Source organism: Setaria italica, chromosome III, assembly GCF_000263155.2.
Source record: "Setaria italica strain Yugu1 chromosome III, Setaria_italica_v2.0, whole genome shotgun sequence".
In the NCBI taxonomy this organism is placed as follows: Eukaryota; Viridiplantae; Streptophyta; class Magnoliopsida; order Poales; family Poaceae; genus Setaria; species Setaria italica.
In genome coordinates, this window is record NC_028452.1 from 22,274,608 (window position 1) to 22,344,103 (window position 69,496).

Sequence of the window (69,496 nt, forward strand, 5' to 3'; positions counted from 1 at the left end):
TACAAAGGATAGTATCCCCTACATAGTCAGATGTGGTGTGTAGGTGGGATGGCAAGGAAGCTACGCGCGAGGCTGGAGGTTGTGGGTTCGAATCCCACGAACCGCGCACGCGCATATTTCACGTGCGCGTGAGACCACCCCTTTTGTCCCGGTTGGTTTATCCCGGATGCATTTTCGAGATCTTTGCACCCTACCAACCGCGACTAAAGCTCAATTCTCTACTAGTGTCACATGCTCAAATACATGCATGCATATCCATATGAGTACCTCTAATCTTGACGCCGTCTATTACTAAAAGAATAGCACCCTTAATTCCTGTAATAAGACCGGGCTGCTACGTTTAGTTCATCCTGGTTTGATTCTTGAAAGACTTTGCGAATGCATATCAGTTTGTTGTAAGAATACATTTGTTACCAGAGCCGGATCAAAAGGAGCGGAGCAGCTACTGCGGGAGAATCAGGTACCGTCTCATTAACACGGGCAGGTGGATCAGGCAAGTCTGAGGTTCCAGATGAACAGACCAAGGAGTTGGGCTGTGTGGGCTTTAGCTAGGCTAGTAGTAGTAGTATTTAGCTCGTGAAGGAGAAGCTGGGCTGAGTAAGCCTTGGGAGCAGAAGGTATACGGCCGAATCATCCTTCCTTTGATTCCTCTTGCCAAGCCGTAGAAGCTGAAGTACGAGCAAGATCCAAGAAGCAGCGCAAGTAGTAGGCTGCAGACTGTTCAAAGCGGGTGGCTAGATAATTCGAAACCGTGACCTGCAGATTTGAAAGGCATCATCTTCAGTCTCCATCTACACACTTGCGCAGCTTCTCGGAATTGACAGAGCCGGGACAAGCTCTCACCGGTGCGCACTTGCGCGCCACCAAGACCTCCAAACAGGAAACATCCATGCAGCATGCGTAACAAAATTCTACTCATGCGTGACATGAGTAGAATTTTGCAAGCGACTTTGGCGAAACTTTGGTGCTCTCGTATCGGCATGACCATCAGGCTACCAGGGCACGGTTGCACGATCGAAATCGGCCGGGTGGCTGTGAGCCTGTGACTTGTGAGTATGTCACGCGCCGGAGATCCAGATGACCAGATCGGATTTCCTAGTGGGCCGATGGAGGCGTCTCGCCACGTGGGCCGAACCACCCGAACCGACATACCCAAACCGCCTCGGAAACTTTCCGACTCGGTCAAACGAAACGATGCCGCCTTCATCGGTCGGTCCATACTCCATCCACGAATAAAGCAGGCCCCCACGCCCCAAAATCCCCTGCGCTCCATTGCCCTCCTCGCAACCGACCCGCCTCTCGTCGCGCCGCCGCCACGAATCTCTCCGATCCTTCGTCGCGTGGGGACGAAAGGCCTGGCCATGGCCACGGCCTCGGAGGGCGGCGAGGGGCAGCTCAAGACGTGGGTCTCGGACCGGCTTATGGCGCTGCTCGGGTACTCCCAGGGCATCGTGCTCCGGCTCGTGCTCCGGCTCGCGCGGGAGTGCGCCTCCGCGGGGGACCTCGCGGCGCGGCTGGTCGACCTCGGCGGGTTCCCCTCCTCCCCCGACACAGCCGCCTTCGCCGCGGACGTCTACGGAAGGCTGCCGCGCCCCAGCAAGCAGGGCGCGGCGGGGGTCGGCGAGTACCAGAGGCAGGTGCAGGACGCGGCGGCGCTGGCGAGGAAGCAGAGCGAGTTCAAGCTGCTCAACGATGACGTCGACGACGAGGATGCTGGCGTCGCCGCGGCGTCCTGTAACAGCAGCAGCGGGAAGCGTTTCAGGAAGAAGGGCGTGACCCATGACCATGAGGACGAAGAGGAGGGGGCCGCATTGTCCGATTCTGATCGGAAGGTGCGCCGGCGGCGGTGCCCGGAGTCGGACGAGGACGCCGGCGATACTGACGAGGAGGAAGAGATGAGGCGTGATCAGGCTGACAGGGCCCAGCTCGAACGGAACATCCGGGCGCGCGATGAGGCGAGCACGAGGAAACTGATGGACCGGAAGCCGTCCAAGCGCGAGCAGGACGAGAGAGCTCGCCGGTCCGAGGCGATGGACAGGGGCGACACCTCGGAGCTCAGGCGGTCCTCCCGTCGCGCGTACCTGGAGATGCGTAAGAAGAAGAAGGTGGAGGAGTTGCGGGACGAGATCGTCGACGACGAGCTCTTGTTCGGCGGCGTCAGACAGACGGACGCCGAGGAGAGGGAGTTGAAGCGCAAGAAGGAAATCTACGGCCTTGTCCACGGCCGAGCCAGTCAAGAAGAGGAAGGCGCCGGCGACTACTACAGGATGCCTGACGCCTACGACGACGCCGCGAACGTGGACCAGGGGAGGAGGTTCTCGGTGGCGAGACGGCGGCACGACGACGACGCTGATGCGGGAGGCGGCAAGGGGAGGGCTTTCTCGGAGGAGTCCTGGGAAGAGCAGCAGATCAGGAAGTCCCATCTGCAGTTTGGAGCGAAGGATCGCGGCCACGCCAGTGATGAATACGAGCTCGTGTTCGATGACGCCATCGAGTTCGTCAAGTCCTTGGCGATGGCTGGAACCGAGCCGGAGGATGACACGGACGAACTGGCGGAGGAAATTGATGCCAAGGTCATGTTGCAGATGGAGCTCCAAGACCAGAGGAAGACTCTCCCTGTGTACAAGTTCAAGGACGAGCTCCTCAAGGCCATTGCCGACCATCAGATTATCATTGTCGTCGGAGAGACCGGCTCCGGTAAGACGACGCAGATACCACAGTATCTTCACGAGGCCGGGTACACCGCCAATGGGCGGAAGATCGCGTGCACTCAGCCACGCCGCGTGGCCGCGATGAGCGTGGCGGCGAGGGTCGCGCAGGAGATGGGCGTCAAACTCGGCCACGAGGTCGGGTACTCTATCCGCTTCGAGGACTGCACGTCGGAGAAGACGGTGGTCAAGTACATGACCGACGGGATGCTGCTACGCGAGTTCCTTGGCGAGCCTGACCTGGGCAGCTACGGCGTCGTGATCGTGGACGAGGCGCACGAGCGCTCCATCTCCACGGACATCCTCCTCGGCCTCGTCAAGGACGTCGCCCGCTTCCGGCCGGACCTGAAGCTGCTCATCTCCAGCGCTACGCTCAACGCGGACAAGTTCAGCGACTTCTTCGACATGGCGCCGGTGTTCAAGATCCCCGGGAGGCGGTACAAGGTGGACATCCACTACACGGTGGCGCCGGAGGCCGACTACGTGGACGCGGCCGTGGCCACGGTGCTGCAGCTGCACGTCACGCAGCCCTCCGGAGACATCCTGCTGTTCCTCACGGGGCAGGAAGAGATCGAGACGGTGGAGGAGATCCTCCGGCGCCGGACAAGGGGGCTGGGCACCAAGATCGCGGAGCTGGTGATCTGCCCCATCTACGCGAACCTGCCGACGGAGCTCCAGGCCAAGATCTTCGAGCCGGCGCCGCCGGGCGCGCGGAAGGTGGTGCTCGCCACCAACATCGCCGAGACGTCGCTGACCATCGACGGGATCAGCTACGTGGTCGACCCGGGGTTCTGCAAGGTGAAGTCGTACAGCCCGCGCACGGGTACCGAATCGCTGCTCGTCCAGCCTATCTCCAAGGCGTCGGCCGACCAGCGCGCCGGCCGGTCGGGGCGCACCGGCCCCGGCAAGTGTTTCCGCCTATTCACGGAGCACAGCTACAACAAGGACATGGAGGACGAGACGGTCCCCGAGATCCAGCGGAGCAACCTGGCCAGCGTGGTGCTCTCGCTCAAGGCGCTGGGGATCAACGACTTGGTGAGCTTCGACTTCATGGACCCGCCGGCGTCGGAGGGTCTCCTCAGGGCGCTGGAGGACCTCTTCGCCCTCGGCGCGCTCAACAGCCGCGGCGAACTGACCAAGACTGGGCGGCGGATGGCGGAGCTCCCGCTCGACCCCATGCTGGCCAAGGCGATCGTGGCGTCGGAGCGGTACGGGTGCTCTGAGGAGTTGCTCACCGTCGCGTCCATGCTGTCGGCCGGGAACGCCGTCTTCTACCGGCCCAAGGACAGGGCGCTGGTCGCCGACGCCGCACGGCAGCGCTTCAACGCGGGAGGCAACGCCGGGGACCACGTCGCGCTGCTCAACGTGTACACCGAGTGGGAGCAGTCCGGGCACTCGGCGCAGTGGTGCCTCGACCACTTCGTGCAGTCGCGCACCATGCGGCGCGCGCGGGACGTGCGGGAGCAGCTGGAGGCGCTGATGGAGAGGGTGGAGATCGAGCGCCGGTCCTGCGCCGGCGACCTCGACACGGTCAGGAAGGCCATCACGGCGGGGTTCTTCCGCAACACCGCGCAGCGGCGGAGGGACGGGTTCTACCGGACCCTCAAGAGCTGGCGGACGGTGTTCGTGCACCCGAGCTCCGGGATGGCGCGGGTGGTCCCGCCGCCGCGTTGGGTGGTGTACCACGAGCTGGTGGAGACGACCAAGGAGTACATGAGGCAGGTGACGGAGCTCAAGCCGGAGTGGCTGCTGGAGATCGCGCCGCACTACTACCAGGAAAGCAACCTCAACAAGCCGGAGCCGAAGAAGGCCAAAGCGCATGTGCAGGGTGCCGCAGTAGCCGCGGAGAAGCCGAGTCTGAGTCTTAAGGACTTTTTCAATGTGTAGTAATCGCTAGCATTACGATAGGGCATCAAACCTGTACAGAGTTGTAAACTTGTAAACCAGTCAATTTCGGTGAATGAACAATTGGCTAACATATTTGTTCATGTCAATTGTTCTAACTGGAGATTTACAGAGACCAGAGTGTAATTCAGTGATTGCATAAGCAATATTTTTATACAAATTTGATACATCCGAATTGTGAACTAATATAGATTCCAAAAAACGGAGCCAGAGAACTCTTAAGGCCTCGTTCATTTTCACCGGATTGACCCGGAATGAGGTCCATTCCGGGTGGTTTGAAGTGGCTCGGTTTGAAACCAGACTTGCATTGAAAATGTTGTTCGTTTTAGTCTTGCCTGAAACGAAAACCAGCCTGGATTGGAATCCTTCTACATTAGATGGCTCGGATTGAAACCATACCTCCTCACCTCTAGAATGAATCCTGACTAGATTGAGTAACACGGGTGGAATCACTCAAACCGGACCTGGAAGTCCAATCCTGATGAAACGAACGAAGCCTAAGGATGCTCGTTGGGTTACAATCAAATTTCAGAAAACTACAATACAAGCTCCAAACGAAAATGCGGCCTGGTTTCACGGAGATGGTACTGTACTATTGCCAGTTTCCGTACTGCTGCTGGTTGCGAGAACCACCTTGTTGATGATAGTTAGGCCCTCTGCCTGGACCCGATGCACCATAAGGGCCAGCCTGCTGATAATTTGGTCCAACTCCAAAGCCACTGCCACTTCCACCCCTTGAGCCACCCGTTCCGCCCATCCCGCCACCAGGGTATGGAGGTGGTCCTCTGCTTTGTTGAGGACAAGGGCCACTGCTGTAGCCACCGCCTTGCCCTCCACGATTTGGGTATCCTCCACCTTGGCTTCCACCCTGTGGGTACCTGTTTGGCCCTCCTGGCCCTCGGGGCTTTGCATAGTGATGGCTTGGCCCAGCTGCCATTGAAGGATGGGGGTTGTTCATAGGTTGGCCTGTCCTGATTTGTGAATGTGGTTGGCCTGATTGTTGAATTGGTGGCAAACGAGCATGTGGTTGAGGATGCTGTATTTTTTGCCGCTTTGCTGCTTCTTCAGCTTGCCGCTGCTGTTGACGTTTTTTCTTAGTTTGGAATTCATGTGATGATTCGTACTTTGGCAAGCTGCATAAGCGAAGATGAAATAGAAACAATTATTTCAAGAACAGTCAAACACAACAGACTTGACTTAGAACAACTTAGGCCCTGTTTGGCATGGCTCCAGCTCTGGGTGGAGCTGCTCCACTTCACAACTCCAGGTGGAACCAGCTCCACTCCAGAACTTCAAAACTAAAATGGAGTGTTTGGCTAGATGGGTGCTCTCAGCTCAAAAAAACCAATTTCAGTGTGGATTGCCATTATTGCCCCCAAATTTAGGCCCCACTTGTCATCCTCTTTATCCCCCATCTTCTTCCTCAGAAAGGCTGCCCGGCAGCCACAACACACCGTTCCCTCCTCTCTTTTTTTCCTTGCCTCGACGCTCCCGTCGCCTCACAGGAGGGGCGGCACGTTGCATGAACACCAGCTCCCCCACGGCCTTTTCTCCTCGCCAGCGCACGACCACCCCTCACCTCGGCTTATGTTCCCAAGTTGCCGTCGCCAAGTACTTTCTCGCAAGAGCAAGCAAGCAGCTCACCTGCAGCCTTGATCTCCCTGCTCTGCCATCGAATCCAACCAGGGCACCAACTGCCCTACTCCAATCAGTCTCCCCTTCCTCTCTAATCTCTATCTCTCACACGTCAACCACCAGCAGCACAAATCCATGGAGGCCAAGACATTTCCGGTCCTCTGCTCCTCCCTTGCTCGGGCAGAGCAAGCAGATCAACGCCCCTCTTTCTTAAGCTCCATCCCCTTCTCCGATTCCCTTGCGCGGTGGAGGGAAGCAGCGGACGGACGGCGGCGTGAGGGAGGCGCAGCCGCCCGATGAGGCCACGGCGCGGCTGCCTGCCGGACGTGAGGAAGGGGACGGCGTCCTGCTCCGGCGGTGGAGGGAGGCGTGGCCGCCAGCCAGCAGAGGCGCGCCCGACGGAGCCACGGCGCAGGCGCCCGGCGGGGGAGCAAGCACGCCCGACGGGCGAGAGGCAGGGCAAGGCGACGGGCGGCGCTGGCCGGGGGAGGCGCGCGTCCACGCGAGTAGCAACAGCAGCGGGAGGGAGTCACAACGTGAGGGCTCGGGAGAAAAGAAAACGAACCATTTTTCTGTAATGAGTGGTATTGGTGGGTAATTACCCACCAACTCCATGAGGAGGTTCAAAAGAGAGTTTTGGAGCAGCGAAAGACGTGCTCCAAAACTCTACCCCATTTGCACTACAGTTCCATGGAGTTTTGAAGTTGGTGTGTTTGGCTGGATTTTTTGCTGGAGTTGCTGGAGTTGTGAAGTGGAGCCATGCCAAACAGGCCCTTAATAGGAAACGGCTCTAAAAGTAAGAAAAGCAATGAACCGTACGTGTGAGGATCAGCTGGTCGGGGATCAGTCCAAAAGTACTCTGCATCAAGTGCATCTTTTGCCGATATCCTCTGAAAGGTGTAGAGGTATGCCAATTCAGGGTTCAAGTGAAAATAATGCATGAAGTGAACGTATGGATTTTAGTCATTTCACATGGCAAAAACACATCGATGCTACGTAACAGCAAAAATTAAAAATTGCACCTGTGATGGATCCAGCGTTAACATCTTCTCCAGCAGATCCAGAGCATGCCGGTCAAAACTGTTGTCACAAGCAGGTAAGGAAACACATTCATACTAGGGTAGCAAGGGAAGCTTCAACAATATGGTGAAACAGAAGTATAATACTTACTGCTTAAAAGCCTCCTTAACACGTCTCTTAATTGGGCGAGAAGGCTTGAAATTATTATACCATGGCATTTTTGTGACACCCGGCCAGTTCAACTCATCAGGCGTGCCACAAAGTTCAAATATTTTGGTCAGCTGCTCTGGCTGCATCAGAAAACAGAAAGCAACAAGGTTCATATTTATAAGCTCGAGCTTCAAATTGTAACTCATGGATGGCCTGTAATGGAAAATTTTAAGTTTGGGAGTTGAAAGAGTATACTTGTAATGGAAAATGGTAGAAGAAACTGATTGGACATGAATACTATATATGAAAGAGTTGCTAAAGTAAATAGAATAATAATATTGTATACTGATCCTAAGAAAATTAGCATGATCCTGAAAAGATTTAGGGTAAGAATTTGATAGACAATATTTCTAGTGGCAAACACACAAGCCTTCATTTTCATTACTCAGTTTTTCTAACATAACCAAATGTGATTGCAGATCAGCCCTCACTTGACTGGGCTACATTATTATGCTTTTCTCCCCTGATCAAGTTCACATGACTGTCCAGCATGAACTTCATTTTCTGTTATTAACACACCTGGAGTATAAAGTATATTTATTTCAGATAGCCTACATGCTTCTAGCTTCTCGTATATTCTCTTATCTACCATCAAAACGCATCCTTACACTCCAGTTCAGTACAAAAGAGAAAATAAGTCGAGAAGAGAGCATGACAAATAATAGCATCAAATCTCGATAGGAACTGTGATGAAAGTTTCAAAAATTCCTGTGGTCAAATACTCTTGCTCATAGGTTTCTAGGATGACTTAGCAAAATAATAACTTGAATTCTATCAGAAAGTACTGCTAAACTAACTTAAAATAGATAAAATTAAAAAAATCAAGGCACATATCAGAAGACTTCCAGGCTTACTCACTTTATGGCAGACACTCAGACTAGCAACAAAATTATGACAGTTAATAGGAATTTCTAACATAACTAAGTTGGTGGTTCGCAGCTTTCAAGAAACCATACCTCATTCTTTCCAGGCAATATAGGCTTTCCAGAAAGAAGCTCTGCAAAAATACAACCCACAGACCACATGTCAACTGCCAGCCCATATTTTGTGCTTCCTAACAACAACTCTGGAGGCCTGCAAATCACAAATCCAACAAAATGTTAAGCAAGATACAGCACCTTACTATATAGCTTGCATAACAACATTGATAGCCTGCTAACATAACCCCTACCTGTACCACAAGGTGATCACACGGTTAGTGAGGTGCGCATTGTGATCATTTGAAAATGATCTTGCCAGGCCAAAATCAGCAAGCTTTAAGATACCATGATTGTCTATCAAGAGATTAGATCCTGCAAATGATATATGTTTGAATGCAATGTCCGTGAAAAAGACAACAAGCTATAACATAAACCCTAGAAAAGAAACCAGTGTCTGTTTTTTATTTCGAAAGTAACTAGTGCCTGTCATATACCTTTAATATCTCGATGCAGAACTTGATTGATATGACAGTAGTGAAGGCCAAAAAGGAGTTGCCTCATGTAGCACTGGTACAGGACATACCAGACACCATCATTACTTCATGAACAACACCTTCTGGCAACCAAGAACCATCACACACATATATGGATGGTTTTTACCTTAATCTGTGGTATGGTGAACTGCATTCCAGGCCTGTCCGATAGCCCTGTCAAGTCATGATCCATGTACTCGAAGACCATGTAAATGCTCCCCTTGTACATGTTGCCCTCAACTACCCAACATCACCACATTATAGCATATCAAGATTAGCAATAAAGCAAAATTCTCAATAGTGTTTTTGTCCAGAATCATACTTTGATTCCCCTGCTCATCTCTCTCTGGCCCTGAAACAATTAACACAAGTTTTAATCCTCTGCACAAAGCCAGTTTGCCGGAACAATGCTCTAATTCGCGGTACAGTTGTCAAACCTGGCGAGGTGACAATCTCTTTGAGATTGATGACGTTGTCGTGGTGCAGCTTCTTGAGGATTTTAATCTCGCGGATGGCCGTGATAGGGAACTGACGACGGGTTCAAAAGAGGTGAGAACCGCGAACAGTACTACGAATTTCAAAACGCAAGCCACGGAAGGGGGAAAGGGGAATACTTACGCCCTCTCGCTCGTTGTCCATGCGGATCTTCTTGAGCGCCACGATTTCCTTCGTCTCCGTCTCCTTCGCCATGAACACTTGCCTGGCAACAATCACAACAAAAACGCGTCAGCGAGGGCGGCCGAGCTGGGCCGATGCCGCAGGCGGCGTGCTCGCGGGATTGGGGGAATCGGGGGAGTTTCGAGAATCGAGAGATGCGTACCCGTAGGTGCCCTCCCCGATCTGCTCGAGCTTCTCGAAGCAGTCGACGCTGCGGGAGCCCCACGACGGCGACTCGTCGAGGTTTAGCTGCCCCGGCGCCGCCACCGCCATGGCTTCCGGGGCTTGGCGATGCGCTAGGGTTTGGGTTGGGGGCTACGCGAGGATTGGGTTTGGGGGCGGCCGGGTGGAAAGCGGGAAGGAAGGAAGAAAGGAAGGGGGCGAAACGAAGACGCGTGCTCTGAAACCGAGTCGGAATATCTGACAATTGGGCCCGTTGGACTCGTGGCGTGTATTGAGATTCGTGTTCGAACCAGAGTATATGACACGTTTTGGGTTCGTGTTTGAATTCTACCTTCAATTCGTGCTACATTTGTTTTCGACGTACTTAGGCAGTACCCGGCTAAAGTTTAGCGTCTGTCACATTGGATGTTTAGATGCTAATTAGGAGTATTAAATATAGGCTAATTACAAAACTAATTGCACACATGGAGTCTAATTCTCGAGACAAATCTATTAAACCTAATTAGTCCATGATTTGACAACGTGGTGCTACAATAACCATTTCTAATGATGGATTAATTAGGCTTAATAGATTCGTCTCGCCAATTAGCACAGGGTTCTGCAATTAGTTTTATAATTAGCTCATGTTTAGTCCTTCTAATTAGCATCCGAACATCCGATGTGACACTGCTAAAGTTTAGCACCCAGTATCCAAACACCCCTTTAAATCATCAACCTACTAGGTTGTAATGAACATTCGTTGCCGGGGACCGTGGATACGTGGGTTGCTCATAGTAATTAATATTCCTTTCACAATCCTCACATTCCTATTTGCAAGATGGAACAACGGTTGATATGGTCTTGTAATCCTTAGGAGTATCCTTGTGAATGAATGTGCATGGGACAAATATAGATTAGCAGGGCAGGTCTGCTAAAGAAACATAGATCAAATTAGCACATTTCTTCCTTTACAAAGAACGCCCTTTTACTTTTTAGCTTGTTTAAGGTATTCATTGTTCCGGTAAAACTACAACTACTGCAGAGGGAACTTGATTATCTATCTTATTTATAAAATTCTAAGACCTGCAAATGAACATGACAAAATAAGGCCAAGATCAGCCTCAAATTTTTAGAAGAGGAAGACAGATGCATTATGTACATATGAAAAGTTATATGTTTGCTTTTTAGTGTGAAAGATTCATATCTAGTGTTTGTGAGTATAAATTCTTGATTTCATCTATCTATGATGTTCATATGTAGTTGTGTACACATCATATTATAACTTTTTAACCTTAATGCGATGCATAATAGGATGCTAGAACTAGTTCTTTAGGATTATATTAGCGTAGTAGATCTGATTTTGCTCTAGTAGATGTAACTGGATGATAAAAGTTCTAATATATCATTCATTAAACATGTACGGGCTCCATGCACGCCTGACAAGAATCCTAAGATGATTTGTGCATGGCAATTGGCATTGTTGCCTTCCAATATATTGCAGATTTGCAGGTAACACCTTAAAAAAGAAAAATTTTGCATCCATGTCTACCAGTTCTATTCCAATGCATGTGTACTTTGACCAATCGGCTGTTTTGCCACAAGTGCCAGGATAAAAAAAAATAGGAGGATTGTACAGTATCAGTGTGCTAGGAACACTGCTTCCATTGCGACAACCAACCAGCACAGTATCAGTGTCAAAGCACAATGTTCTATTTTCTGAAATCAGGTCTATAAGGATTGTACATTAGTATGTCATGATGGTCTTGTTTGGTTTATTTTCTTATTTTTCTTGTGAGACTCATGTGCCATTATTATTTGATTGAAAACTTAACAATGACTAAATGTTTGTAGCAAATGGATATTTTTCCAACATGATGATGGATGAAACTAATCTAGGGGGATTTTGATAATTATGGCAACACCTATGCTGACCAACAGTCACAAACAATGTAAATTGGTCCAGCAACACCCTCCACGAGGCCAAACCATAAGAGATCAAAGAATTTCAGTGACCGAAAATGATGTTTTGGTTTCAGGGTGGCTGAATATAAGTTTGGATCCGGTCGTAGGCAAAGATAAAAAAGGTGGCAAGTATTGATCTTGTATCTATGATTACTTCCCTGAACACAAGACGTGCCCCTCAAAGCGTACCATAAATTCTCTCATGTACCGGTGGATACTATCCAAAAATGTGTGAACAAGTTTTGTGGATGTTTAACACGGATTGAATTAAGATGTCAAAATGGTACTACAATGCAAGACAAGGTACTTACTCACTTTGTCTAACACAGATTTGTTTCAACTATTTTATTTTTATATCTCATAAATGAATATCCCTTGGATGTTGGTGTGTGCAGGTTGCAGAGGCATGTGCTTTGTACAAGTCCGAGGATGAACATAGCAAAGCATTTCAGTTCATGCATTGCTGGAATAAGTTGAGAACACAACCAGAATGGCTTGCTAAAATTGATGAATTGGCCGCTGCTAAAACATTTAACAAGAAGCAGAAGATAAGCTCAACTGCTGATCCGAGTGCAAGTTTACCACGTGAAATAGGACAAGGTGAGGTTGAAGGCCTAGAGGATAATGCATTGACAAGGCTAATTGGTAGGACGGATGAAGAGAGGATTATAACCATGGATCTTACTGCCATGCCAGATGAGCAAAAGAAATACTACATGTGCTTGCGGGCTCAGATCATGAGCAGACAATCTATGCCTAGTACTTAATTACTATCATATTTTTTCCATATAGACTTTTTTATTTTTATCACCATTTTTCCATATAGACTTTGCCAATTGTGTTTGGAAGACAATATTGTGTCACTATAGCTTTGCCAAAAGAAAATGAAATATTTATTATGTTACTTAGGAGATCAGTGTGTCATGACTAAGCTTGCTGTCGGTAAAATATTCCGTCTGTGTTACAGGTGCATTCTGCAGAAATAGGATGTGACTGCCTCCTGGTAGTGAGGCTTGGCAGGTTATCAAAATTTCAGTAGTGCAAAACCAAGGAGCTCATCTTCCCAGACATCTTTCAACATGTGTTGTTCTCTCAGCTTTGCTTTCTGTACAACTGGTTCCTTTGCTTGCTGCTATGCTTCGTTCAGATTGTGTTATGTTCATTTACGATAAATACAGATTGTGTTCTTTGGTGCAGTAGCTGCAACAGACTATATGGCTGGGGTGTATTGATTTAGTATTCTGTTACATCAATTTTTTTCATGAACATATTATTTCTTTTGCAATCTAGGGCAATAGGAGCTCTGTTCTTGTAGAGAAAACAGATGGTCATTGGTACAGACTTTTAGAAAATGATCTCTGAGATTTATCTTAGGGAAATTGCAAGGCTATGCTCCATCGAATGGCTCTATAATCAGTTTTCTTTATTCCTCAGTCCACAAACACAAGTATTGTCACTCGGTTGTTTAGGTTACTGTTCAGGTTGTTGATCTTTCAGAAAAGGGTAGAAAAAGAGACTGAAAAATTAATGATGCTGAGCAGTAACCAGAATAAGCACTCAGTCATACTACAAGCACTGAACACAAAATCTTGAGAAAAAACCTATGTGTTAGTATCAGAAATAGAAGTTATCATAAGAATAACATTGAGTCAATTACAAATAAATTTATAACATAGCTAAAATTATTCAAAGTAACAATAAATATAAACTATAGGTAATCATTTGTAGAGGTCTGGATGATGTTGCCACAGGTGCTCAATAAGGTAATCTTGAAGCTAACTGTGAATATCTTTGTCCTTTATATTCTTGTAGTTTTTAATAAACTCCTCAAGTTCATGTGTTTCATCATGAGAAATCTTCACATTTTCTCCCACCCCATCATAATTTAAATCATCTTCCTCATCGCACTGATCCTCAACTATCATATTGTGCATAATGACACAAGCCCTCATGATTTGTCCGAGGGTGTCTTCATCCCAAAATCAAGCTGGCCCCCTAACGATAGCGAAATGAGCCTGTAGAACCCCAAACGCTCGTTCCATGTCCTTCCTACAAGCTTCTTGGGCAGTTGCAAAATATTTCTTCTTATTACGTTCTAGTTCAGGTATGGTTTTCACAAATGTGGTCCATGAGGGATATATGCCATCGGCAAGATAATAACACACTGTATATTCGTTGTTGTTAATGGTATAGTTCACCTCTGGAGCTTGACCTCCAGCTAGCCGTGCGATTAAAGAAGATTGGTGCAAAACGTTGATGTCATTGTGGGAACTAGGCATCCCAAAGAAAGCATGCCAAATCCAAATATGTTCATCTGCAACAACTTCAAGTATAATTGTAGGCTCATGCATATGCTCGGTGTGCATACCTTGCCATGCCGAAGGATAATTTTTCCACCTACAATGCATACAATCAATCGACCCAAGCATACCAGGAAAACCTCTACCCTCTCCAATAGCAAGTAATCTAGCAGTATCATCTTCATTAGGTGATCTCAAGTACCCATCTCCAAAAACCTCCACAACAGCATTGACAAACCTTCTCAGACTCTCAATAGCAGTACTCTCACCAATACGGACATAATCATCTGTAGCATCAGTTGTTACTCCATAAGTTAACATCCAAAATGTTGCAGTAATCTTTTGCAGACTAGGAGGCCAAGTATACCAGCAGCGTTTCTTTTATGCACGAAATATTCATCATGTTGTTCCACGATATTCCATATGCGTACAAACAGTGTACGCCTCATTCTAAACCTGCATGTCAAGAGTAATTAGACACATATATAATATGATTTTTTTAAAAAAAGATCCAAATAAACCTATTGTTTACGTACCATCGTCTGAAATAACTATGTCCATACGTAGGATCACCTGAAAAATAATCTTGATATAACCTCTGATGCCCTACCTATCTGTCTCGCTGAAGTACTCGTTGCCCTAGGATAGAACCACAATGTTTTGTTTCATCATCGGACTCATCCGCATTCATGGCCACACGAGTAGTAGAGAGGAAGAAATCATCATCGTCATCATCTGACGACAAATCCAGTACCAGTTGCATTGAAAGGCTTCGTCGACTCATAGCGAATCCGTTGTACCTATTTCCAATTGGAGTTGGAGATCGCATGAACTGTTTTTCCTAGGCAGGGTGGTGAAAAAATCCTCATTATTGACAAGAATAAAGAGATTGCATCCATGAAATAGTGTAATACTATTTTACCTACTTGACCTTACTTTCAAACCATAAAGGTCGCAGGGACTGCTTCAAACCATAAAGATCGTAGGGACTACTTCCTAGGCAAGGGCGGCTGAAAATTCCTCCGTGTGCAGGGGCGACGTTAGCTTCTGGCGACGGCGCTGGAGATCGCAAGGGGGTGGTGCGTGCGTGAGGGGTAGGTGAGCAACCCAACTAATGGACCCAATTATGATGATGTGGCCTGTTTTGAAATATTGAGGGTTAGTTATTAGCGATCTACTGTGGGTTGATATGTTTTTTGAGGAAATTTTTTTTGGAAGAGCCCCCAATACATAGTTTTGGGGAAGAACTTGAAATTGCTCTTATGCATCTAGACATACACACTATCAAGATGCATAATAATATTTATGAATTTAGAAAAGCCAAAACAACCTACAATTTGGAACGAAGGGAGTAGTAGGCTCGCATACAGTAGATTGCAATATCATTGTAGAACCTGAGTAGTGTGTCACTAATCATCTATCTTAATAGTGTTCTCTCTCCACCACATTACTTAGAAAGATATCACGTGAACTATTTTAGACCCCCTCAAGCCCTAAGCCACAAACTGTCATCAAAATTGAATTCTTCCTCCCATTTAGGCCAGTTTGGCAGAGGGCTCCAGCTCCGGCTTCTCCTGCGACTTCAGCCGAAGCCCTACCAAACGATTTGGTAAAAAACGGCTCCACCCTTAAAGCACTAGAGGAGTTGGAGCCGTTTTATATGAAGAAGCCAGAGCTAAAAAAAAGTGGCTCTCGTAGGAGGAGCTTGGTATCTCTGATTCTCTATGATTTGTCACCGTACACGAGCTGAGGCTCCCTGGTCTCGACGTGGGCGAATGTGCGAGTGCGAAGGTTCTTCCAGCGCGTACACGCCGACCGTAGTCTCCGGCCGCGGAGCGCCGACCCGAACCATCCCGCACGGCCTCATCTTCCTCTCTTGCCGCGGCCGGTGCGCTTCCAGAGTTTGCCGCAAACTAATACTCCTCTCCCAGGGCTCGCCGGTGGTCAGGACATGCTCGCCATGGGCAACATGCGGCAGCGGGATCTGCTGGCGTCGGTACGCTCGGTGTGCCAGCACGGTGTACCTTTTGACCCACGTCCACTCCACCTCGCTCCCATCCTCTAGCACCCACACCTTGGTCTTGCTCCTCTGAACTCGTCGGTTATGTTGCCGACGACGAGGCCCAGCCTCCCGCCCACGTCCGTCAGTTGGCATGATGGCCGCCACCACTCCATCGGCCCCGGTGCCGGCAGTGGCGGCACCTCGACGGGCGCGACTTGCTCATCCTTGAGGTCAAAGGACATGATACCCTTACCGTCCTTCGTGGCCCAGTACGTGACGCCATGGATGCTGACGAGGCCCGGAGGAGGCAGCTGGAGTGCTGGACCCGACCGGGGCCGGCACCTCCCGCCACTGCCAGGACCCGTCCCCCAGCGTGAACACAAGCACGGCGTCGAGGTTGGAGTCCTGCTCGGAGCACAGGACGTGCACGATCTTGTACTGCCCCGTCGCCGGGTGGTACCCGAAGCTGTACGTGGGCTCGTTCCGGCGATACCGTGTCGGCGGCAGATCGACGGCGATGGTCTACCCGATAGCCGGGTTGGTCACGGCGATGTCCCCGCGCTCCCGCCGGAGGCAGAGCAGGCCGTTGCACGTGCCAACCATGCTCACGCTGGTGAAGTTCGCAGCGTCGCGGGAGTTCACGCCGCTGTCCTCCAGGTCCATCTCCTGCTGCGCCCTGTCGTTAAGTCGTCGAAGACAAAGGCGCGGCAGCAGCCGCTCTCTCTGATGAAGGCCAGGACCTTTGTTACGTTGGCTCGTGGCTCGGGCGCGCGCTCGTCGATGACATCGCGCCAGTGCCGACAAACGAGGCGGAGACGCCACCGGGGGCACGGCGGGATACGCCGCAGGATGTCCACGAAGACGTCGGCAGGGATGCCGTCCCAGCCGTCGCTCGTCGCCGCGGCGGCGGCGGCGGCTGTTAGTATTTTATCTTTTCTGGATGACCCGTAAACTGTAATACCCGTGACCAACAACGAACGCCGAGGCGTGAGCACGACAGATTGAGATCAAGATATGGAGGATAACTTGAGGAAGAAGAAGGTCTCCTCTCTCACGTTTCTTAATTTCAGAGTAATTTCAACATGTCTCATACGGCTGTTAGGCTATCCGCACCGCACCGCCTTTAAACTCATCTCTAAATAAGCATGGCCCACCTGTCAGAGCCGATTTATATAGAGATCAGACCAACGTAGCTCTATGCCGCCGCCCCGCCTCTATCCACATCGGCAAACCAACCGTCTCCTTCCTCCCTCCCCGACCCGCTCTCCGCCGCCCCCCTCTCCTCCCTCCCCTCCGGCGTGGCGGCCCGGCCTCCTCCTCCCTCCGGCGCGGCAGCCCGGCCTCCTCCCTCCCCATCGCCCTCCCCGCCCGCTGCTCTCCGCCGCCCCTCTCTCCCCACTCCCCTCCTCCCGGCCGGCGGCCCAGCGCGGGCAGCCTCCAGATTCGCCCGCGGTGGGAGCTCGAGGACGTCGACCCAGCGACGGGAGTACGACGGCGATGACGACGGCACGAGGTCGCGGCGGCCGGTGAAGAGGCAGACGGCGGCCCCTATTTCAATCGGTAGGGGCACGCTCTCCCCCTCCTTCTCCGGTGCGACGGCCTCTCGGCACGGGCGCGGCGGCCCGCTGCTCTCTGCCGCCGCCCCTCTCTCCTCCCTCCCCTCCGGCACTGCTCTCCCCTTCTCCCTCCCTGCCGGCCACCTCTTTCCCGCCGGCCGCGGCAGCCAATTTTTTCACAAATACGTGCTCAAATTGTGCAGCCGATCATATGTGCTGCTTAGCTGTGCAAAAGCGAAATTCAGTGTCGGTTGTAGGTTATAGTCACTAACTATGTCTAGTTACTAAGCATATCATTATAGTTAAAAAACGGTTTGACGGTGACGATGCATCAGTTCTTCATTTCGAGGCACATCACATGCTCCTGCCACAAGTGTAGAACTGATACTAGGAACAACGACTCAAACTCGTACACGGGAACAAATGTTCGTGATTCTTCTAAGGAATGTTGGCGCAAAAGGTCTTTAAGCGACTGCTGGGCGCATTTACCAAACATCTCTTACACTTGTCTGAAGTTGTCATTCATATATGTAGGGTAACCTATATACATCCTAGTCCTCTTGTACCATTTATTTAATCCTCTGGTAGTCGATAGCAGGTTAGTATCTTCCATTTTGCGAGAGGCTGGATGGCCACGAGTAAGAAAAAAACTTCCTTCCAACACCACCGATGGTATGACAACAGTGTACAAAATCAATATCATGACATTAAAGTCAATATTATTGAAGATAACATGCCATGTGCCTTGAAGAATGAAGAGTAGAGTTCCGTTCCTAATTCACACCGTGGCCACTTGGTCAGCGTACACGAGCACGGGCTCCCCTGGTCTCGAGGCTGTAGCAATCGTACATGCCAACCACCGTCTCCGGCCTCGGGGCTCCGACCCGCACCATGGCGCACGGCCGCATCTTCCTCTCGTGACGTGCGGCAGCGCGATCTCCTGGCGTGAATACACCCCGTGCGCCAGCAGGGTGTAACACTTGGCCCACGCCCGCTCCTCCTCTTGTCCACCCTCCAGCACCCACACCTGCAAGCACAACGGATGCATGCTGCTCAAACTAACATCGAACAAGAAAAGAAGGTCGGAGAAAGAACTAGACGATCTTGGAGCACGTCGATCAGTTCGTAAATCCGTGAGAGTGTGCGCACGTACCTCGGTCTTGGACCTACCAAACTCGTTGTCGGGCCGGCACATGGCAAAGCCCACGCGCCCGCGGACGTTCGTGAGGTGGCATGGGTATATCACCATCGGCAGCGGCACCGGCATTGACGGCGACTTGACGACGGCGACGCGCTCGTCCCCGAGATCGAGAGACATGATCCGCTCGGCGTCCCTCGTGACCCAGTACGAGACGCCGTCGATGGTGACGATGCCGAAGCGGAGGTGGCAGCTAGATCCGGCCGGGGCAGGCGCGTCCCGCCACCCCCACGAGCAGCCTCCGCCCCCCAGCGTGAACACGAGCACCGCGCCGATCTCATCGGACTCGACGCACGGAACGTGCACGATCTTGTACTGCCCCGTCGCCGGGTGGTACCCGAAGCTGTACGACGTGGGCTGGGCCCGGCAATACCACCACGTCGGCGGCAGATCGACGGCGATCGTCTCGCCGGTGACCGGGTTGGTCACGGCGAGGTCCTCGCGATTCCGCCGGAAGCAGCAGAGAAGGCCGTTGCACGTGCCGATCATCCGCGTGTCGGCGTCGTGCCACAGGTCCAGCTCCCTCCCGCGTCCTCCCCGCGTCAGCTCGTCCAGGACGTGAGCGCGCGAGAGGTTCCCCACCCACCCCATGGAGAAAACGAGGACCTTGGCGCCGGTTCGCGGCTCAGGCGTGCGCTCGTCGATGGTGTCGCGCCAGTGCCGGCAAACGAGACGGAGGCGCCGCCGGGGTGCTGGCGGGATCCGCAGCAGGATTGCCACGAAGGCGTCGGCAGGAACACCGCCCCAACCATCGTCCACTATTGCGGCCGTTGAGGCTTCGCCGGCGTTCGCCTATGCAACTGTTTTTTTTCCTTCAAGTCCGCAGATAATGAGGGATCTACAGCGCGCTCTCTCTCTCTGGTTTTGCGGCGGCTGGCCGGCCGGATCCAGCGGGGCCGCAGCGGTGGCGAGCAGAGGCGGCCAGCGACTGGTGGGGGTGCAGGTTTTTATTTTTTCTTGGTTTTTTGAACGGGCATCACTGCTGGTTTGACGGTGATGCCCATTTCCATCACCGCCAACCCAAAATCAGCAGTGATATAGGTTTGGGGCCGGTGGTGATAAGATATTCTGTAGTAGTGTTCTAACTTAGATGTCTTTATAGGTATTAATGGAGATAAAGTTAGAAAAGCCACTAAAATAATTAAATTCTAGCAACTAATAACTAGGTTAGCCACCTCACCTCTGAATAACAGTAAAGTTAATGGAATTGCAGGATGATGATGGCTTGGACCAATTATCTCTGATTTATTAGTAAGGAGATTTTGGACGATAACTTGGTAGTCACTTAGGTGATATTTATCAACATGAGCCTAAGAAAAATCAAAAGCCAGAATTTCAAAACCTACCATGTTATTAGCAAGTAAAATGTAGGACAAAAGAAAAATACAAAAGCAATTTCAACGTCTTTTGAGTTAGCAAAAGAAAAGAAGAGACAAAAGAAAAATATAAAATAAATAGTGTCAAATAAAAGGTATTTTCTAGAGCAGGGCTTCATGACTTGACTAAATTTTGATTTTTTGCTAGACACTGCAAAATAAGAAGTTGACTTTATCACTCTTCTAGGAACTTGTAGAGCTGATTATTACACATGCAGAGCTTAATAAATAATTCATGTGAAGTTGGACAGACTAAGGGACCCAAGAGACCAGGGAGCCCAAACGAGTAGCTAATTTCTTTGGGCTAGGCTTGTTCGTGGTCCACTTTGCATTCATCCATCTTGCTTATCCACCTCCAAAAAGATCCATAGACAAACGTAAGGATGTACCTTTAAAAAGTGTGCTAAACCAGACGATGTGTTGTTACACACCATTACAGCAAGAATGTAGTAAGACCCTTTTTTACATAAAATTGATCATTTCTCTGGTATACGTGATCATCAGGTTCCCTAGTCTGGACGTATGCGAATGTCAGGCTCCGGTTTGTGCCCCAGCAGCTTCTTAGCGTGAAAAATCAGACAAACAAATCTTTCCGTGTAGCTTCTAAAAAGGTGGAAACCTAGAAAAGCTAAGTTTATATAAAAAGCTGGAAAGCTTAGGATCCCTTTGGTTGGGCTTCCAAAGTGCTTTTGCTACTAAGAAAAGTCAAAAGGCTAACCAAAGGGGTAGAACCACCAGCAGCTTTCACGAAAGCAGGTGCTTTCTCCTAGTGTAGTTTTCACAGCAGCTCGCAGGGTGCTTCCACCGGCTGAGGCTTCCAACCCTTCAGGAAAATTACCCACCTGCCACTCGTAAGTCACGTACTCCTTTGTTTCTATTCTTCCCCGTCAACTCTCTCTCGCTCGTTCCCTCCGGCAGAGCTCGCTCCCTTTCCGGTGGCTCACGCTCCCCACTCCGGCGGCGCACGGGGCTTCAGACGCGCTGACCGGCCGGTGGCGGCCCTCTCCATCCCCCTCTCTCCTCCTCCGGTCCTCCCGTACGAGGCGCAGCAGCCCGGCTCCTCCCTCATCTCCTTCGGCCCTGCACAGCGGACAAGAGAGGCCAGTGAGGGGTGGAATGGGTGTGGGAGCTCGTTGGGAAGCCGAGGGCGCGAGGAATCAGCCGAAGGCCTACCCACGACGGTGAATCGGGGCTGGAGACAAGCTCGGGTCGACGGCAGAGGTGGGCGGAGGCGGTTGTCGGGAGCTCGGCACGGCAAGGGAGAGTGGCGGGCGAGTGGCGGCGGAGCTGCGATCGTCGAGGGGAAGCCATGGATGCGGCGAATCGACCAGAGATATGCCGTGGGTGACGAATTGCCGGTAATGGCAGGAGGAGGATGGAGAAGAGGAATGGGGCCACCTCCATTGCAAGAAGAATGGGAAGCCCGGCCGCGCCCCTCCCCTCCCACACCACCTGGCACGCGCCCCTCCGCGCCGTCCTTCCATGCCCCTCCGTGTCGTCCGGCCATGCTGCTGCCCTTCCTCGCCGGCCGGCCGCTGCCCCTCCACACGAGAGGGAAGACAGAGGAAAAGAAGAGAGAAAAGGAAAAAAAAACGTGTCAATGATTGTAGGGCCCATATGTCAGTGAAAGGGACTATGAATGATACGTGGGATCCGCTCGTAAGTGTTTCCAAAAAGCCACGACTGTTTCACCAAACGGCTTTCAGCTTTCTCACAGTCCACAACCTACAACAACAGCTTTTCCTAGCCCACAACTCACAGCTACTTTTTCAAAAGTCACAGCTCAACCAAACATACCCTTAGTTTAGTTTTATGAGCTAGCTTTTTGAGCTCAGAAACCTAAACACGTCTTCTAAGAACTAGTGTTGGCGTGTTGGCTTTTCAAGGAAAAACCAGCAGCAGAAAAGCTCCCTGACTTCGTCAGATTTAACCTATAGGAGTAATGTAGCGCGGAGCCGCTTCGTACATGAAAAAATGAGCCGCAGACGGTGAAACCACCTTTTTTTTTTCTTCGTTCTCCCCTGGCACTGACCACCATTTTTTTTTCTTCGTTCTTCCCTGGCACTGTGGCACGGAGCTGGCGATAGAGGAGCCACCTTAGAGCAAACTTTATGGTACCCTGCCCTGACCCCCCTACTCTTAACGCACGCAAACGCGGCATCTGTTTTGAACACTAGAACTCCGTTTCCTAGTTCACACAGTGGTCGGAAAATTGTCACCGTGAAGGAGCAGAGGCTCGATGGCCTCGACGTAGGCGAAGGTCCGGAGGCTCGAGGTGTCATACGCGCCGAGCCTCGTCTCCAAGCTCGGAGCGCCGACCCGCGCCGCGCCGCACCCTGTGCGCGCTCAAGGTCACCCACGGCCATCCGCTCCGCCGTTGCCAGCAGGTGGTCAGGACGTGCTTGCCGTGAGCGACGTACGGCAGCGCGATCTCCTGGAGCCTCGTCTTCCCCTGCGCCAGCACGCTGAAGCTCTTGACCCATGCCCGCTCCTCCTCTATTCCACCCTCCAGCACTCACACCTACATGCATGTGGAGACACTTGCAGCTCAATGATCGATCCAGCAACGAGAATGGCAAACGAACTGGATCCGGCAATATACCTCGGTCTTGGCCTTGTTGAGCTCGTGGTGGGGGCGGCACACGACGAGGCCCAGCCGCCCGCGCACCTCGGTCAGGCGGCACGTGTGGTCGCCGTCCATCATCCAGAGGAGCACCGGCAACGGCGGCCACTCGAGGAGCGCGAAGCTCTCGTCCCCGAGGTCGAACACCATGATCCGCTGGGCGTCCCTGGTGACCCAGTACGTGCACTACGGGAAACAGAAGCTTTGCCGAGTGCCAGAGGCACTCGGCGAAAGTCCAAAAACACTCGGCAAAAGGCTTTGCCGAGTGTAACACTCGGCAAAGAGCACACGGCAAATTTTGTGTCGGCAAAGACTAGTTTGCCGAGTGTCAAAACTCGCGCACTCGGCAAACATTTTGCCGACGGCCAAAAAACACTCGACGAAAAGATGTACTCGGCGAAATACGCGCTGACGGCGTCGGGGTAACGGCGGGTTTGCCGAGTGCCAGACGGGAGGCGCTCGGCAAACACCGGGTCTTTTTGCCGAGTGTATTATGTTTGCCGAGTGTTTTTGGTATTGCACTCGTCAAACCGGTCCTTCGCCGAGTGCCCGCAATAATACACTCGGCGAAGTAATTACACTCGACAAATTCGAGGTTTCCCGTAGTGGTGACGGCGTCGACGTTGATGAGGCCGAAGCGGAGGCGGCAGCCGGACCCGGCCGGGGCCGGCACCTCCCGCCACGCCACGCCATCCCCCAGCGTGAACACGTGAACCGCGGCGAGCTCCCCGGACCGCAGGTCGCACGCGAGGTGGACGACCTTGTACCGGCCCGTCGCCGGGTGGTACGCGAAGGTGTACGTGGACGCGTACGGGCTGGACCACGAGTGCGGCGGGAGGACGTCCAGCATCTCCCGGACGGCCGCGTTGAGCACGGCGATGCCGCCGGTCTCGCGCTGCACGCAGATCAGGCCGTTGCCCGTGCCGATCATGCGCACGCCGGCAGCGTCCGCGCCGCTGCCCTCCAGATCCAGCTCTCTGCCGCTACCGCCGTTGCTGTTCTTCCCTCCCGGCGGGACGTCAAAGACGACGGCGCGGGAGCCGCCGCGGCGCTCGCCGAAGAAGGCGAGGACCTCGGCGCGGGCTCTCGTCTCCGGCGCGCGCTCGTCGATGACGCCGCGCCAGTAGCGGCAAACGAGGCGGAGCCGCCGTCGCGGGCACGGCGGGACGCGCAGCATGATCTCCATGAGGACGTCGGCAGGGATGCCGTCCCATACATCGCCCATTGCCGCCGCCGCGGCCTCGTCGCATCCCCAATTACCGTCTTCTTATTCAAATCTACCTGTGCTTATAGACTTAGGGCCTGTTCGCTTCAGCTTATTCAGCCGGCTTATCAGCCACCAAACAGTATTTTCCTCTCACAACAAATCAGCCGTTTCAGCTTTTCAGCCGGCTTATAAGCTGAAGCGAACAGACCTTAATCTGATTCGAGATATGACTTTGTTCGAGATGTGTCTACTTAAAATAACCAAAAACTTGGTGCTCAGAACCGTAGTCCTATATGTGCGGTCGTGATCCTACAAATATTCCTGTGAGATGGTGCGGATCCTCTAACGTTACGTAGGAAAAATAACATGCTCACATCATGCAGTACGCATGGCACACGAGCATTACATGCTTGGGGATAAAATACAAGGAGAGACTGAAGGTCAAAGTTGTATAGTTTGGTACTGCAAATGTTAGACGTGTAGTCTGATTCCAGATACGACTTGTTCAAGATGTGTACTCTTGAAAATAGCCACGGACTTGATGCTTATGAACCTATAGGTCTATATATGTAGTTGTGGATCCTACAAATATTCCCGCAAGATGGCGCCGAGGAAAAATAATATGCTCATAGCATGTAGTGCGTGCGGCACACAAGTGTTACATGCTTGGGGGATAAAATACAAGCAGGGAGTGAAGGTCAAAGCTGCATGGTTTGGTACTGCAAATGTTAGACTTGTAGTCTGATTCCAGATACGACTTATTCAAGATGTGTACTACTGAAAATAGCCACGGACTTGGTGCTTATAGACCTAGTTCTATATATGTGGTTGTGGATCCTACAAATATTCCCGCATGATGGTGCTGAGGAAAAATAACATGCTCACAGCATGTAGTGCGTGCGGCACACAAGTGTTACATGCTTGGGGGATAAAATACAAGCAGAGGCTGAAGGTCAAAGCTGCACGGTTTGGTATGTTAGACTTGTATTCTGATTCCAGATACGACTTGTTCAAAATGTCTACAACTAAAAATAGCCAAGAATACGACTTGTTCAAGATGTGTACAACTAAAAATAGCCACGAACTTATTGCTTATAGACTCGTAGTCGCAAGACGGCGTGGATCCTCTAATATTACGGAGGAAAAATAACAGGCTCACAGCATGTAGTACACGCAGCACACAAGCGTTACATGCTTGGATGATAAAATACAAATAAAGACTGAAGGTAAAGTCTGCATAGTTTGGTACCGCTAATGTTAACAAGTAACAACTATTGCTACTGATTTGTGACTGACTGTGTCTTGGTGCATGAACTCGTCAGCCAGAACTTGGCACGAAGAAATTGCCCAGCACGTGCAAAACCATTCAAGCACTATTTTCTTTTAAAGGAAGATCCACAAGGTAACACGATGCTAGCAGAAGAAAACACACTACGAAACACAATTACACAATGTAGAAGGAAATCGACCAAGCAGTGAAGCAGATTCCTCGGATTATTTGATCCAGTGCCATGCGCCAGAAATAAAGCATAGCATAGCAAGCGAGGCGCTCTGCGTTGGGCTGCCTCCCTGCCAGTGCCAGGGCTGCGGACAATGCTGGCAGGCCATGGAGACCGTTCAGCATAGAGCAAGGGAGGAGCGCGGTCACTAGCTGATGAAGGCCCGAATGACCGTGATTTTACACCCGACGTCGAAGCCCCGAGCATGGCTCAGAGTCAGAGCTACTGACCGCGCTCCCTCCGTTCGAGCACTCTTTTTAAAGCAAGCCTCTAGAAAACGAAAAGGAAGCAGTCCAAAGGGAAGTGCTATTTTCCAGGCGACTGAAAAACACTTGTAAAAATCCAAAGATTTCAGTTCCCAGTTCGATAGGAAACATGTCGTGCTGATAGATTTGACAGTTGTCCGGAATGCCTGCACCTGACATGAATCGCCTCACTTTGTTCAAACATCACATCGGAAAGAAAACAGAAGCCGACAATCCAATATCAACAAACTTCCCCCACCATACAAGAATCCCAAATTCACATGGCATGTCATCTGCTTCATAATGGGATGACTGCGATGCGAATTCGCCATAGAATACAGGAGCATCCTGAGCTGTTCTGACCATAAGAGAGAGTAGAAGAAAAAAAAATGAAACCAACGCCCTGCAAGAGATGTTTTGCAGGTTTTTTTCAGGATTGGATCATAGAACCATGCCAGGAGCTCCAGTTTTTTTCTGGAAGAAGCTGACTTCTTAGGAGAGAAAGAATCAGCCGACTTTTCCAATACTGGATGCATCGGATCTACAGACATCACCACGACAAAGTGGACAAACCCTGGAAAGAGAAAACAGATTCATATCAGCAGAAAGTCTTTATGAAGCAAAGGTTTTTTACGAATTCCTGAGTAATTAAATTCTGATGAAATTTATGGCCAGCTAAGTCTTCAGTCAACAAGATGTTCCAGTGAAGATATCAATAGAGTAAAGTGCATGGCCGGTCCTCAAACTTGTTTGGCCGTGTCACTTAGGTCCCCGTACTCTCAAAATGCATATCTGGCTCACTAAACTTGGGCTCGGGTGTCATTTAGATCCCTATACTCTCAAAATCCAGATCTCACACCCTAAACTCAGCTTCGGGTGTCATATAGATCCCTAAACTCTTGAAATGCAGTGTCATCCCACTAATCGAATATGATAAGATCAAATTTTATGCTTTAAAGCAAGCCATCACTTTCATTGACACATTTCTTATTGGCCCTTCCATCTCCCAATTTTTGTCCAATAATTTATCTTATAAATCCTTGATTTCAGTTTAGTAAGTGTAACTAAGAGTTATTCAAATTTGAACAATCTTCCAAGAATAATTGAGCACACCTGTCATGTGCACCTAGCAAGTTAAGATATTGCCTCCAAAATAAAAGATTATCAATCTTTCTGGATTCATCATATCAATATTCTCCACACACGTTGAGCTGAAATTCACTTTATTTGACTATAGTTAAATTATATCTATATAAAAATAAGTTTTTATCAATTTAATTGAGATGACAATGCTTTTGAAAAGTATATGGACCTACATGACACCTGAAGCTAAGTTTAGGGGGCTAGATCTGCATTCTGAGAGTATAGGGACTTAAATGACACCCGAGCCAGCCAGGTATGCATTTTGACAGTATGGACACCTAAGTGATACAGCTGGACAAGTTTAAGTACCGGCCATGCACTTTACTCTATTATCTAAACACTGATATCAGCTTTTGGTCCTTCAATTTGAGGTCTGGTGTAGATCAAGATAATTTTAACAAGGAAAGGAAAGCAAAAACCTTCAATTAGTAAGCTCAAGTGAGAATTTAAACAACACAGGCACAAATGGGTAAGCATTTTTCCCTGATAAATGCATACAATCCTATTTAAGTCCATCAGTCAATTGTGGTTTAAATATTCGAGGGACCCTTAAATAACAAAATATCGAGGAGAAGACATGGTTAACATAAACCACTAGTGTTCTTGGTCATGTTTTGAGTATTCTCGTGGCGCGCCTGTTTGTTAATTTTTTGGTGTGTGTGGGGGGTGAGTTTTGTACTCAGGTTGGGCCCTAACCGGATCCGCTGTATGCTATCTTCTTTCTTAATGAAATGACATGCAGCTCTCCTGCGTTGTTCGAGAAAAAAACATAAACCACTAGGGGGAAAAAGACCATCAATGGTTTGCTGCCTTATAATGCCAATCACGATTTATATGTGTCAAACTAGTCTGGAAGCAGCACAATGATGATACTCAGTACTAATGCATCTTAGCTATATGTTGATGCTGACAGTAAATGACAGATTTTGAGGGTGTAAAATAGTGATTTAATTTTATAACAAATGTAGTCCAGATCACTAGCAAGAAACTCACAAGTTCACAATTGCAAAGCATGTCTTTTGTTAAAGATTGTCAATTGTCTCATAAAGTCATAATGTCACACAACATCAAGGATAGCTACAGACTACAGAGCTGTCATGTTAAGGAGGTAATCATAGCATGTTGATTCTGCAATTATGAGACAATTAAAGCAATTCGCAGAGCTGTCAAAGAAAAAAGTCAAAGAAAGTTCATTGCTGAAAAAGAGGAAGAAAAGCATACCTGTGAATCTCTTTTAGCCATTTATCTACACATGTTAGATGAAATTCATGATTACATGGAAGTATACGGACACAGTCTCCCTCCTCATATTCAACAAGGCAAATGTAGCATCTGCATTGAGGGGGGAAATGAGATGTGGCACAATAATACATGGTTGCAAGGTTGAAGGACAAGTACCCAGACGGATAATGTTAAGTCCCACTCTCATAAAACATACAGTTGCGAGACAGCTGGAAATGAGCTACCAACTTAAATGCAACAGTAGAGGCCATATGTGCATTGCAAAACTTTTCAAGCAAGCCTTTTTCCACACATACAAAGAGTTCTTTTTTGTTGGGGGCATGAATGATAGATTAAAATATATGATGGTATGAGCAAATTGGGACAGTTTAGCTTTAAGCTCCTGGGAGGCTGGGATCATTCATTTGATTGCAAATTAACAGCTTAGGTATGAGTGCTGCATGATCATGCTTTATATGCTACCTTATGTCTCATTTGCTGACATTAAAATTGAGCTTTATGATTAACTGTCTATCATGTGCAAGGATATCATGTTATTAAGTAGAGCCAAAAGTACAACTAATCATGCTTATGAAAAAGTGAATCACATGACTAAAGCTGTTTAAAATTCATATATTTAAGTAAAAAAATTCAAAAGTTATTCCAAACAAGCCATGATGCCTTACTGTGCAGCCTCCTCAGTTCGATGTTTCAATGGCTTCCTATAAACCTTAACAGGAAGACACTCAACAATCTCCCTTGGAGCAGGAACAGATCCAATTGAAGAAAATGATGGTCTTGATGATGATAATGCAGCAGACTGCTGGTGGATTTCATCTAGAACCTGAAAGTCATAATAGTATCCATGCAAGTTAGCATCTTTCTCTAGTCAAGAACAGAACTAACTAGAAACACTAGCAGAACATACCTCAAAAAGTGCTTCTGCTAACATAACAATTCTTGATATGCTAGCCCTTGTGCCAGTTTCTTCATCAGGATTACCTGGTCGACCGCTTGTTCTGCAGTTGCAATTTCCAGTTCTATGCTGACCAGATAGAATGCAGGATCTCTCATGACCAGATAAATTTTCAAACCTGCTGCCCAATCTTTGGAGAGCTCTGACCTGTTAAGATAGCAAAAGTTATGTAAAACGCAGAGGTTATAAGCAAGGTAAAAAATAGTTGAACTCCAGATCACCTGAGATCGTATCCTCCTCCTCCTTTCAAGAAAAGCTGATCTGCGCTCCAGTAGATCCCGATTATTTGCTTCTCTCAAGGTCTCGGAGCTCGAATTGTACACGCTGTTGGTTGAAGGATCAGAGCGCAGTTCTGAACTTCTATCTGAATTAGTCCTTTGCATCATTGCTGAATCCTGCCTAGCACTACCATTTCCTGATGGCCACACTGCTCTATCATAAAGAAGTGAATGGGTGAATAGCCCATCGGAGAACGGAGTCCTCCTGAGAACTCTGTCACGAAGCCGCCCGACGCTTAACGTTCGGCTAAATCGAACACTGCCTTCGAAAGGCTCCTGGGATCCCGTCCTTCTATAGGAGTTCCTCAAGCTAGCACCTTCAGATTCTAGTAGATTTCTCCTAGCCTGACGAGCTGCTCTAGCTTGTGCTGTGACACTATCTCTAAGCATATCCAGAGTCGAATCGATCCCAGCAGTAAGCGCACCACCTTGTTGGGCGATAACTGCATCAGAAGAATTGTTCGCCTCTCCATGGCTTTCACCTGGATTAGCTGAAGATAGGCCTGATGACAGAATAGAGCAAGCTACGGATGATCCCAAGCTGACAGCCCTACTCAATCCAAAGTTGGAACCAAAACGTGGTCTTGGCCTGTCAGAAGGATTTGGCAATTGACTGGCTGCAGCTGCTGCTGTGCTAGTGGCAGCAGCATTCTGTAGCGCATCATCATCTTGGTCTCTCTCACTATCTGATGAAGGCGCTGCTGTCTCTTCACCTGGGCGAGATTTAGGCACTGTGACAGCATCTTCATCAGATTTTGCGGAGTGAATGAGTGAAGGCAGGCTTGCAGTCTCCCCTCCCTTGTTAGACTGGAAACATACAAATCCATCATTTAACTATAACAGCAATCGAAACCAGGAACCACAAATACACGAAGTTGATAATTCAAAACAAAGCAACGTATCTAGATCCAACAAGTTGCATAGTTCATTCATAAACGATAGTGCATTGTAGCATATCACGTACAAGAAGTTTAAATTCATGTACTCCCAGGTCGCCAACTACTCCATCATATGAAATAATCGAAGAGTACCAAACAGTCTATCAAAGAGAAGACAGTAATTGACCGAGAGGAACTTTTGTGACACATCAAGCTAATCAGAATTGGCTTATTCCAACAACAAAAAAAGAGTTCAGAATCCAGTTTTTTAAATTTGAAACGAAATTATGAAGCCATTGAACAATCCCCAATCCCACAGAAATGGTCGTTCACAAACCGAGAGTCGCTTCTCGATTCACGGAGCAATAAATTCGCGACAACGAGATCTACCACACATCCGCATTCCATTTGTGGAAACGTCCTTCCCTCACCCTTTTTCACGACGCTTCTACCAGCCGCGCAGATTCGCAGCATTCTACCAGCAACGCAAACGAGACGAAGATGCCGGGACAGCGAGCGCCCTCACCTCAACCGCCGGCGGCGGGGCAGCGGAAGCGTCGCCTTCGCCCGGCGTCGTGGAACCGCGGAAGCAGGAGGAGCTCGGCAGCGGCAGCAGGCTCCTCGCCCGCCGCCCCTTGGAGCTCCCATTCCCCCTCTTAACCTCGCCGCCGACCTCCGATGCCGCCGAGGAAGACGACAACGACGAGGAGGCGGCGGCGGCCTTGCTGCCCCCAGATCCCATCACGCACCAGCCTGCAGCACCCCCACACCGCACCTTACAGATCCACGGATCGGCCCGGAGCGCACGCCATTGCCCGGCCTCCACGCCTCACTCCCCCGAGGCGGCGCCTGGGTGCGGGTGGCCGCGTGCGCGACGCCTCGGTGGGCGCGAACGGGGACCTCGGCCGATGCAGCTCCTGCCTCCCACCGCTTCAGACGCTAGCGTAGCTTGGCTACACGCTAGGCCGCTAGGGAGATGACAGATGAGAGGAGAGAGAAGGGAGGGAGGCTTCGGTAAAATTTTTGATTCGATTGCGAGTGGAGTTTGATTGGATGGTTTACTCGTTGGACAATAATGGCGTCCTCTACTCCGCCCTTGTGGAGTTGAGCCTGAGGTGAGTGTGCAATAATGCGCTCGCCTCGTTCGCTGCGACAGGGCCTTCGAACTTCTTGCATTAAAGAATTCTTCGTTCCATTTTTATTGTTTCTTCTGCTATTGAATGCGGGGTGTGGATGCAGTGGAGAGTGTTGCGAGCGGAGAATTCAAAAAGATGGCAAGCGAGGCTATTTTTTCAAAAGACAATCTAAAATATTGCTGTTGATGCAGGAGGAGAATTTTTTTTTCATTTTTGTCTCGTTATTATTTGATAAAAAGTGGGTCAGGAGGTGCCCATAGGCCTTAGCCAAGCGTGCCAAGAGTTCAACAGACACCTCATGGAAGTATTTTTTTTTGTGAAATTTGCTTTAGTATTTTGTGGTTTATTTCTCTCGCAAATCACAATGTCGTCCCGTTTCATGGAACCCCTTGCTATTTTCAGCTTTTGTCGTTGCTCACTCCGCTAGAGGCCCGTGGCGTGTTCATTTCTCAAAGACAACCCCATCAACTCTGATTATAAAAAAAAACATCAACTCTTTACATATCCATTTTTTTATCGATTATTTGTCTCCTGGTCTCATGGACACTAAAAAAGCCTTATGTGCATTTCTTCTTTCTTTTTTTTTCTAGATAAGGACACTATCCATGACGATTTCCTAGAGTTTCCTATTCATGACGAGGAATTGAAAACTTTGGTCCGTGACAGGGACCATCCAGCGACACAAATTGCAAACGGCGGACAAAAATGCTGCGACATTTTTGTTTACACTCGTAGGTGTGTTTAGATCCTTGTCACATCGAATGTTCGATACTAATTAGAAAAACTAAACATGAGTTTAATTATAAAATTACAGAAGTCCTAGGCTAATTCCCAAGATGAATCTATTAAGCATAATTAATCCATCATTAGCAAATGATTACTGTAGCATCACATCAAATCATGAACTAATTAGATTTAATAGATTCGTCTCGCGAATTAGTCTCCGCAATTAGTTTTTATTTAATACTTTTAATTAAGCCCTTTGGTATCCAACAGCGCTTTAGGCTTAGGGGGTGTTTGGGAGGCATGTGCTAAATTTTAGCACCTGTCACATCGGATGTTTGGATACTAATTAGGAGTATTAAATATAGCCTAATTGCAGCGTGTGCGCAACGTCAAGGCGTCAATAGTCATGACTGTACACGCGGCGCCGTAAAAGTAAAACGCTGCTGTAGCAGATTTTTTAGTCAAAGGGTCAAAGACTCGACACTCGAGAGCTGAAGAAGAGGATAAAAATCGATGCTGCTGTGCAGGGACAGAACCGCTGAGCGGGCCCCTCTCTGCACACAAGATCCAGCGCGGCAGCCATCAGCAGAGGCCAGCAGCGTAGCGGTCGTAGCGGGGAGCCGGCCCGGCAATGCGCGCTGTAGCGGCGTGACGGCCAAGGACTGCAGCTTGTCCGCATGTGGCGCCACGAGGCCACGAGAAAATGGCGAGGACCGAGGACGAGACCGAACCGCACAGGGAGGGGAGGGCCCCGGCCCCCCGGCCAGCCAGCCAGCCATCTGCCGAATTCCCGGCCCCTGCCGCCCACGCACCCGGCCCCTGCCGCCCACGCACCACGGCAACCGGCCGCGCCCCGCGGGGCCTTGGCTCATCCGGAGGAAGAGTGGCTCCGCGTGGCGGGGGGTCATGTCGCCTGTTCGGCGCCGCGCGGCGGATGGGTGGATCCAGTCCGCGACCGCGAGCGGGCCGCGCACCGGTTTTCGGTTTCGAAATCTTCTCGTGGCCCGTGCTTATTCCGGGCTCCCCCATATGGTACGGGCCCTGCTGGATTTGCCCTGTTTTTAAACTGCTCGTGCAGGCTGATCGCAGAACGGCTAGTTCGTTAGCCTTGACAAATGACAGTGCGCCAGCTCCCAGCCCCCGGTGAACCGGCAGGTTTCAAAATAGCTTCGCTGAGAATTGTGCTCAGCTAGCTTCACAGTTCTCTCCCAGACAACTGCGAGTCTACGAGTTTGATTCGATTTTCAACCTTACAATCATCAAGGTACTGTTGCTCAGGTTGCTTACTTGCATAGTGGTCAAGTTATCGAGTACTCGATTATTCTCAAACGTATGGGTAGTTTTAATTCTATCCTAAATCAAATTCTTTTAGTTCAGATCATTTTAAAACTCTTGTATTCTCGAATGTATAAGTAGTTTTAATTTTATCCTAAATCAAACTCTTGTACTTCTGATCAAGTTTAAAGAAAAATATAGTTTTAGTTTTATCCTAAATCAAACTCTTGTACATCAGATCGAGTTTAAAGGAAAATATATTAACATTAATAATATTAAATAATTATACTAGCACCTGCCAAAAAATATACTATCAAAATATACTTTACGATGAATTTAATTGGTACGTTTTCATAAAATTGGTTAAAGTTTTACTTAAGGGAAAACTAAAACAATCTTTTTTATGAGATTGAGGGAGTAGATGGGTAAAAAAAAGATTCGAGTACATGAACTTTAACTTCCATTCGTTACATTTGTACATGCACTCTTTTAAAGAACTTCTATAATGTGACTCGTACAATGGTGACTATACCATGATTTTTTGTCAACAAAAAGTTCATTGCTTACATATCAAGACCAACTTTTCCAAATGATGATCTATTTATAATGGAATGCAGAGAGCAGCATCAGCTACTTGCATCATAAATATGAAAAGAAATGCTAGAGGGCCTATCATGTCGGATCCAACTTTGTCATGGCATCCCTCCACGTAGAATTCCTATATTTTTGTAGCATTGAACCCTACTTATTTGTCTTTTTATGTTCGATTGAGTAAAATGGGATAAACGATATGTGCATGGAGTACACTGATTTTTTTTAAAAAAAATTATGATGTTCTAGTCACACATTCACTTTGTTTTATTTTTTATATGGACTTTTACATTGTTACTTTTTATATTCGATTTATTCTCTCTTTTTTGTCATAGAACAATTAAAACTCAAATTTGGCAAAACTTAAATCTAGAGAAAAGTCCTATATTCGCCCTCCAACTATAGCATAAAAATGATTTGCAACCCACAACTACAAAATCGGATAGGGAGGGCCATCCAACTGTCAAAACCGGGCAAATTTGGCCTTTGGGTGATTTGGATGGTGGTTTTGCATTTTCTAGAAGTTTAAAAAATTTGGTTTAATAAAAAATCATAACTAATTCATTTCAAATAAAAAATATGAATTTGGTACCAAAAGTTTACTAAAAATGTAAGCTATTTGTCGGTACTATGTTTGGAGTTGTTTACATCATATTTGTTACCATTCCTAGTGTTTTATTGCTCTTGCTAAAACAAAAAGAATATGAACATCTAAGATTCAAATAATGCCAAATAGAATACCAACAGATAGGTTACATTTTTAGAAATTTTTTTGCACCAATTTCATATTTTTTATTTGAAATTAATTAGTTATAATTTTTTAACTAAGCCTTTTTTTGAAATTTCTAGAAAATGCAAAACCACTCTTGAAACCACACAAAGGATCAAATTTGCCTGATTTTGACAGTTGGATGGTCCTCTGTGTTTGGTTGTGGGTTGAAAATCAAACTTCTATTATAGTTGAAGAGTGAAAATAGGACTTTTCCCCTTAAATCTAATGTAAAATGAGTAGTGTCCTTCCATCTATTACTGGTCTTACAAAACAAAACAAAAACCATGGTTCTGCGATTATAACTATAAATAATTCTAAAGTTTAAAGGGCTTAAAATGTGAAAAGTACTAAAATCGAGGATTGCGAGTTGAAAACCTAAAAACAACATGGGCCTTACAACAAAAACTATGATGAAATACCACTATTGTTATTGATATTAGAAGTAGAGGTAGATAGATTTGAAATTGTAGTTAATTGGAATTTGAGAAAAAAGGAGCAGGAACTACTTGCATGCATAAATATGGAAAGGAAGGCTAGAGGGTCTATCACGTCGGATCCAAACTGCCATGACATCCCTCCAAACATAATTCATATATTCTTGTAGCGTTGTAACCCTATTTCTTTCTCGTTTGGTGGGAGTAAGATGAGATAAACATTATTCACATGGATTAAGATGATTTAAAGAAATTATGATGTTTTTTTATTATGTTGATGTTTTTCGATGTTTGATGGAACCTTATTTGTTTGTGCGGTAAAACACAATTAAAATACCCATAAAAGCATCTCAAATCTTTGTAAAAACTCGAATATAATATTAAAATTACAAGAAGAAATATGGTTCTAGGGCATAATTATAGGGAATTCTAAAATTTAAAAGGCTTAAATGCGAGAGCTATTCAAACCGAGGACTATGGGATGAAAACTTAAAAACTACAAGGGTCTATCTATACAAGTTGATGACAGATGGGAGAACCGCTATTATTTTTTAGAAGTATTAGTATATAGATAGAAGTATTCAAGAATAAGAAACTCTAGTGAGACTTCAGACTTGAAATTTTTCATCTCCCAAAAACTATGTGTGAATTTTTCATCTCCCAAAAACTATGCGTGAAATCAGTAACCAAAATACTTTGCGACTTTCCTCCTACCTTTAAATGAAAGAGAGTTTGGACTATGTGCTATGGAGGTAAATTTTCTTAGTGAATTACTCAGAAAAGAACAATAACATAAACTCCAGGTAAGCTTAAATTGCTGGGTCCTGTAGAATGAGATGACACTGTACGTAACTTCTAGGTAAGTTTGAATTGCAGTTATTAAAATAGGATGATACTGTTTTTGCTGCTCTACAAATATTAGAGCATGCTAGCCTTGTTGCATGAAAAACACCATCATATTGGTGTTTTTCTCTCTCCCATTAAACCGAGTTGAAATTCATACTCAGCGTTTATATTTCAAATAACGTCCACATCTGAAAAGGGATCCATGCACATGGTTCAATCCATTTCCATCCCATCTCAAGAAAAGAGACCATTTCCAATTTTACATCCCTTCCGGTGAGTGATGACGTATGACGTGTACACAAAACCTTTGCGAGGTACTGACAGGTGGGACCACTTATCAGATCAGATTCAACACATCGTCGTCGGAGGCGGAGCCGTCTCATCGGCGGCGGCGGAAACAACCGGGAACCTACCGAACAGGGCACCACCGATGCTAAAACCCCAGACGTCGTGGACAGCTTCCCTCCCTCTCTTCCTCCTCCGCCGCTGCTCGAGATCCGCACCCAACCCCTTTCCTCCCGGCGGCCGCCGGCTTCCCTGTCTCCCGTGAGGGCACTCCCATCCCTAACCCCAGCTCCTCCCACCCTCCCTTGTTCTAACGATTTAGCGGATCTACGAATCAGGGTTTGCAAGCGGCGGATGAGCACGCAGGCGCAGCCCAGGTTCGCTCCCCTCCCCACGGAGCAATCTGAATCCCAAGCCGATGCCGGTCAGTACTCGCCAGCCTGAAATCCTAAACGAAGCTAATTACTTATGCTTGCAACAGTGGAATGGAACTCCAGCGGGATTGATGTTAACATTCGTTTCGGGTTTTGGTTCCAGGGGCTGCAGGGTATCAGTTCCGGCTGGTCTCCTACAACATCTTGGCCCAGGTACGGCCGCCGTGTTTGCTTTCTGAAGTTGCTTAGCTTTTGGGCATAGATGGATGCTGGTGCATTGCCGACCGCGACTAATAATTTGCTCCACCCTGCAGGTTTATGTTAAGAGTGCGTTTTTCCCGCATTCGCCATCAGCGTGCCTCAAGTAAGCTCTTAGTTGATTGACTGTTTGTACTGTTCTATTAGATTTTCCATACAATCATGGCACTTGTGATTCCATTATAATGCCGTACAGTCATGGTGTCTGACAAAGGAAGAAATGGCAAAATTTTCTGATCTAACTATTTCCATGTGGCTTACAAACTAGGCTTCATAAGTGGAACAAAATGATACTGAGATGTATAAATTTGGTGCCATAAATGGTGCCCCAGCAGACCTTGATCAAACTTGACAGAGTGTTTGCTAAGCAATACAGCATTTAGATTTTGCTCGTAAACATATACTCCCTTTGTTCCAAATTGTAGGTCGTTTTGGCTTTTCTAGGCTCATAGATATTATTATGCATCTAGACATACACTATATCTAAGTGCATAGCAAAAACTATGCACCTAAAAAAAGCCAAAACGACCTATCGGAACGGAGGAAGTACTATTTAATTCCCGCAAATATAGACAATATGGGACATATCTGGCTGCCCATGGGTAGCTATCTGCCCGTTTACTTGGGTGAATTACATAAATTATAGGCTTGTAGCACTTATTTGAAGAATATATTTTAGTCTGTTCTCATTCAACAGACGTTTTGTAGATGCCATCAGTGGTTTCACTAACAAGCTTTACATTATTATATTCTTACAAGTTCCTGTATTGACATAAAAATCTTCTTAAATCTATAAATATGCATCAAAATGTTAAATTTATTACTATAGTCAAGCTTGTATTTTAACATTTGTAAATGTTCTGCCTATCTTGGGGGCTTGGGTTGTGGGGAGTAGATACACTTGAGTGTCACAGCCATGTTCTTTTCCCTGGCCCCTAACTTATTTTCTCTTTCATGTTTGCAAAATAGGTGGAAATCTCGATCCAAAGCTGTTCTAACAGAGCTCAAGAGTTTCGATGCTGACCTCATGTGCATACAGGTGCTCATTTCTGTGGTGTCATTATGTGGCCATATAAAGTACTGTTCATTGTTTACCGCCACTTTGCAGAATATGTTGGCTTTTCATTTATTCTTATTAATTATTATATAGAGTTTTACAGCACCATATGTTTTTATAGCAAATGAATAGGAAGAAAACCAACAAATTGTGCTGATTTGTCATAGCTGACCAAATATCGACCGACCCCCCCCCCCCCCCCAACACACACACACACACACACACACACACACACACACACACACACACACACACACACACACACACACACATCCCGGCCCCAAAAAAAGGAGGAGAAATCCACCTCTTCTCTTCATGTCCTCCTGAGTCCTCTCTGTATTCCTGGTTTTCCTGTCTTTATCCTCTGTCCACAGCTTCTCCTTCTGTTCCTTGGCACCCAGGGACAATAACAGGCAGCACAATTTACTTCATTCACTTATTGCATGATACAATACATGTCCTTATGCTGGTAATGAGGCAAGGGGTTGCAAGATAAGAGTAGTAATGCTGGTGATTTCTTCTTCTGTTTAATCTTGGAAGCAATGCACGACATGGCCCAGTAGGGGTTTGTGATGTAATGCTGGGTGGTTGGTATGCCTTGATTTTACTTACTTCAACAAACTGGACTCTGGTTTTGTCCAATTAGATTCCAACTCTATTGCTTTTAGAGCAAACTTATTCTTTTTCTATTTGTGCACTTTTTTTTTTGGATGCTGGCATAGCTACTGTTCATGGTCGTTCTCTATTGCGTGGTACAATTCTCTTATTGTTCATGCTTGTAAGCAAAGCAATACATAATTCATGTTAGTATGTTACTATCACAGGAGTTGGATGAGTATGATACCTTCTACAAGAAAAATATGGAAGCTTCTGGATATTCAAGTATTTACATTCAGCGATCTGGAGACAAACGGGATGGTTGTGGTATATTCTATAAACCAAAAAGGTACTCATATTCCCTTAGTTATATACATGTCAAGTTACTGATCCGAGGAAGAAGTAATGTTTACCTTCACCCATCAAAATATGAGTTTTCTTGCATTCAATTTACTAATGCTGATTTCCCATGAAAACTGGCCATTGAATGAATGACCATTAGTCTAGAAAGTTGGACATGGAAAATGCTGGGTCTTCTAGTAGTTTGCGATTTTGTGTAGTTTGCAAAATTATTTTACTTCATCCCTTTTCTTTGACTCTTTGTTACCTTTGCAGTGCGGAACTGGTGCAGAAAGAAGCAATACATTACAATGACTTAGTGGAAAAATACGTTCATAGTGATCATGTAAATAGTGCCCTGCCAAATAATTCTTCACCAGAAGAAGGTAATAGAAGCTGTTTCTGAGTATAATAATCTCCTGTGAATCACAATAGGGTGCTCTGTCAGTGGGATATGAATCTTTGAAGTTGTAAAATGGGCTAAGCATGATGTTACTTACAAGCTAGAGGTTAGAAGGGGTTGTTTTTGTTTTGTTCGTGGCTCTTAATAAATCTATAGTTGGAGATGCATTACACATCAGTTTCTAGGGAGTAGACAGTTCACGGCCTCACCCAACCTCATGCTGTAGCTATTTCCTGTACTTAGGCTCTATCTCTTTCCTGGTTTGATGCTTGACTTTAATACTTCATGATGTGCTTTTTCCTCTTTTTCAGACACGAATGCAAAGCAAGATAATAGCAAGCGTGGAGATCCAAATGATCCACGCGTAAGATTGAAGCGTGACTGTGTTGGTTTACTCGCAGCTTTCAAGCTTAGTGATCCTTATGATCACATTTTAATCGTGGCAAATACACATATTTATTGGCAAGTGAAACAATCAGAATTTCTTACTATCTTTGGAAGATGCTTTCATATTTCACTGTATCTTTTTGTTCTGTTTGATCTTATCTAGCTATCTGTATTGGTTGACAGCTGTTTCCAGCAAACGTATAAATTTCTGGTTGATGAATAATTCTGTAGGGACCCAGAATGGATTGATGTGAAGTTGGCTCAGGCAAAATATCTTCTTTCGAGAGTCTCTCAATTTGAGCAACTCATCTCAAATAAATTTAATTCTAAGCCCTCAGTGATCATTGCTGGTGATTTCAATTCGACCCCAGGTGACAAGGTATGCCTAGCATTTATTTCATTGCTTTCTGAAGCTAACTGACTTAAAAAAGCATCATGCGGTGATTTTTCTATTCTTGTTATTTTGTGTAATACAAAGTGGTGGTTAGAAACTTAAAACCACCTTGTTATAGAGATGATTCTAAGATATTTTTGTTTTTAAATCCTATTATTGAGTGTATTGCATTTTTTTGAGACATGTATGGACCACATGGCATGCAAAATATCTTATTTAACGAATGGACATAATTGTAGATCCATGCTCCACTGAACGATATTAGAAACTTCATGCATAGCAGTTCATATTTAATAGTGTCATTTGTGTGGCATATTGGTTTCATGATGCGCATAATCTGTTAAACAGTCCCAGCTCATTTGATTAAGTACTACAATTTTCAGGTATACAATTACCTTGTATCAGCCAACTTAGAATCTACAGATGAAGCTCCGATCAAGTTACGCAGCCTTTATGCTGTGAATGGAGGGGAGCCAGAGTTCACAAACTACACTCCTGGTTTTACTGGAACATTGGACTACATATTCTTGTCGGATGGTAGTTCAATAAAACCTACTAGCCTACTTTGTTTGCCGCGAGGGGATTCTACGGATGTGCAAGGAGGCCTGCCCAACTTTCAGCATCCTAGTGACCATTTACCAATTGGTGCTGATTTTCTTGTAGTTAACAGCTAGTACAAAGGCTGCTTGAATATTGCGCAGTCTAGGCTCGTAGGCTTCATAGTTAAAATGTAATATCTCAAGGTGCATTTCCTTGTTTCTTTTCTTGTGGAAGTAATAGCAATTAATAATACCAATTATTATTTTTGTTATTGATATTTTAATGCGTGCTATACATAACAACTCCTTTACTACTACAACAACAACATAGCCTTTCAGTCCCAAGCAAGTTGGCTAACAAGAGCCACAATTCAGGGTTCAGGCAGGCTATTTTCCAAGTCTTAGTATATTCCGTTCCTTCAAATATCCTTTTATTGCCTCTTCCCATGTCAATTTTAGTCTTCCTCTACCTCTTCTCATATTACTATCACGTCTTATGGTTTCACTACGCACCGGTGCCTCCAGAGAGCTTCGTTGGACATGTCCAAACTATCTCAGCCGGTGTTCAATAAGCTTTTCTTCAATTGGTGCTACCCTAGCCTATCACATATATCCTCAATCCGAACTTGATCCCTTCTCGTATGACCATAAATCCAATGCAACATACGCATTTTCGTAACACTTATCTGCAGGTCTAATCGCCGTCCTATAAAACTTGCCTTTTAGCTTGATACTCTCTTATCATATAAAATTCCTGATGCTTGACGCCACTTCATCCATCCTGCTTTGATTCTATGACTAATATCTTCATCAATATCCCATCTCGTTGTAGCATTGATCCCAAATATCGAAATGTATCTTTCCTGGGCATTACTTGACTTTCCAAACTGACATCTTCCTCCTCATGTGTAGTAGGTGCCCACTTGGCTTTCCAAACTGACATCTCCCTCCTCATGTATAGTAATGCCAAAGTTACATCTCATATATTCAGTTTTAGTTCAGATGAGTCTAAAACCTTTTGACTCTAGGGTCTCCCGTCACAACTCCAGTTTCCTATTTACTCCTGCTCGACTTTCATCAACTAGCACTACATCATCCGCGAAGAGCATACGTCCTTTGAATGTCCCTTGTTACCTCATCCATCACCAAGACAAATATATAAGAGCTCAAAGCAGACCCTTGATGCAGTCTTATTCTAATCGGAAAGTCATCTGTGTTGCCATCACTTGTTTGGACTCTAGTTACAACATTGTGTTGTACAACAACTCCTTTACAACATGAATTAAAAGGTTTGAATAACCTGGCTGTAACAAAATTGTACAGATAGGTTATATGTTAAGTAAATTCCGTTAATATGATGCTGCGAATGGACATGGCTGAGCTAAGATAAGACCAGGGGTGTTACGCAGTTACGCTGGAGCCTGAAGGGAGCATCTGCATCTGCTCTTCCAACTACTGAGAGTTTTAACACAGCTCAACAAATTAGTGGCTGAATGAATTTGTATGGAAAAGCATTCCTAAAACTAGGATTTTGTATCATGCTGAATGCACGTGTTTGGGAAATCTGAATGGCACCAGTTCGCTCAAGGTTTTTAAGATGAAAGTTGATGATATTATTTTCAGAATAGGATTCTCATCTTGTTGAGTTGAATTCCATGTACCTCAGGCGTAGTTGAGCGCCGGGCATGCTAATTCGATTCTTATTACTTCAGTGAAACAGCAAGCCTCTATGTCGCATTGTGAACTCCCTACAGCCTTTGGCCATTGAATTAATTTTATCAAGAATAACTTCACGTATTTCTTGAAATCTTATGAGTTCGTGCTTACAAAAGAGCAGGGATGACTGATTCTGAATAACGAATATGCGGGTGGTGTTATGAACTGCAAGCCAGCATTTCTCATAACATTTTGCAACGGCTACAGCAGAACACTACCGGCTTTTCCCCATTTCAAGAAATAACAGCCACGATGGACAACGCATACCTCTGGGATGCTTTCTTCTTCAGGCCATTATACTAACGTAACAATGAACTGATACCAATCATCTAATAGTATGGCCGCTAGATTACATTTTGGGGGAGAGAGGTACAAGCATTGATAATGACGCAAAATATGCAAATTGAACTGTCCACATAGAACACATGTAACACACAAACCAAGGTACCTTAAACAACGTATGAAAACTAGTTACATTGAAGTAATACTTGATCTGTAGAAGAATGGCAGCACACTTGTATGTACATATCTGTTCCGGGGAAGCTTTAGAGGTATTAGCACCTGATGAGTCTAATCTTCTCCTATTTTCTTTCTGCTGGTTATGATCACTTAATAGAATTGAACTGGCACCAAAAAGGTTAGGGTAAAGCCAACAGTCACCATGACACCATCTCCCGATAATATATATGTATTCTATTCTTCTTTCTTCACCTTTTCTCTTCTCTCTTTGATCAATGACGAGCAACACAATGGCAGCATTGTGCATGCAGCCTCAATCAACAGGCAAGCAGGCAATGCTGAAAAATCATCTCCAGATACCCCCATGAAGGCAGCAAGAGCAACTCCAAAATAGCCACTGATGATAGTGGCAAGGGCAAGTGCAGACATAACAAAGGCCATTACGGATCCCTCACAGCCAGCTGGGCAAAGTTTTGCAATGTGAACACTGAAGGGCAGCACCTTGAAAAACATAAGACCCTCGAACAACCCGGAGAAGACAATTGTGTATATGGAGTCTGGTATTCCGATCTTCCTGTATATTCCCTGAACGAACAACACATCTGACAACATTACGAGCGCTAAGGCAAACTGAAGAACTGACAGGACCTTACGGGCAGACATTGTTTTGAAGTACTTGTTGTATGACATGCTCCAAGCCAAGAGAGCCACTTGCCCAAACACCTTTGATAAACCGATAACTGATGAGTCCAGTCTTAACACTTCAGTTTGATAGAAGAACATGGTCCCAAGTAGAAAAGGTATGACGGTGTATGATAATGTAAACCATATGATTGACCTAAACATTTCAGGCATACACAGGGCACATGACAGCTCTTTGACTTGCTTACGGATGCTGGTGAGTGCTGATAGATTGGTATTTGCTTTTGGGAGTTTGAGGGAGCTCTCAGGTATAGTCACAGTTGTGAAGAACTGGAGCGTGAGAAGGATTGCAAAAAACAGAAACATGATTCTGGGAGAAAAATAACTGAGAGCAATGCCACCAAGGAGGTTTCCCAAAGCACCAGCAGAAGAGCCAAACATCCAAGCAAAGGATTGAAGCTGACCTGACCCTGAGGAAGAGGTTGCTTGCTTCCCAGCCTCTGCTACTATGGCATCATTGGCAACCTCACATATGGAAGCACCAAAGTTGCTCAAGAGGAGAAAAATGTTAAGAACTGGAAGGGAAATAGCTGGCCAAAGGGCAATCGCTAACCATGAAACTGCCTGCAAGAGAGCTGCAACCAAAACAATGAAAGTCAGGTAAGCACGATAATTTTTACTCCAATCAGAAACAGTAGCAGTGCAGCACAGAGTAAACATTTCTGGAGAATGGAGTCATTGGTAGTGATTTTTATGGTTTTTGAAGTTACAGAAATGTCCTTAGATGCCTGATAGTGAGCGCCTGCTGTGCCTCATGGTTCCAATTTTTGGTCTGTCAAGACCTTCATTGGCTTCATAGCAGTTGCTTGAACTAATTATGCCCATTCATTCATTCATCAAGTGATTTAAAAAGACAAATGATAAAAATAGTCAAAAAAGAAAATCTCTCGGTATGCAGCTTCAGTCCTTTGGGTTCACTTGGCTTCTTCTGTCGGGTATCTCTCAAGTTATATTTTCTGTTACTTAAGTGCTGTGATTGACACATGAAGCTAAATAGGCTAAACTGAATTGAAATACAAAGGCTCAAGCTCAAGTGATGTTACCTAATTGTTAAGACAATGTTTGTAAATTAAAATCTAGACTAAAATTATGATCTGTGCATCTACAGCTTTATGGTTTGGGACCATTGGAACAAGATGCTTTACCATCTTTGAAGAATTTCATCATGACACTTGTCGTGCAAGAAGACATTTTGAGGTGGACAACAAGGACTGCATCAAAAGTTGACAGACAGCACACTCATGCAGTCATGTGTGATCTAGTTGGGTTGACAACTTTCTTGCTTTGTGAATGTGTAACATTAACAAGAGAGCAAATTTGGTGGAGCGCCGTGTAAAAGTTGTTGCTTTTGAAAGGCAAATCGGGAAAACGAAAATAAAGACGAATGGTAATTAGAAAAAGAAAAATAAAAAGTGAAAGAGAACAAAAGGAAACGTGCGAGAAGAATCAAGTGGACAAGCATCCTCTCTAAAAAGTGGACAGGCGGTGAGTGAGCATATTCTTTGCGGTGATGTCATTTGCCATGGGACACACATGTACGGACAACGTGAGAGAAAAAGAATGTGAAAGATCTGAAGGCGGTTACTTTGTCACTGCGAAGACAGCGCAAAAGAGGAGAGATGCTATTGCATATTCATATTCTTTACTGATCACTAGCATACTCAATTGACAAAATAGCACATGCAGCTTAAGAGCTAGATTGAAGAGATATATTCATGTTATATAAAAAATAATAAGTAAAATTCCATCTTTGTGGGATTGCCGAAGAAAAAAAAAGGGGGAAGATACACACAATTTCCGAATCCTGAAACAAGGATTCGGCAGCAATTTGTTAAATATGGGTTCGAGGATCACATAATGACGACGTGAATTAGTAACGGCAGAACTAAGTGGGTTTGGGATCTGGCAGGAAATGCAAGAGCAGATTAGTAAAGGGGAATGGAGGAGAGGGCGCGTACCGCCGATGGCGACGTAGGGCAGGCGCCGGTGCCCGCGTATGGGGACGGCGTCGGAGAGGAGGCCGACGAGCGGCTTGGCGACCATGGGCAGGTTGGCGGAGGCCTGGAGGATCTGGAGCGAGGAGGCGTCGACGCCCATGCCGTCCTTGAGGAAGAAGCTGACGCCCAGCCACGGGAACAGCCGGAACCCCTGCACCCAGAAGCCGACCCCGATCACCAGCCGCCGCCTCGCCGCCGCCGCGGCACCCTCCACTGCCACCTTCTGCTCCTTCTCCATGGCGATCTCTCGCCCCCCCTCCTCCGCCAACCGTCAGAATTCAAAAGCAAATCTCGATTGCGTCGCGTCCCTCTGCTCCTCCCGATCCAAGAGGAGGGGAGGCACTGTGAGCTGGCGGCTTCTCGCACCCACGCGTACGAGGACACGTAGAAAGGGGAAGTGATTTGATAACTTCACCGGAATTTATTATTGGCGGAGCGGATCCACGGTGCGAGGGGAAGGTGAGCACGCGGCGGGAGCTCTGGAACACGGTGGAGCTCCGCGGCCTAACCCAACGCCACGGCGGATGGGCTTGGAGTTAGCTGCATATATGGCGTTGAGCCACGTTGGGCTTTTCTGGGGCCCGCATTCCGCAACTATGTGGACCACCACTATAATCTCTTGCTTGCATTTGCCATGTTGCCTTGTTCTTCTTCTTTTTTTTTTTTGAAGAGGACTTGCCTTGTTCTTCTAGCTTGCTTGATCCGGAAAAAAAGAAAATTCCGTGTCACTCTCAGACGTGCTGTTCTTTTGAGAGGGCTGTTAAGCACCGACAACGACGGTGAATTGGGCCTGTGATTAATAAGGTTAGCTAGATCGTCGATGGCAACAGGCCAAGCCCGGCTTATGGGCAAGTGGATTGGACCGGCCCAAAAGATCTATCGGGCTCCAAATGAACTACGCCGCTGCTTCTCGGCCCAGCTCAGATCCGGCCATCCGGGTGGCCAACGCGGGATACTCACCGTCCATTGCCCGATCGAACGGCTGAGAATACAGGGACGGCTCCTCCCTGCCCGCCGCCTTCTCGTCACGAAACGACTAGGGCGTCAGGACCGGTAGGACCCACACCCATCCAACGCAGAAGCAAAACGCCCCCAATCTCCGCGCCGCCGCCGTCCCCGTCGTCCTCCGCCGTTGCAGCCGCGGCCTCCTCGTCGCCTACCGACCGCGCCCTTCCTCGCCACCACCGGTCCACCGGAGGCGCCGCCATGTCTCAGAACAACCCCTCCCAGCTCCTCCCCTCAGGTGCGCGACGGAAGAGCCTCGCTTTTACATCGAGCGGTGGCTCGCGATTCGCTTGTCTATGCATTCTACCTTTTCGCTTTTCGGGTTCGAGTTCCTGAATCGGAAGCTTCCTTTTGCATGACGTGCGCGGCTGCCTCCGTGCGCGGATTGGTGCGGTGAGCAGAGCTGATCGACCGGTGCATTGGGTCCAAGATCTGGGTCATCATGAAGGGGGACAAGGAGCTCGTCGGAACCCTCTGCGGCTTCGATGTCTACGTCAACATGGTGCTGGAGGACGTCACCGAGTAGTATGTTGAAAATCACTCCAAACCCCTAAACCCTAGTCTCTGCTCTTTTGTGTTGTTTCGTGTTCTGAGGATTACTCTTGTTTGTGGTTGCTTTTTCAGTTTAGTTCATAACCACTCTATCACCCAGTTGTGAAAAAAATTTTAGTGCAAAATGTTTTTGTGCTCATTGCATCAAAGTGGCAGAGTGTGGATAGTATCATAGATATAGATAATCTTGTGAATTGTGCTTTCAGATCTTTGTTATAGAGGGTAGTTCAGACCAATGTATCACTGGGTTTGGATATGACTTAACTTTTAATGAAAAAGAATAGCTGGTGCTTACGTCAAAGTGGCAGAGCTTGAGTAATGTCTAAGAGATAGTTAATCTTACTAGTGTTGCTAGAGAACTTTGTAAGGGAGCTCTAGAGATAGTCAATCTTACTAGTATTGCTTGAGAGCTTTGTAAGGGAGCTCTACTCTGCTGCTCAGTTAGTATCTACTTGATGAGAAAAAGAACATAACATTCAGGATTTTTTAATGTTTAATTGGGAAGGGAGAGGCCATGAGGCATCCTGTCCAAGAAAGCTCCACCAGTAGGATGCTCCAAGCTTATTAGTGAAAGCCAATGGAGATGCAGCCAGGAATAACTTGTCATTGCAGTCAGATCTACTGCCAAAAAGATCCTATGGAGGCTTGATAAACTACTAGTTAAGTGACTAAAAAACTCCAGGGTTACAGAAACCAACTCCTTTTCTGTACATAAGCTTCAACTCATTCAGAAGAGCATCCTTCTAAGGTCTTATTGGGTAATAAATTGTCCAGTTTCCCCAAGCCCATGTCTTGCAACTCCTCGTATTAAAATTCTCTGTGATTTTTTGAAAGTACTGGAGGAGTTTTTGTGATTCAAAATGTTGATATCAATTGTTCTCCATTTTCCTCTGAAACTTGAAGTTACAACACTCAGCTATAGTAGAAACAAATGTTACAAGTTTACTTAGATCTAATTTCTTCACCTACTCTATTAATGATTTGGTGTGCAATTGCTCATTTGAACCAGTTTAATCTCTTGTTCTGCAGTGAATACACGGCTGAAGGGCGTCGCATTACAAAACTTGACCAAATCCTCCTGAATGGCAACAACATAGCCATTGTAAGGATTTTGATCAAATTACACTTACGCTAAGTGCTTTTGCTATCTTCTAATGCTGACTGCCCTGTCTAACACAATTGTTGTCCTGTCACAGTTGGTTCCTGGTGGTTCACCGCCTGATGTGTAATGACCTCGCGCTCCCCTGTGTAACCATTTGAGGCGAAGGCAGATTTGTGAACTCTGCACCTTATGTTGGTCAATCACTGAATGTTTTCTCAGCTCAATGTGTTTCTCCTATTCGTGATTGTACCAAAGTTTATTAGCAACTCTGTCAACATGGAAGCTCCCTCTTCTGTATTGAACTTACTGACCTGAAGTAGCATAGCTGTGCTTAAATGATTGTCTATGCAAATTCTGATGTGTCTCTGGGCCCTGGCATTTGTTAATGCCCATCATGTTAGTCATCGTGCTGCAAGCCTGCAATGTGAAGTTTAAGTAATGGATTATAAATGCCTAGGTTGCCGAAGAAGCATGATAAATTCTGGCTGTATTGGCAATAGTTACATTTGCTTGGCAGCATTGCTGATCGAACAACGTGTTGTTACTTAGTACCAAACACCATTTTTTTCAGCCAAACTAATAACATGTACAGCCAACCAACCAAAATGAGTTATTGCATACACCTGTCCTGGCTCACCTACAGTATGAACCAAGGTAGGAGGCGTACCTACCAAACTAGGTCTGGGCAGCGTTACGAGCAGGAGAGCGACAAAACCTATATGGCCACTAGTTTGCAGCATTAGACTGACTCACTGACGAGCACGGTCAGGTTGATGGATCTACTAATACAATGTTTTTGTTATTATGTACTCGACTGGATGGAGGGCCGTTCAGCTCTGTTTAACTATAGATTGTGGCGAGAGTTGAAAAATATGTGTTGCATATATTAAAACTGATTTTTGTTTAGTCAATAAATGTACTTCCTTTTGAGAACAAAGTAACTGTACTTCTATTAGCCAAGAACTTTTCCATGACACATAAAAATACAATGCCTTGTGTCCATCACAAATTCACAATCTTTGTTTACATATCAGCAACTGCAAACAGGACTGAAAACGAGCAGTTGCATGGCAATGCATAGAAATATAAAGTTTATATTTTGAGTCCTGCTTGGGACTTACTCCGTAAACTATAAGGTAGCCGTGTCAACATTTGGGATTCTCATGAATCTGCTAATATTGGCAAAGGCAATACCTTTTCGATCACTCTTCTTGGCTAAGTGGTTAGTAGCCATTTGGACTTTCAGGAATTTCACCTGATTTAACTGGTACTAGAAAACAGCGCGCGGCTTTTGCCGCGCGATTACTTTTGCCGCGCGATTACAAGGGGATTTTGGCTTAGGGAACCAGTGGTAAGTCTAGTATCGGTCACGTTCAGTATCGCTCGTTGCTGTTGATCGCGTTGCCAGCGATAACCTGATGTGAAACTGGTTGTCTGATTACTCACAATAAACCGCTGTTTAATTTGTTTGTTTGGCCTGTTGACTCTATCTCAATATCGATTCCGAACAAGTTAAGGCATGACCACTTTATCAAAAAAAAAAAAAATGTTACAACAAGTAATCTGACGAGATAATAGCAATTAATGAAATCTGAGAATTAACACAAACATAGATACTTGGGGCAAGTATCAAACATAGATACTACAGATTGAAATTGCAGTAACGGTCAAAGTGTTAATGTTGTACACCAACAAACTGATTTAGTGACAATATTTGTAACTACTAAGTGAACAGATAGCATGGAGGGGCTAAGGAGAAGAAACACTGGGCTAGGCTAACAACTTGGTGGGGGATGAGAGCCTCATCCATAATTCGTCACCCTGCAAGACCAAGTAACCAAAGCTGAGTGGTAATTCCTTTTATGGTTGTATATGTATACAAAAGTAACACATGTAGCCTTCAGAGTTGATTGCCAATTTAGATATAAATACTATATTCAATTTCATGTAAGCAGCTAAGTTGACTGGACCTGGTGATGTTTTATGCCGCTGCCAGTGCTTCTTCCTTCTGCTACTTCCTGTTCAAGCTGGTGAAAGCTCATGTTTTTCCAAAAGCAGGTAACAGCATGACCTAGACTGTTAGTTATATGAAGTCATTGCAAAAGTTTGAATGTAATTGCACATAGCTGAAGGGATTAACTGAGAAATGCTTAGTAACCCTATATGAGTCCATGAGTGTATATTGCAGAGCAGGAGGTTTTGGCAAGACTCAATTGCGCAATGCTTATCACTAAATATAACTCTTTGATTATAGATTTAGATCCTTTCCTCTCTGATAACAGGAAAAATACATTTCTCTCTGATGAAAGGGAATACCGAATGGATTCTTGGTGCTGCTGTCGCATTGAATTCCTTTATCTTTCTGAGGAGGAAGAAAAGGCTCTGAATCATTTGTCTGTCGGGGAACCACTATCAGATGCAAAGCTAGACTCCATTGAATTGTCAGGCAAGGAGCAACGGGCCAATTTAGAATCAGGGGATGAGAGTTTAACAGATTGATATGAAGTTCTGATATTTAGATGTTTATATTAACCTTGTAGTCAATACAAAAGATGAGAGTTGTGCAGCATATGTACATGACAAGAGCTGCGTCTTTTCCAAAAGCTTTTATCTAAGCAATCTGGAGTATACACTTTTCCAAAAGGTTTTATGTAGACAGCAAAAGGGAGATCTGTAATTTTAGTCTCAGGATGAAAGATGTATTCCCAGGATTTAACTTATTAAAACAAACTTTTTGTATGTACATAAGAAATGTATATAATTGTTACCTTGCCGGTTGCTCCTTTACTGTGAGCATCGCTTTTTCATCCTTGGATAATCTTCTTCGAGTTCCTGATTTAGATATGCAAACATGACTTTTTTATTTAAAGTATATATTTAACCAATTGGTTTTTAGACATATACATGTAAAAATATTTATACCTGTTTGCTGCTACCAGATTCTTCATGAAGGTCCATGTTTTCTGTTTCTCTAGTGGGTTGCACAACCTGTAGCAATGTTGAAAATTAAAGTATATGACAATTTGAAGCAGCTAAGACGAAAATTCTTAGAAATGATATGAATGTTTTAGATATGTACCTGATGCTCAATCTTTCTGGATCCCATAGGATTAAGTAGCGGTAAATTTTTATATGTTGCAGATGCACTTGAGCTGGATCCATTTGACAGCACTTGGGTATGCCTGCTGCTGACCTGCGGTGCCGCCGGCGCGGATAGCCGGAGCCGGAGAGGTGTGGGGCCGTGGGGCTGGGGTGGCCGCCTCTCCCGACCTGGGGTTCGGGCCGCCGCTGCCTTTCCCGCCTCCGCCTGCTTGCGACGATGTCAAGACTGAATACAACATACAGGTTCAGGGGTGCCATTCAGTTAGCATTTCAGCTATTCAGCTAGTGTTCTAGCGTTCAAGTGGAAGTCGGCAAGGAAGCCAACGTTTCGTCGGGTTTCGTCTGCATCGTCAATGGTGTATCGGACGGTCGTTAGGGTCTCAGCGATAAGCTGTAGCAGGTCACTTGGTTTCAGATCGGTAATAGTAACTTCAATGCAGTTAAAGTACTTCTTTTACGTTTACTGCCGTATGGATTGTAATAGAGGGACGCTCACCCTGGGAAGGGTACATGGGAGAAAGTATCCTAATTAGAACCCTAGATTAGCAGTAGCTTCCTTTGGGCGTCGCCATGGTGTCTTGTAAGTGAATCTGTCGCCGTTAATTGCTATTGCTATGCTGAATACTCCATCCATTCTTCAGTTCTGAATTATTTTCTCCCTTCTTTTGCTCTTGCTTGTTGTCGAGTTTCTCGGTTCATGACAAATTGGTATCAGAGCCATTGTTCCTCGACGAATTCTCTTTCCATAGCCAGGTTCCACAGATCTTGTCCGATTGGCGAGGTGAGAGGTGGTTGTGACTCAATCACTTAAAATCCACCCTCCCACCCAGATTTGTTGAGCAACACTCCTTTCTTCCCAACAGATTGGCAGTCTACTTCAAGGTAGTGAGGGTTGCATTCTAGAAAGGCCTTTGCCTATCTACACAGGGAAATATTCTTGAAAAATCTGATCTGTTGCAATCGAATCCGACGACAGTCATATCCACGCGACGTGGCTTTATATTTTGGCGGAGCTTGGCTGAGGTTTCGAGTAAAGAGATGTGCCAACAATCAAGCTAAGAGCAAGTATAATAGCATGTTGTAAGTAGGCTGAATGCTAAGGTGGAGGAGAGAGGAGGGGAGAGAGAGGAGAAGCAGACTGTAAACTTACAGCCCGCTTAGACATAGGAACCAAGAAACTTTGGGAGAGAGACAAGTGGGCCTTGTATCAATATTGAAGAGCTCATTAGTATATGGGTGGGCTGAGAGGTAGGCTGCAAAGATACTTACAGCCAGCAGCCGACTGTATTATTAGTCTTGCTCTAAGCTCTAATGGATCCAAAGTCCGGTGCCTACCGCTGCGGAACAGTGCTGGAAAGGGTGCCCAGAAATTTTATGATAGCCACTAAGAATGCACTCACCTAACTAAGAATGCACTCACCTAGCAGAACTTCAAGGGCATTAGGACTGAAAGTTTATTGACATTTCAAATGCACTCACCTAGCAGAACAAAATGAAGTGTATTGGTAACAGCTTTGGAATCGGCATCCTTGATGTTCAGAAGTTATTCCCCACCAAACATCTGAGCTCTAAGTACAACAAACTGATATAAACTTTGCCCAATAAAGTTTCGCCAGATGACCCATGTAATGACACTCGGTCCTCGCCGAACATCATGCGACTCAAGGATCATCATGGATGGTTCATGCACCGCCGCTTGTCCACGATGATGCAGTAGCCGTTCTCCATAAGCACCGGCCGTGTTGAAGGTGATGCGGACGCGGCGCTCATCCCGCACTGCCACGTCTTGATACGCAGGCCGTTGACGTCGGAGTTCCGGATCACCACGCGCACCGCACCGTCACGTTCGCCGCGCATGCCTGCGAGTTGTGCACGCCCAGGCTGCCGATGCTGTGACGTTGGGAAATTAAAGGTGACGTTCAGATTGAGGTGTTGCAGCGTGCGTGTGCATTCTTCGTTCCATGGCCAACTAAATTCAAACTAAATCCATATAATCTGATCATCTAGCTTATTTTTTTCAATAAAGGAAACTTTATTAAATTCCAAGGTATTATAACATCAAGATGATAGACCTCAGGAAAAACATTTTCGATCAATGCATAACTAGGGTACATACATCCAAAAGAACCAAAGGGTATGTGCACGTTAATGACTATCAATCTCAAGACTAAACCACTAACGATGTGCCTGAGTAAAAAACTCCTTAACCACATGCACCAATTGTTAAGATGCCACTACAACCAAATCCTATGAAGATAGCTATGTAGGATATAGCCTAAATATGAAACCAATCGATGATTGAGTAGATAACTTGCAAAGGATCGGAGAAAAAGTATGTTTCATTTAAAAACGAAACCATTCATGCATAGCAATAGTGACCAACAAGTAATTATCATCCTTAGTAGGACCAGTGGTTTCGAAAGTATGTTTCATTTAAAAACGAAACCATTCATGCATAGCAATAGTGACCAACAAGTAATTATCATCCTTAGTAGGACCAGTGGTTTCGATTCTTTCATGTGACTTATGGCTAACTTTTCGTGTGAGCTTCTTCTCTTCATGTGAGCGGCCGCTTGGCAAAATATGGAATGTGTAGTATAGGATGACAAATCATAATATGCAGAAGAAAATGAGTTGGAGCTAAGAGCATCTCCAGCAGATTGCTCATAAGATCCTAGTACCAAATTTTTTTCAGCAATCGCCAAAAACTGATTTGGTAATTTTATCATACTGATTTGATTAGCATTTAGCAATCGATGATTGATGCACCTGTGCCGACTTCGACATCCGCACGAGTTGTGTCTTGTGTGTGTACGCAGGTTGCGAGATTTTGAAACATGAGATCTACTCCGAGATAACTGACTCACGAATGGTGCAGATTCTCCGTTTCGACCACACGATTAGTATATAAGATACGGTATATCTTTAGCATACTAGTCTATACAACTATCCGTCCTCTTGGATACGTGAACCCGGAACCATGGACGCTGCCGGAGAACTAGGCGACGACGCGGAACTCGCGGCGCTGCGGGACGTCCTGGCCGCGCTCGGGGCCACTGCCCCGCGCGGCTCGTCTACCTGAAGACGCTCACTACAAGCGACGTAGATGAGAAGCTGAAGCGGCTGCAGATTCCCTGCGGGCGCAGCGTTGCCGCCGCCGCCGCCGCCAACGGCGACGTGAGTGCCCTCTCGGCGTTCCTCACGGCCGGCGAGAAGTACTGCGTGGGCGAGGACATCAGGACGACCATGATCACCACTTCCGCCACGAGCGGGGGATCGTCGTGCCGGTCTTCGACCGCTTCGGCCGGCGGTTCGGCATGAGGCTGAGAAAGATCCAGGCGAACAGGAGCTACCGGTTCTTCGGCAGCGACTGGGAGCGTTTCGTGAGGGACAACCACCTCGCAGAAGGCATGGCGGCGGCGAAAGGAATGGGGCGGGAGTTGGGGGTCGAGCTGTGGGCGTTCCGCTCGCCGGAGCTCGCGGCAGTTGGCCACAACCCCGACGGGGCTCTAGGGATGGCGATCCTGACAAAAATTAAGGAGAAAGCTAGGACATAGGCAATTGTACGGTGAGTAATGCACAAATTTCCGTCTTGAATGTCAGTGTCATCTGTGGAATCAATGTTCAAATCTGTGCCAAACTCATCCGCGCGTGTTAGTTTTGTTGGCTCTAATGATAATGGTTTAAACGATGATACTCCTTCCGTATCGAAATATTTATCGTCGTTAACTTTTTCTAGCAACGTCTGACCATTCGTCTTGTTCAAAAAATTATTGCAAATGTACGAAAAGATAAGTCAAATGTAATGTTAAAGTAAGTCACGAACAAAATAGATGATACTTACATAATTTTTTTTGAATAAGACGAATAGTCAAATGTTGTGACCAAAAGTTAACAACGACAAATATTTTGATTACGGAGGTGGTATGCTTCAATGTAATATAATTATATGTTTGGAAATTTGAGTTTGGTTTATATTTGCCTCTTGAACATCAATTTTGTTGGCTAGATATTTCTTCGATCGGATCCTAGCTCTCTAGATGATTCTAGTGATCCAAGGTGCATGTTCTCATGTATATGGTCTTCCACCGCTATATAATCGCTTTCACTCATGTATAGGAATCCCTTGCACCTTAGCTGATTTCTAGGGGGGCAGCACTACTCTCGATAGATTACCAATATTTTAACCAAATTAATCACTCTTCCTCCACAGAAAACTGCAAACACAAGACCCCTCTGGTTTACACTATCCTCCGTCCCTGCCTCTAACTACAAATATATATCATTTTTTACATAAATACATTTGTGTTGTACATTGTCATTTGAATTACATGCTACCAATTTTTTTTATAGCATTGATAGAGTGTGTCTCTCTTGGGGTTGATTTCCAAGTGTTAACTCCGTTTCTCACTTGTCCTTTGGTTATAGATGGCTCAGCCCGTGCACGTTGCAGTCAGTACAGATGGCACCACCTACTCACGGTGCCTTCACTACGAGGGTTTCCCAGCCGTGCTGTGGGACACCCTGCGCTCTTTCGGGTACCAGTCGCCGCCGGTTTATGCGGGACGTGCGTACCAGGACCGAGGGATTCCGTGGAGCCGCGTGCACGTGCGGGTGCCCCCGCCTCCGGATCAGCCACAGTGGCCGCTGTTGGAGGTGGTGGCCGAGGGACACACGCTCCACGACACCTGGGAGTTTGCAGCCTTGCAGACCCTGATACAGTTCTGCCGGGCACACCCTCGTGAGATCGTGCTGGACCCGATTGGGTTGTTCCCTGCCCGGGATACGAGGGACCCGGACTGGCTGGATCGTATGGAGCATATGGACTTGCTCGGGCTTATGGATCCACAACGCACGATTTTTGTTTCAGCTCGTTGCCTGAACGTGTTCTACAGGATGGTCGAGCTGCAGAGCCGAGCGATGGCTACGGTGATCGGGATGGCAGTGGCCAACCAGGTTGCCTTGTCTACCGTGCAGAGTGGCATGGTGGACCAGTCGCTCGAGCTAGTACAGAAGGATGTCCAGATTGCTGAGATGCAGGACAAGATTACTCGTTTGGAGGAGGAGATCGTGGATATGGAGCACGATATGGAGATCTTGGCTGACCAGTTCTATGATGTGAACATGGAGCTGGCGAATGCCAATGAGCACCTGCAGGAGCATCACGATGAGCTTAATGCCATTCACGCTTTAGAGGTACAGCAGGATGAGCCGATGGCCCAGGAGGAGGAACCTGAGGAGATCGAGGGCTTTTCGAGCATGGACTATGAGGAGGCCTCTCCGCAGCCTCCAGTTGGCGATGCTCACTCTCCGGTCCTTAGCTTTGCCTCCGTGGGCAACCTTGACGACTTCTAGTTGTGTTGACCTGTTGTTGAGCGGTTCTCTTTTGTTTTTACTCCTCGGCGACCTATATTTTAGCCAGTGATGTAATAGGTTAGCTTGAGTTGAGTATTTGGATGTTGAACAACTGATGCTAGGAAGGATTGTCATTGCTACCTCTAGTGTAATGTCTGAAAATTATGGCAGAATTGCAGTGACTGTTTCTCCTCAGTTTTACCCCTGTCTCCACTCGTTTTTGAGCCAAAGTTCGAATCCCAAAGTTGTGCCAAAACTTCTGTTCTAACTACTCGTAAATTTTCAGCTCCTTCGGATCTGTCAAATCGCCCGCTAGAGCCAAAATCCCACTGCTCAGCTTGCTGAAAAATCAGCTGGACAGCAACCTGCTAGAACATTTAAACGACCTCTTTCCCTTCCTTTTCGGTCAACAAGCGTAACATGAAAGTGGTTGTGTACGACATATGCTAATCCTCGCTTAAGGATGAGAACCTTGTGCACTTCGAAGAAGAGATATGCCCCTACTCAATAAAGTTGATTGTTGCTTTTGCACCATCGGCAAGACTAGTGTTTATCATTTCCGCACATAATGTTTCTGTAACGACCGACCCCTAATCTCCCGAGTCAATCTCAACCGGAACCCTGGACCCCAGTCATTTGCCTTGCTTGACCGCGCCTAAGTGCTCAGCTATCCGCCCAGTTCCGACCCCGGAGACCCGACCCCTCTCCGTTTCGCTCCTCTCCCGACCCCGGCGAGCTCAGCCCACCGTCGGATCCTGCAAATCTTCCTCAACCGTCCGTTCTATCCGCTCGGTGGACCCGCGAGATCTTTTTCCCAGATCCTCCGCAATAGACGCACTCGAGTTGCATGCCCGCTTTAGAGTCTCCCTGCCGCGTGGCTCATCTTCTCCGACGCTCGCCGCTCAGTTTTGTCTCTGGCAAGCGACCAAGTGGGTTCTCGCGCCCCCCTTCCCCAATGGCAGCGGAAGCCCCTCTGCACCCTTTCTGCAGTTCCTCACCTCCCGCGCCCATCATCACGCCGCCAGATCCCGGCCCCAGAGCCCGATGTCGCCCATCTTTTCCGTCGCTTCAGCCACAGTCGCGCCGCCTGGTCTCCGCTACACGATGATTCCTCCACCGCCAACCCCGACCGCGGCCGCGACAGCTCCTTTCCCCCACCCTGTCAGAAGCCGCCCGGCAATCTGTTGTTCCGCGCTCGCCCGCGCGCCCGCGTCTGCCTGTCTTCCCATCTGTGCGCCCTCGATTCTAGCGCCGTTAAACCGGTCGCTTCTATCAAATCTTCCGCACGGCGACACCCGCTTTCCGCCAAACCTCAACCACCGGTCTACCCGCTCCTACGCCGCCCTGACGGCAGAGCGCAATGATCGCTGGCGTCACCCCCGGAGTTCTGCAGCACCGCCCTCTTCGCTCAATCGCCACCCCGACAGAGCACTCCATTGCCTCTCCCCGGCCTTCGCGCCGCTCCCCTTTCTCTCTCTCCCGCGCCGCTTCCTTTCCTCTGTTCCAGCAGCTATAAAAGGAATACCCCAGTCGCTGGAGTTCCCTCCGCCATTGTTGCCTTCAGCCATTCTCTCGCTCTCTGCTCAAGCTCCTAGCGCCGCACACCAAGTCCTGAGGAGCTCTGCTCTCAGATTTCCCTCAGTTTTCTCTAAGTCACCCCGCAGCTTGCTCCTCCGTGCTGCGTAGAAGCTCTCTGGTGATCTGCAAGAAGCACCGCCGCCGCCGTAGCTTCCCGGTCTTAGCCGTTGTTCAAGCTTTAGTTCCTCTGCCCAAGTCTGCCTCTTCCCGACCCCAAGCTTTCCTTTCAGGAAGAAGGTGAGTTGCCGACCCCAGTCCGCCTCGCCCGACCCCTCTTATCCGCCCGACCCCGGTTCCGTCTCGCCCGACCCTGTCTGTTCCGCCGACCCTTATCCGCCTCGCCCGAGGGTTCGGCTGTGGTCTTTTTCTTCAACCCGAGGGTGTATGTGTAAATTTAGGAACCCTTCAGCGCTATGTCTGAGGCATCCTAATATATCACATCCTCTAGTTTAAGGATCAGATCATGAGTTCCTTTCCTACCCTTACCTCTTGATCATCATCAGCTCTCTTGAACCACCATAACCTCCTGCTCTTTGTCGCGAGTTTCTGGGCTCAGGCGAGCCAGTGTTGCTGTTGAAATAACTGTCTATGCTAACTCTTGCATTGCATTCGTGTAGAGCTGCACCTCGCCGACGGCTTCTACGAGCTCCACCCGGCGCCGGAAGAAGAAGCTGTAGCTGAGTTCCTACCCTCCGAAGCCGAAGTCGCCCCCAAAGTCGAACAGTTTCTTCCTCCTTGCTTGAAGGCAAGCCCCGGTTGCATGAAAACCTCGAGTGTTTTACCAGATTTGCGCATGCCTTCTGTAACGTGCTTGTGCATTTACGTATAGGAGTTGTGTGAAACCCTAGATGCATGACTTAGTTGTCCCCATGATCTGAGCACTAGCTGTTGGACCGTGTAGTCGCCTTGCTTAACTAGGAGACGGTAAAAGTCGAGTGATCTCCTGTCACTCGCGAGTTGTAGGAGTTGGATGTCTATCTTCCTGTTACAACTATAAGGACGATGGACGGGGCAGGGTTTTGGTAACTCTTTGGTGGTCGGATGTTAGCCCCGTCTGTCTATGAAAACTTGCTAAGGCCTGACAGTGGTGGTGTTCGTGATCAAGTGTTTGAAAGTACTAGCCTCATACTTAGTATGGGATGAGGAAGCCTAGTACCTGATTGAACCTAGACGTGAGCGGTCGCCCCATTGTTCTTGGAACAGAGTTTCCCTTGCTGGTTGTCGCACGTGGTGGCAAGCGTGGTCACAGGACGACAGAGGCCGGGTCTGTGGAACCTTGCACCAAAGGAAATGGGCCCGACACGGGTTAGGGGATCGATGGGGAAGGCCGACACAGGAAGCGACCTCCGGGTGCGCGGATGTCGTGAGGCTAGGTTCACCATGCATGGTTAAAGAACTCGAATCGATTCGTCTGCCTCTCACAGTTTGAGATTGCTTGATCGCTATGTCACCCTGAGTAAATGAGGAATCTGATGATGACATGTTTGTTGAAGTATCTATATCTCATGTTTGGTTCTATGAATGCTTAGAATAGGTGGCTCAACCTAGACTGGTAAATGAACCTAGAACCGGAGCTAAAACTTGAAAGTAGGGTTACTAAGCGCTTTTGGCAAACAAACCCCTCAGCCAAACAGCCCTGCATGTCTAGAAGGAGGAGTAGTTTTTACTCCTATCGGTTAAGTCTTGTTGAGCTTAGCAGCTCAGCCTTGTTGTGGCTCCTGTTTTTCATGTGAAGTTGCTGCTTCCGACCCCTCTCTTGCTGGCGCTTGGCCGCCCCAGCTCCCGCCGGGCTGGACGGTCGAGTGGGACCCCTCCTCGAATGGCGAGGAGAGGAATCAGTGATGTCCCGGTTGGCCTCACCAGGGATGTCCGACCCCGACGAAGTCTTCCACTAGTGTTTTTCTCTGTTGTTTTTTTTGAACCTTGTAAAACCCTGATGTTGGATTTTATAGTCGAACTAAATCAGTAAATTTGTCTAACTCTTTGGACTCGTTGTATTCCCTGGAACCACTCACCTTCGTGTGAGTTGCTAAACTCGATCCTGTTCAAGTGGTTAAATCGGATGAAATCTGACGGCACCTCGTGTTAACTCGGCTTAGGCAGGAGTGTCGCATGTTAGGCGACTTAACCCTATCTAAGTCAAGCTAATCCGAAGTGGATCCGCCACAGTTTCCTTATGGTTAAATGAGGTTTTGGGGCTATGTGACTAATGGAAAGGTGAACCTTGCAGATGACGCATCGCATACGCTCCGGCTCCGTTCCTAGTGGCAGCAAGGTGCCTCCCCCACCTCCGCCTCCGACTACCCTTGAGTCGATCTTGGCGGCTCAAACCGAGCTGCTGAGGCACATCGCTCAGGGGCAGTAGCAGCAGCCCCAGGGAGGAAGGGCCCATCAACAGCCCCATGTTGCTCGCTACGAGGATTTTCTGGGGACCTAGCCTCATCTGTTTCACAAGACGGAGGACGCGCTTGACGCCGATGCTTGGATTCGTGCTATCGAGTCCAAGTTCTCCCTTCTCACCACCCATTGCCCGGATGAGAACAAGGTTCGGTTCGCCGCGCAGCAATTGCGTGGTTCTGCTCTCCTGTGGTGGGATCACTACCACGCCATGCAGCCGGCCGACCACGTCGTCGGTTGGGAGGAATTCAAGACGGCGTTCAAGGGCCATCACATCACTGAGGGTCTTCTGGAGCGCAAGCTCAACGAGTTCCTTGCTCTCACCCAGGGAGGCCGCGATGTCCTGCACTGTGCGCAGGCTTTCAATGACCTGTGTCGCTATGCAGGCTATCATGCGGACTCCGATGAGAAGAAGAGGGACCGCTTCCGCAGAGGCTTGAGTTTGGAGCTCAAGGAAAGGCTGAATCCCATCAAAGTGGATTCCTACAATGAACTGGTGAACCTGGCAATTTCCCAGGAAGATTGCATGAGGGCCCTCAAGGCCGACATGAAGAGGAAGGTCCCAATGCCGGCACCTGGCCCACCTGCCCAGAAATACAGAATGGTTCCCCCACAAGCGCCTCACAGGCCCGCACAGCTTGGGAGATGGGTTGCTCGACCTCCACCGCAGGCAACACCTCGTTCCCCCGGATTCCAGCCGCAAGGGCCCCGACCTGCTCTCCCTGTGCCGCCGTGCCCAGTCACGGGAAACCGCTGTTTCACTTGCGGGAACCCAGGACACTTTGCCTAGGACTGCCCCCGCAACAAGAATCAACGACCCGGTCAGAGCAACACACTGGGCAACAAGGGGAAGACGCCGAAGGTTCAGGTCTGACAAGGCCGGCTAAACTTCACCACCCTTGCTGAACTTCCAGAGGGCGCACCAGTGATGACGGGTACCTTTTCTATCTATAACCAACCCATCCTTATTCTGTTTGATTCGGGAGCATCTCATAGTTTCATTGGGACTAGAATCAGTGCTAAGTGTGGGTTAGATTTCTGTCACACCAAAGGTACTTACATAATCTCTACCTCGGGTGGGAAGGTAGCTTCACACCAAGTGAGCCGCAGAGTACCTATCCAGTTGGGGAGGACCCTTCTTAAGGAAGACCTTCTTACCCTTGGGATAGACGGAATAGATATTATCTTGGGTATGGATTGGATGACCCGACACCGAGTGACCCTAGATATCCCTGCCAGAGCAATCCATATAAATTCACCCAAGTATGGTAGCTCAACTATACACTTACCTCCCCGAGAGTGCCAAACTTCTTGTGCCTATTCCGTGTCTGAAGCCCGTTTATAAGATATCCCAGTGGTGTGCGAGTATCCCAATGTGTTTCCAGATGATTTGCCGGGTACTCCGCCTGATAGAGATATCGAGTTTGCCATTGAGTTGCAACCAGGTACTGCCCCAATTTCAAAGAGACCATACCGGATGCCACCAGCCGAACTGGCATAAATGAAAACTCAGTTGCATGAATTGTTAGAAAAGGGTTTTATTCATCCAAGTACATCACCTTGGGGTTGCCCCGCCCTGTTTGTGAAAAAGAAGGACAATAGTCTGCATATGTGTGTGGACTATCGACCTCTCAATGCGGTGACGATAAAGAACAAGTACCCACTACCCCGCATTGATGTTCTGTTCGATCAGTTAGCTGGAGCTAGAGTGTTTTCCAAAATTGACCTCTGTTCTGGCTACCATCAAATCAAGATCCACCCGTGCGACATTCCAAAGACTGCCTTCTCTACGCGGTATGGACTCTACGAGTACTTAGTCATGTCGTTTGGGTTTACTAATGCATCGGCTTATTTCATGTATCTCATGAATTCGGTGTTTATGCCCGAACTTGACAAATTCGTCGTGGTATTCATTGACGATATCTTGGTGTACTCGAAGAATGAGGAAGAACATGCAGAGCACCTACATACTATACTCCAACGTTTAAGAGACCACCAACTCTATGCCAAAATCTCTAAGTGTGACTTCTGGCTGGACAGTGTTAAATTCTTGGGACACACCATATCCAGAGACGGTATAGCAGTAGACCCAAGCAAAGTGCAAAAAGTAATGGACTGGAAGCCGCCCACTTCAGTGCATCAGATTCAAAGTTTTCTTGATTTAGCAGGTTACTACCGTCGCTTCATTCCCGACTTCTCAAAAATATCTAAGCCAATGACGGAACTGCTGAAGAAAGGAAGTAAGTTTGTGTGGAGCGACAAATGTGAAGAAGCTTTCCACACCTTGAGACAATTATTGACCTCTGCGCCAGTTTTAGCTCAGCCCGACACCACCAGGCCATTTGACATGTATTGCGATGCCTCTGGCACTGGACTTGGTTGTATTCTTATGCAAGACAGCCGAGTCATTGCCTATGCCTCGCGAGCGTTACGGTCACATGAGTTGAATTACCCCACCCATGATCTCGAGTTAGCAGCAGTCGTTCATGCTTTGAAATTATGGAGGCATTATCTCATGGGAACCCGATGCAACATCTACACAGATCACAAGAGTCTTAAGTATATATTCACGCAAGCAGACCTCAACATGCGTCAGAGAAGATGGTTAGAATTAATCAAGGATTATGACCTAGAAGTGCATTATCACCCAGGTAAAGCCAACGTAGTTGCAGATGCTCTCAGCCGCAAGATCCATTGTAACTGCTTATCGACGATTAATTATGCCGAGACCCTGTGTCATGAAATGGCTAAACTCAACTTGAAAATTGTTCCACACGGCACCTTAAGTCATATTTTTCTGGAGCCCACCCTGCTTGACCAAATAATTCTAGCACAACTAGAGGACAAAGAGATAAACCTTATCAAAGGAAAACTTGCACAGGAGGATGAGGGATATAAACGCTTCCGACAGGATTGGAAAGGAGTGGTACATTATGAAGCTCGACTTGTAGTTCCAAATGATCTCGAGCTTAAGAAACAAATTCTGGACGAAGCACACCTTTCCAAGTTCTCGATTCATCTCGGTAGTACCAAGATGTATCACGACCTCCGACAAAATTTCTGGTGGAGTGGGATGAAACTTGACATTGCACGATATGTTTCAGAGTGTGATACCTGTCAGCGAGTCAAGGCAAGCCACTTGAGGGTAGCTAGCCCCTTGTAGCTGCTGCCTATTCCCTTGTGGAAATGGGAAGACATAAGCATGGACTTTATAGTCGGACTACCCAATACCTCCCGCAAGCATGACTCCATATGGGTTATAGTAGACCGACTAACCAAAACAGCACATTTCCTTTCAGTACACACCACCCACGCCATACAGAAATATGCAGAACTGTACCTTGACCGGATTGTTTCCTTGCATGGTGTACCTAAAACGATCATCTCCGATCGAGGTAGTCAGTTTGTAGCACGCTTTTGGGAGCAGTTGCAGTTTTCACTTAGCACTAAATTGATTCGTAGTTTCACATATCATCCTCAGACCGATGGCAAACTGAAAGGGTTAATCAGATTTTGGAAGATATGTGACGCGCCTGTGCTATTCATTATGACAAGAACTGGGACAAGTGTTTGCCATTAACGGAATTTTCCTACAACAATAGTTACCAAGCTAGCCTGAAAATGGCACCTTTCGAGGCCTTGTATGGACGCAGATGCCGAACCCCACTAAGCTGGTCGCAACCTGGAGAGCGAATGGTGTATGGACCTGACCTGGTCTTGGAGGCCGAAGAAAAAGTGAGAGTTATCTGCGAAAATCTCAAGGCCACCTAGTCTCGATAGAAGAGCTATTCCGATCAAAGAAGAAGACCTATCCAATTTGAGGATGGGGATTTTGTATACCTACGGATTTCACCGACCAAAGGCGTACAACGTTTTGGAGTAAAGGGAAAGTTAGCCCCGCGCTATATTGGTCCCCATGAGATCGTAGAGGTGTGTGGACCCTTAGCGTATCGAATTAAACTTCCAGAGAAGATTGCAGCGATACACGATGTTTTCCATGTCTCACAACTCAAGAAATGCATCCGGATTCCAACTGAAATCATTGCCCCGGAAGAATTGGAGCTCGAACCCAATTTATCATATAAAGAGTATCCTGTCAAGATCCTCGACCGGAAGGAAAGACATACTCGTCGGCAAATGGTGAAAATGTACAAAATCCAGTGGAGTAACCATACGGAAGACGAAACGACATGGGAGATGGAAGAGTATCTCAACGCTAACTTCTTCGGTTTCTTTTCGATCAGGGAGGTACGTTGCACCAGCCACACTAGTTCTTTCTGCACTTGAATCTCGGGGTGAGATTCCTTTAAGGGGGGTAGGCTGTAACAACTCTACCTAAATTAAGTGCTTTTAACTATAAACCAGTGGTTAATCCCTAATTAAAGAGGTGAAATGACCATTATGACCCTAAGAAGCTCTTTTTGGAGTTTGGAATAAAACATGGAATTTTATATACAAACTTAAGTTTATGCCCAAATAAGAGTTGTAAAACTTTTTAATTCAAACAACTTTCGTTAAAGACCTTTGACTGATTCGGAGTGGAAGGAAGTTAAAAACCGCAATCAAAACCGGAATACTCAAGAACTCTAAAAACCTCGTAAGTCCTGGAATTAGAGTTTTCCTCCATCTTTGCAAGCTTTTATCTCACAAATTCCTATCTAAACTCAAGGCAGGCCCTTAATGAAGTTGTAGTACCTCGAGTGTGTTTCAACTTTGTTACACTGACCCAGGTCCAACTCGGGCCAAAACCTGTTCAAAACCTCGGTCAAAGTAAGGTAAAACAGTCAACTCATCCCTGATGCCTTAAAATCCTAAGTCTGGAATTCTAGACTTTTAGCAAACTTTGGCATGAAATATCTTCAAATCCTTTCACAATCTAAACTGACACCTTAAGCAAAGTTTAAAGAACGTCCAGTTTTGAGCAAGTTTGTTTAAAAGAGTTTTGGAAGTTGTGTTGAAAAATCCGGAAAAAGATCTCCCCAAAGCTGGTCGGGCTTGCTGCCCGAAGGGAGCCTCGACGCCCGCGCGCCAGAGCACGTTCGCTCGCGCGCCGCGCGCCACGTGGCCGTCGGCCATCGGCAGCTCGCCGGCGCCCTATCACTGGCGTGATAGCGATAGGGCGAAGGCCACGGTGCCCAACCCGCACCTGCGACAGGACGGGGCGAACGCTGGGCTAGCCAACCGCCGGCCGTGCGCGTGTCGTCTTCCGCCTGCCACGGCTCTGCTCCACCAACCCCGTTCCGCCCGTCCGCCGGAGAAGCTGCCACGCCCACGGCGTCCCGCGCCTCCGCCTGCTCGCCCAACCCCCATGGTAGACCTCCTCCTCGTCCGCCCAATAGACCAGAAGCCCCAGACGCGCGTCGCCCAAGGCCAATCACCGCCGGAGACCACCTGGAGCTCCGCCTCCTCTGCCCAATGGCGCCGCTGGCCAATGGCCGCCTTGCTCGCGCACTCGCCGCTCTTGGCCTTATCCCTCCCCTACGGGAGCCCCGCCTCGACCCTCCGCTCCACCCCGGCCCTATAAAAGGGTCCCCCTCACCGGCAACGCCACCCCTTTGCCATCGACCGCACACGCGCCACCGCTTTCTCCTCTGCGCCGCAGCTGAGCTCCCGTGGAGCTCACCCCTCTGCGCCACCCCGCACTTCGGCGACTTCACTGCCACACTCTTGAGGAAGTTTCCCTCTCCGCTCAAGCCACTTCTCCCAACCCACCAGCCGCCTGTTCCTCCGCATGGTGCTAGAGCTTGCTTGTTGTCCATAAGAAGCACTGCCGCCGCCAGAGCACCGTCGAACCTCGCCGCCGCCCAAGCCTTAGCGCCTTAGCCCTTCCGCCAAATCCTGTTCCTTCCCGACCCCAAGACTTCACCCGTAGGCCTAAAGGTAAGCTGCTGACCCCCTTCTCGGTTCGTCCGACCCCTTTTCTTTTCGTTTCGCCCGACCCCTTTTCTTTTCGTTTCGCTCGACCCCTTTTTCCGTCTTGCCCAACCCTGTCAGTTTCGCCGACCCTTATCCGCCTCGCCCGAGGGCTCGGCTGTATCTTTTTCTTTGACCCGAGGGTATCTGCGTAATATTTTGGGGACTTCTCTGTGTTAAATCCGAGGACCCCGGTACAGTTATTCCTTAAGTCTAAGGGTCAGATCATAAGTTTCTCCCAATCCGACCCTTTTATCATGTTCTCCACCAACTGAAGTTGGACTCCCCCACCTTTCCTGTAGCTTTGCTACAAGTGTCTGAGCTAAAACGTGCAAGTGTTGTTGAAATAACCATCTAAAATGTTTAACCCCTGCATTGCACTTCCGTGTAGAGCTAAATCTCACCGACGGAACTTACGAGCTCCACCCGGCACCGGAAGAAGACCCCGCTGCGGAGCTTCACCCCTTCGAAGGCGAGCCCGAACCAGAGCAAGACCCCGTGGACTCACAAGCTTTTCCTGAAGGCAAGCCCCGGAGCATAAATTCCTATCTTGAATACTTGCAATACTATTGAATGCTTTGATTGTGCATTTACGTTTCTAGGAGTTGTAATGAAACCTTGGATGCATGAACTTAGTACCTTGTTTGAATATTAGTTGCTAAAGTCGAGTAGTTACAATGCTTAATAGGCATCGGTAAAAGTCGAGTGATTTCCTATCACTCGCGAGTTATAGGAGTTGAATGGACTTATGTTGCAAACTATAAGGACGACGGACGGGGTCAGGCTTATGTTCGATACTTGGTGGTTTTTCCCGTGTGTCTAAATGAAATTGATCTAAGGTTGAAACGTGTCGGCGTTCGTGATCAAGTGTTTGAAAGTACTAATCTCATACCTAGTATGGGATAGGGAAGCCTAGTACCTGATTGAACTGGGGCGTGGCATACCCTCCGGCTGTCCTTGGAACGTCGTTCCCATGGTGCATCATGTGGGTGCAAGTGCGGTCATAGTACGGCAGAGGCCGGGATTATGGAGCATTGCAAGCCAAAGGCAGTTGGCCCTGACACGTGCCTAAGGGATCGATGGGGACGGCTGACAAATGAAGCGACCCTTCGTGGTGCGCAGATGTCGTGAGATTAGGTTCGCCATGCATGGTTAATAAATTCGAATCAATTCGTTTGCCTCTCACAGTTTGGGACTACTTGATCGCTATTCTACATTGAGTAACGATGAAACATGATTAAGAGATTAAGTTGATGTTTGTCATAAATTGCTTGGAAACTATGCTTGCTTAGAATAGATGCTAATCTAGACTGGATGAAGAACGTAGAACATGAGCTAAAATATTGAAAGTAAGGATCAACTGTAGACGCTTTTGGCAAAGCAAACCCAAAGCCAGAAGGCCTTTCATGTCTAAGTTTTGGTGAAAAATAGCTATCACCCAGCGGGTCAGTCTTGCTGAGTACTAGTTGCTCAGCCTTGTTGTGGCTTAATCTTTTCAGGTGATGTCAATAGTTTGGTTGCTGGCACCACTTGGCCTACCCAGCTCCCTCCGGGCTGGACAGTCGAGTGGGATCCCTCCTCGGATGGCGAGGGAAGGGATTTTTTATGTCATGATCGGCTCCGTCGTGATGTCATGTATCGACGTTTAGCTTCCGCTTGTTTTAATTGACTTTTTGAACCTTGCATCCTATTTTGAATTTTAGAACTCTGATGTAATAATTTAAGAGACTAAGTTATGTGATGGAATGTTGTAATCTCTGTGCTACTCACCTTCGCGTGAGCGATGCTTCTCGATCCTGTTCAGGTGGTTAATCGGATGAAATCCGACGGTCGACCAGGTTGACTTGCTTTAAAAGTGCATAATCGCGTGTTAGGTGACTTCAATGCATTTTAGTCAGGTTAATTTGGGCGGTTCCGCCACACCATTGCTCCCCCACGGCCATGGGCGAGCTGCGCCGGCCACTGGAGGAGCTCCACTGGGAAGGGCGCTGGGTGCTGCTCGAGTGCCGGGGGCACGGGCCGCTGCTGCCCCGCGGCCAAGGGGCGAGCCGCGCCGGCCGCCGCCATCCTCCTCCACCACCACCATTTCCTAGCGTCGGATCCCGCTGTGCAGTGCTCCTTTTGCTAGGGTTTGCTGCATGTTGCAAGCGTATGTTTCAAGTGTTTCAGATGTTTCAGAAGAATGTTGCAAATGTTTCATGTTGATGTTGCAAAGTAGATATAGATGTTGCGATGTTGCATATGTTTCACACACATGTTGCAAGTGTTTTATCTGAATGTTGCATTTTCAATGAGAGATTTGAATGTTCCATGTAACACGAAACAAATGTTGCGGCGGATTTTTTTCCTCATCATCAACAGATGGCTAATAAATTTTTTTCAACATGTTTTTTGATGTTGCAAACAGTGATTTTCTATGTTGCAAGCGTTTATTTTCTATATTGCAGATATTATTTTTTTAATGTTGCGATGGAGCAACCGAGCGTCCGATGGAAAGTTTTCCCATCGAACGTCCGGGCGCTAGCAGCGCCTAAATAAAAATAGGGCTGCAGGTCCTTCGTACCGCTAGCTGCTGCTAACAATTTGGAACACCCGCGGAACTTTTACACGCAAGGAACTCTCGTATGCAGGTCGCACGATTTGTGTGAGAAGATCTATGTGTTCACGGCTTCACGTATATATGGCGTGCAGTCTCCTTTTCGACCACGATTACATCATATAGGATATATCTTTGATTTTTGCTACTATTCCATCCTCCTGTTAGTTCAGGCAATATATATATGTAATGATTTACGAGCGTACACTTGCAAAAGGTACGTGAACCCAGAACCATGGACGCCGCCGGAGGATCACTAGGCGACGATGCGCAGCTCGCCACGCTGCGGGACGTCTTGGCCGCGCTCGGCGCCACGGCCCCGCGGCTCGTCTACCGGAAGACGCTCCACAGGGCCGACGTCAACATGAGCCAGACGCGGCTGCTGATTCCCTGCA

General features: G+C 47.3%; 6 protein-coding genes and 1 pseudogene across 6 annotated transcripts; 3 read left to right on the forward strand and 4 right to left on the reverse strand.

Annotated features, from left to right (window-relative positions):
• Positions 1–1,332: 1,332 nt before the first annotated feature.
• LOC101757167 (pre-mRNA-splicing factor ATP-dependent RNA helicase DEAH1-like) lies at positions 1,333–4,613 on the forward strand. The gene has a single exon (XM_022825387.1). The coding sequence runs from the start codon at positions 1,362–1,364 to the stop codon at positions 4,593–4,595; it is 3,234 nt and encodes a 1,077-aa protein (XP_022681122.1). The 5' UTR covers positions 1,333–1,361; the 3' UTR covers positions 4,596–4,613.
• A 118-nt stretch (positions 4,614–4,731) lies between these two features.
• Positions 4,732–9,955, reverse strand: LOC101753774 (cyclin-dependent kinase C-2). Its single transcript, XM_004962139.4, has 12 exons — positions 9,752–9,955; positions 9,550–9,631; positions 9,369–9,459; positions 9,254–9,283; positions 9,059–9,171; positions 8,893–8,965; positions 8,650–8,770; positions 8,435–8,552; positions 7,419–7,558; positions 7,271–7,328; positions 7,068–7,138; positions 4,732–5,746 (listed from the first exon to the last, which is right to left on the reverse strand). The coding sequence occupies exons 1-12, from the start codon at positions 9,859–9,861 to the stop codon at positions 5,206–5,208; spliced, it is 1,548 nt and encodes a 515-aa protein (XP_004962196.1). The 5' UTR covers positions 9,862–9,955; the 3' UTR covers positions 4,732–5,205.
• Positions 9,956–13,487: 3,532 nt separating this feature from the next.
• On the reverse strand, positions 13,488–16,677 carry LOC111256749 (annotated as a pseudogene).
• Positions 16,678–25,838: 9,161 nt separating this feature from the next.
• Positions 25,839–31,325, reverse strand: LOC101754174 (E3 ubiquitin-protein ligase RLIM). The gene is made up of 6 exons (XM_004962140.3): positions 30,741–31,325; positions 29,280–30,143; positions 29,011–29,205; positions 28,769–28,926; positions 28,083–28,193; positions 25,839–26,292 (listed from the first exon to the last, which is right to left on the reverse strand). The coding sequence occupies exons 1-6, from the start codon at positions 30,954–30,956 to the stop codon at positions 26,226–26,228; spliced, it is 1,611 nt and encodes a 536-aa protein (XP_004962197.1). The 5' UTR covers positions 30,957–31,325; the 3' UTR covers positions 25,839–26,225.
• A 4,919-nt stretch (positions 31,326–36,244) lies between these two features.
• LOC101754568 (carbon catabolite repressor protein 4 homolog 4) lies at positions 36,245–40,930 on the forward strand. Its single transcript, XM_004962141.4, has 10 exons — positions 36,245–36,540; positions 36,618–36,703; positions 36,817–36,866; positions 36,968–37,017; positions 37,881–37,950; positions 38,793–38,914; positions 39,181–39,290; positions 39,619–39,769; positions 39,926–40,073; positions 40,472–40,930. The coding sequence occupies exons 1-10, from the start codon at positions 36,275–36,277 to the stop codon at positions 40,760–40,762; spliced, it is 1,344 nt and encodes a 447-aa protein (XP_004962198.2). The 5' UTR covers positions 36,245–36,274; the 3' UTR covers positions 40,763–40,930.
• A 1,615-nt stretch (positions 40,931–42,545) lies between these two features.
• Positions 42,546–46,029, reverse strand: LOC101754975 (probable folate-biopterin transporter 7). Its single transcript, XM_004962142.4, has 2 exons — positions 45,463–46,029; positions 42,546–44,079 (listed from the first exon to the last, which is right to left on the reverse strand). Exons 1-2 carry the CDS (start codon positions 45,737–45,739, stop codon positions 43,037–43,039), a joined length of 1,320 nt encoding a protein of 439 aa, XP_004962199.1. The 5' UTR covers positions 45,740–46,029; the 3' UTR covers positions 42,546–43,036.
• Positions 46,030–46,549: 520 nt separating this feature from the next.
• On the forward strand, positions 46,550–48,568 carry LOC101755385 (sm-like protein LSM5). The gene is made up of 4 exons (XM_004962143.3): positions 46,550–46,744; positions 46,908–47,031; positions 48,088–48,160; positions 48,255–48,568. The coding sequence occupies exons 1-4, from the start codon at positions 46,708–46,710 to the stop codon at positions 48,285–48,287; spliced, it is 267 nt and encodes an 88-aa protein (XP_004962200.1). The 5' UTR covers positions 46,550–46,707; the 3' UTR covers positions 48,288–48,568.
• Positions 48,569–69,496: the final 20,928 nt, after the last annotated feature.

What these genes read in the sequence shown, in the direction of transcription:
- LOC101754975 (XM_004962142.4), bottom strand. Translation starts at nt 45,739, where the DNA reads ATGGAGAAGGAGCAGAAGGTGGCAGTGGAGGGTGCCGCGGCGGCGGCG. An exon ending in GCCCTACGTCGCCATCGGCG is followed by an intron (nt 44,080 to 45,462) that starts GTACGCGCCCTC and finishes TTTTGGTTGCAG; the next exon opens with CTCTCTTGCAGGCAGTTTCA.
- LOC101754174 (XM_004962140.3), bottom strand. Translation starts at nt 30,956, where the DNA reads ATGGGATCTGGGGGCAGCAAGGCCGCCGCCGCCTCCTCGTCGTTGTCG. An exon ending in TAGCAGAAGCACTTTTTGAG is followed by an intron (nt 28,927 to 29,010) that starts GTATGTTCTGCT and finishes TATGACTTTCAG; the next exon opens with GTTCTAGATGAAATCCACCA. An exon ending in CGAACTGAGGAGGCTGCACA is followed by an intron (nt 28,194 to 28,768) that starts GTAAGGCATCAT and finishes CCCTCAATGCAG; the next exon opens with ATGCTACATTTGCCTTGTTG.
- LOC101757167 (XM_022825387.1), top strand. Translation starts at nt 1,362, where the DNA reads ATGGCCACGGCCTCGGAGGGCGGCGAGGGGCAGCTCAAGACGTGGGTC.
- LOC101754568 (XM_004962141.4), top strand. Translation starts at nt 36,275, where the DNA reads ATGACGTATGACGTGTACACAAAACCTTTGCGAGGTACTGACAGGTGG. An exon ending in TGAATCCCAAGCCGATGCCG is followed by an intron (nt 36,704 to 36,816) that starts GTCAGTACTCGC and finishes TTTTGGTTCCAG; the next exon opens with GGGCTGCAGGGTATCAGTTC. An exon ending in TCGCCATCAGCGTGCCTCAA is followed by an intron (nt 37,018 to 37,880) that starts GTAAGCTCTTAG and finishes TTTGCAAAATAG; the next exon opens with GTGGAAATCTCGATCCAAAG.
- LOC101755385 (XM_004962143.3), top strand. Translation starts at nt 46,708, where the DNA reads ATGTCTCAGAACAACCCCTCCCAGCTCCTCCCCTCAG. An exon ending in CTCCCAGCTCCTCCCCTCAG is followed by an intron (nt 46,745 to 46,907) that starts GTGCGCGACGGA and finishes TGCGGTGAGCAG; the next exon opens with AGCTGATCGACCGGTGCATT. An exon ending in ATGGCAACAACATAGCCATT is followed by an intron (nt 48,161 to 48,254) that starts GTAAGGATTTTG and finishes GTCCTGTCACAG; the next exon opens with TTGGTTCCTGGTGGTTCACC.
- LOC101753774 (XM_004962139.4), bottom strand. Translation starts at nt 9,861, where the DNA reads ATGGCGGTGGCGGCGCCGGGGCAGCTAAACCTCGACGAGTCGCCGTCG. An exon ending in TATTGCCTGGAAAGAATGAG is followed by an intron (nt 7,559 to 8,434) that starts GTATGGTTTCTT and finishes TTTCTGATGCAG; the next exon opens with CCAGAGCAGCTGACCAAAAT. An exon ending in GTTAAGGAGGCTTTTAAGCA is followed by an intron (nt 7,329 to 7,418) that starts GTAAGTATTATA and finishes TTGTGACAACAG; the next exon opens with TTTTGACCGGCATGCTCTGG.